This window comes from Staurois parvus, unplaced genomic scaffold, assembly GCF_062004578.1.
Source record: "Staurois parvus isolate SC_StPar_1 unplaced genomic scaffold, SC_StPar_1.0 ptg001221l, whole genome shotgun sequence".
Classification (NCBI taxonomy): Eukaryota; Metazoa; Chordata; class Amphibia; order Anura; family Ranidae; genus Staurois; species Staurois parvus.
In genome coordinates this window covers 333086-398222 of record NW_028319017.1, presented here as the reverse complement: position 1 = coordinate 398222, position 65137 = coordinate 333086, and the positions used below count along the sequence as shown (strand labels likewise).

The following is a 65137-nucleotide window of genomic DNA, read 5'->3' as shown; positions in this document are numbered from 1 at the left end:
TTGGGACTCTATCGCCTCCACCTGGTTCTAGAGGACCATGAAACCTTCCAGAAGCCAGTGGGCAGAAGAGGTGGAGACCTAATCTTCATGTTTATGGGAGTCTAACCAATCCCAGGTTTGGAGGCCCTGATAGAGTGGTGAGACCAACCCATAAATATGGGATATACTCTGTACGTAGTGTACCCCTGAACTCTGCACTGTATACGTAGTGTACCCCTGAACTCTGCACTCTGTACGTAGTGTACCCCTGAACTTTGCACTCTGTATGTTGTGTACCCCTGAACTCTGCACTCTGTACGTAGTGTACCCCTGTACCCCTAAACTTTGCACTGTGCACGTAGTGTACCCCTGAACTCTACACTCTGTACGTAGTGTACCCCTGAACTCTGCACTGTATACGTAGTGTACACCTGAACTTTGCACTGTGTACGTAGTACAACCCTGAACTCTGTGCACAGCGCACCACTGAACTCTGTACTTTGTGTGTAGTGCACCCCCAAACTCGGCACTCCGTATGGGGGCATCCCCGAACTCTGCACTCCGTATGGAGGCACCCCCGAACACTGCACTAGGTACAGAGGCACCCTTGAACTCTGCACAGTGTGTACGTAATGTACCCCTGAACTCTGCACTCTGTATGTAGTGTACCCCTGAACTCTGCACTCTGTACATAGTGTACCCCTGACCTTTGCACTGTTTATGTAGTGTACCCCTGAACTCTACACTCTGTACGTAGTGTACCCCTAAACTCTGCACTGTATACGTAGTGTACCCCTGAACTCTGCACTCTGTACATAGTACACCCCTGAACTCTGCACTCTGTGTGTAGAGAACCCCCTAACTAAGCACTTTGTACGGAGGCACCCCTGAACTCTGCACACTGTACGGAGGCACCCCTGAACTCTGCACACTGTACGGAGGCACCCCTGAACTCCACACTCTGTATGTAGCACACTCCTGAACTCAGCACTCTGTATGGAGGCACTCCTAAACTCTGCACTCTGTATGTAGCACACTCCTGAACTCCGCACTCTGTACGTAGCGCACCACTGAACTCTGTACGTAATGTAGCACACCACTGAACTCTATGCTCTGTGTGCAGAGCACACCTGAACTCAGCACTTTCTACGGAAGCACCCCTGAATTCTGCACACTGTACGGAGGCCCACCTGAACTCTGCACTCTGTATGTAGCACACTCTTGAACTCCGCACTCTGTATGTAGCACACTCTTGAACTCCGTACTCTGTATGTAGCACACTCCTGAACTCTGCACTCTGTATATAGCACACTCCTGAACTCCGTACTCTGTATGTAGCACACTCCTGAACTCCGCACTCTGTATGTAGCACACTCCTGAACTCAGCACTCTGTATGTAGCACACTCCTGAACTCAGCACTCTGTATGTAGCACACTCCTAAACTCAGCACTCTGTATGTAGCACACTCCTGAACTCCGCACTCTGTATGTAGCACACTCCTGAACTCAGCACTCTGTATGTAGCACACTCCTGAACTCCGCACTCTGTATGTAGCACACTCCTGAACTCCGCACTCTGTATGTAGCACACTCCTGAACTCAGCACTCTGTATGTAGCACACTCCTGAACTCCGCACTCTGTATGTAGCACACTTCTGAACTCAGCACTCTGTATGTAGCACACTCCTGAACTCAGCACTCTGTATGTAGCACACTCCTGAACTCAGCACTCTGTATGTAGCACACTCCTGAACTCAGCACTCTGTATGTAGCACACTCCTGAACTCAGCACTCTGTATGTAGCACACTCCTAAACTCAGCACTTTGTACGGAGGCACTCCTGAATTATGCACTCTGTAGAGAGGCACCCCTGAATTCTGCACTCTGTAAGAAGGCACCCCTGAATTCTGCACTCTGTACATTGTGCACTCCTGAACTCTGCAGTCTGTACGTACTGCCCTACTGAACTCTGAGTGTTGTAGACAGAAGTGGCTAGATTGGGGCAGAACAGGGATGAGATTTTGTCATAGAGGTTGTCAGTAGCAGAGAAGAGAAGAGAACGGTTGGGAAGACAAAGGTTTCTACTGGTAATTGTTAGGCAGTTGGAGGGAGAGGAGGTGGAAGAGAAGGAGAGGCTGAAGGCCATAGTGACACTGTACTACTTGTGGGGGTGATGAAGAATTTCTCTTTTTTTTTTTTTTTTTTTACACTGATGTGAATGATCACAGAGATCACATGGTACAGACAGGGCTATTCACAACAGCTTTGTACCATGTGACACGCTGTGACCAATCACAGCTCTCACAGTATTTCTCAATGGCTGCAGGAATGCAGAAATGATAGCTTTTATCAGGGGTGGACTGACAACTCATGGGGCCCCCGGGCAATAGGGGATCATGGGGCCCCGTGTCCTTGCCCAAACTCAAAAAAGCCTATGATAAAGGTACCAGGGGCATCTCATGGGGCCCCCCTACTGACCGGACAGTGCCCGAGTTTCCAAATGGTCAGTCCGCCCCTTGCTTTTACAGCCTTTATGGGTGTAAATGCAATGTGTAAAAAAAAAAATTGAAAATAAAATCATCATCACCCCCCACAAGTAGTACATTGTCACTATGGTGACACTGTACTGCTAGGGTGACAGTATAAAAAAAAAAAACATTAAAAAAACAATAATATTAAAAAATTAAATAAAAATGTAAAACAATTTTTTGAAAAATTATAATATTTGTTTATAAACTAATTTGGGTTCTTATTTTTTTTTACTAAAAAGATAGCTCAATACATTTTGGCCAAGATTTATGAAGAAAGATTATTTATTTGCAAAAGAAAAACACTTTTTTTTCAAAATGTTTGGACTTTTTCATTTATATAGCAAAAAAATAAAAATCCCAGCGGTGAATAAATACCACCAAAATAAAGTTTTACCTGTCTCAAAAAAATGCTAAAAAAATTTAAATGGTACAGTGTTGCATGACCGCGCAATTGTCATTCAAAGTGTGACAGCGCTGAAAGCTGAAAACTGGCCTGGACAGGAAGGGGGTGAAAGTGTCCGGACTTGAAGTGATTAAATCCTTTAATTTGTGAGATGGGGCTTGCATGGATCAACCCAGAGACGCTCAATTGGATTGAGATCTGGAGAATTTGGAGGCCAAGTCAACGCCTTGAACTCGTTGTTGTGTTCCTCAAACCATTCTTGAATTCATTAAATCTGGCCACCTTCTTCCATTTCTCCATGGTTCAATTCTGAGGCTCATGTGCCCATTGTAGGCACTTTTGGCTGTGGACACGGGTCAGCACAATTGTCATTCAAAGTGTGACAGCGCTGAAAGCTGAAAATTGGCCTGGGCAGGAAGGGGGTGAAAGTGTCCGAACTGGAAGGGGGTGAAAGTGTCTGAATTGGAAGGGGGTGAAAGTGTCTGGACTGGAAGGGGGTGAAAGTGTCTGGACTGGAAGGGGGTGAATGTGTCCGGACTGGAAGGGGGTGAATGTGTCCGGACTGGAAGGGAGTGAATGTGTCCGGACTGGAAGGAGGGAAAGTGTCCGGACTGGAAGGGGGTGAATGTGTCCGGACTGGAAGGGGGGAAAGTGTCCGGACTGGAAGGGGGTGAATGTGTCCGGACTGGAAGGAGGGAAAGTGTCCGGACTGGAAGGGGGTGAATGTGTCCGGACTGGAAGGGGGGAAAGTGTCCGGACTGGAAGGGGGTGAATGTGTCTGGACTGGAAGTGGTTAAAGTGCATTTTTTCCAAAAACATTAAAAAACTGCTGAGCATAAAAAAATGGCAACACCCACCATTTTATTCTCTGCTTTAAAAAAAAAAATATTATATACATACAGTCAGGTCCATAAATATTGGGACATTGACACAATTCTAACATTTTTGGCTCTATATACCACCACAATGGATTTGAAATGAAACGAACAAGATGTGCTTTAACTGCAGACTGTCGGCCCTAATTTGAGGGTATTTACATCCAAATCAGGTGAACGGTGTAGGAATTACAACAGTTTGCATATGTGCCTCCCACTTGTTAAGGGACCAAAAGTAATGGGACAATTGGCTTCTCAGCTGTTCCATGGCCAGGTGTGTGTTATTCCCTCATTATCCCAATTACAATGAGCAGATAAAAGGTCCAGAGTTCATTTCAAGTGTGCTATTTGCATTTGGAATCTGTTGCTGTCAACTCTCAAGATGAGATCCAAAGAGCTGTCACTATCAGTGAAGCCATCATTAGGCTGAAAAAACAAAATAAACCCATCAGAGAGATAGCAAAAACATTAGGCGTGGCCAAAACAACTGTTTGGAACATTCTTAAAAAGAAGGAACGCACCGGTGAGCTCAGCAACACCAAAAGACCCGGAAGATCACAGAAAACAACTGTGGTGGATGACCGAAGAATTCTTTCCCTGGTGAAGAAAACACCCTTCACAACAGTTGGCCAGATCAAGAACACTCTCCAGGAGGTAGGTGTATGTGTGTCAAAGTCACCAATCAAGAGAAGACTTCACCAGAGTGAATACAGAGGGTTCACCACAAGATGTAAACCATTGTTGAGCCTCAAAAACAGGAAGGCCAGATTAGAGTTTGCCAAACGACATGTAAAAAAGCCTTCACAGTTCTGGAACAACATCCTATGGACAGATGAGACCGACATCAACTTGTACCAGAGTGATGGGAAGAGAAGAGTATGGAGAAGGAACTGCTCATGATCCTAAGCATACCACCTCATCAGTGAAGCATGGTGGTGGTAGTGTCATGGCGTGGGCATGTATGGCTGCCAATGGAACTGCTTCTCTTGTATTTATTGATGATGTGACTGCTGACAGAAGCAGCCGGATGAATTGTGAAGTGTTTCGGGAATATTATCGGCTCATATTCAGCCAAATGCTTCACAACTCATTGGACGCTTCACAGTGCAGATGGACAATGACCCAAAGCAGACTGCAAAAGCAACCAAAGAGTTTAAGGGAAAGAAGTGGAATGTTCTGCAATGGCCAAGTCCATCACCTGACCTGAATCCGATTGAGCATTTCACTTGCTTAAAGCAAAACTGAAGGGAAAATGCCCCAAGAACAAGCAGGAAGTGAAGACAGTTGCAGTAGAGGCCTGGCAGAGCATCACCAGGGATGAAACCCAGCGTCTGGTGATGTCTATGCGTTCCAGACTTCAGGCTGTAATTGACTGCAAAGGATTTGCAACCAAGTATTAAAAAGTGAAAGTTTGATTCATGATTAATATTCTGTCCCATTACTTTTGGTCCCTTAACAAGTGGGAGGCACATATGCAAACTGTTGTCATTCCTACACCGGTCACCTGATTTGGATGTAAATACCCTCAAATTAAAGCTGACAGTCTGCAGTTAAAGCACATCTTGTTCGTTTCATTTCAAATCCATTGTGGTGGTGTATAGAGCCAAAAATGTTAGAATTGTGTCGATGTCCCAATATTTATGGACCTGACTATATATATACGGTATATCTATATATATATATATATATATATATATATATAATATGTTGGGGGGGAGTAATTTTGTAGCAAAATGTACTGATTTTTAGACCCGATCTTAAAGTAGATGTTTTACAATTCATAATTCCTTCCTTTTATAGGTATATAAGAAACACCAAAAATCAGCAAAAAAAAAAAGAAGCAAACAGAAAACATGTTAAATCATGAAATTGTTTTTATTAAAATGTCATTCTGAAGTATCTAATATATTAGCTTTTCATTAAATAATCATCATTCATTTGTAATGTAAAAATATATTTTGTACCATGTCTTCATATTAAAAATATTAGCATCTCAAATGCATCACAATATCGACATACGTGTTTTACATCTGAAGAACGACTCCTCCCAAAACTGACAATCCTGTGTAGAATGGCCCCTGGCGCACTGAATCCCATCCTGGCTTCTAATATACCTTGGTGAAGTTTCTTCTCTGTACATTGTCCAATGAGAATTTGTGAAAACTGCGGCCTTTAGTGCTTTGTCAATGCATCCAGAGCCCAGGGGCGGACTGACAACTCATGGGGCCCCTGGGCAATAGGGGATCATGGGGCCCCTGTGTCCTTGCCCAAACTAAAAAAAGCCTATGAAAAAGGTACCAGGGGCATCTCATGGGGCCCCCTACTGACCCCGGGCCCTCGGGCAGTGCCCGAGTTTCCAAATGGTCAGTCCGCCCCTGCCAGAACCCCATATGCACCATAAGGGGGGGGGGGAGTCTATTTATAAAAAAAAAATACATTTGGATTGCCATTCAGCCAGCAAATCTGTATGAACAATGTTCTGTGCGAATTGAGCAAAAGAAAAAAATATATATTATTTGCAGCATTAGAAATACTGCATTACGGCCACTAGATGTAGCTGCGGAGCAGAGGAAACACATCCAGCATGTCTTTGTAATAACAGATACAATGTAACATGTGGAGATATCAGAATGATGCAGGCCATTAACACAGGCGGGGAGGAGGAGATAGGACTGACAAAAAACGCATACAAAAAGCAATTTAAACACCGACTTATTAGCCTCACATCTAAATGTACCCAGTGGCTGTATTCATGAACTAATACTGGCCATACATGGGTCGAACTGCGAACGATTTTTCGTCCGAAAACCAAAAACGTCATTCGCTTGGTAATCCGATGGCGCCATCAATGATTTTGAAAATCGGACAACCGAGTCATAAAATTCACCCCATATAACAGGCGAAACTTCTGTTCCTTCTGGGTCACGGCTCATGCGCGTATTCTTTTCAGAAAAACGATCGTACGGTTGGACCATCATTGAGTCGAAAATCGGTCATTTTTTATGAATTTTCCCAACATGCCCGATTACCAAAAAGCAGAGGGAGCACGAAAACCGGCCCACTAACAGAGCGAAAATCGTCCGATTATTCTTAGGTCCGATTTTCCGATGAAAAATCGGTCGAATTTCGATCCATGTATGGCCGGCCTTAGTTCATGAATACAGCCACTGGGTACATTTAGACTACATTTAGATGTGAGGCTAATAAATCGGTGTTTAAATCGCTTTTTGTCTGCATTTTGTCAGTCCTATCTCCTCCTCACCGCCTGCGTTAACCCCGTAAATGCTGCACCAATGAGCTGCAACCGCATGTGAGGCGTTTACAGCCATTTGCTTCAATGAGGAATGTTCGGCGGTAGTACTGTCCACCTGCGGAGATCATTTTCAGCATGAGAACCCTCCTCCACTGCCTTTGCACCTTAACCCCTTCGCGCCTGGTTAAGGGTTTCAGAAGCTGGGAGGCGGGGCGGAGTTTAGAGTCATGTGACGCGCCGTCACGTCGGTCACATGATCAGGAAAGGTCCCGATCGAAAGAGGAGATCGGGACCTTTCCATGAGTACCGGGCAGGGCACGCGCTCTCAGCACACATGTTCTTTTTTAATAGAACGCAAATGTGCGGCCGCTCGGCATCTAGGCCCAGACACCGGGAGGCCGCACATTTGCGTTCAACCGGCGTGAAGAGGTTAAAGGAGGGGGGGTAGTTGGGGGGGCCTCAGTGGTGTATTTACTTCTCCCTCCCAACCACAAGTCTAATGCAGGCCATACGTGGTTCGAATTCCGAACGATTTGTTGTCCAAAAATTGGAAACATTGTTCGCTCGGTAATCCGATGGTTGCCATCATTGATTTCGAAAATCGGCCGACTGAGTCATAAAGTTCACCCCATATAACAGGCGAAACTTCTGTTACTTCCAGGTCACGGCTCACGCACATATTCTTTTCGGAAAAACGTTCGTACGATTTGACCATCGTTGACTCGAAAATCGGTCGTTTTTCACAAATTTTCCAACATGCCCAATCACCAAAAAGGGGAGGAACCACGAAAACCGGGCCACTAACAGAGCGAAAATCGGCCGATTATTCTTAGGTCCGATTTTCGGACAAAAAATCAGTCGATTTTCAACCCATGTATGGCCGGCCTAAAGAAGCCCTAATTTGCTAATTCCCTCCAGCAGTCTCTAGATTTGTTACATTGTATCTCTTGTTACAAAGACATATGCATTTCCTATGCTCCTCAGCTCCATCTAGTGGCCATACTGCACTATGGTGCTGCTGCCTGTAATAAAAGAACCTTCATTTGTTTATACATTCAGAAGAGAAGAAAGCTCAGAGGACATTATTTTTGGGCGAATTCACACAGAATGAATGTACATGCAGATTCGATGGACAAATACACTTTTTTTTTTTCTTTTTAAATAAATAGACTCCTATGTTTAGTTGCATTAAAATGACCGATGACCTTTATTTCCTTTGTTTAAAGCCAAATTCCGGGCAAAAATAAAGTTTTCCCTTTGGGGGGCTGTGCCTGCATGGCAAGGGTTAAGGGCTTGTTGTTTTGGCAAGGGCCGGGGGTCTCCAAACATTCTAATCAAATGGCCAGTTTACTGTCCTTCAGATTTTAGGGGGTCGGACTGTGGCCAGTGGGAGTAGAAATTGTCTAGGTGTCAGTGGGAGGAATTTTTCCCCATCTTTGGCATTGGGGGACGAATGGAGCCCCATTGTTGGTGTCGGTGGGAGGAATGGTGCCCCATTGTTGGTGTCGGTGGAAGGAATAGTGGCCCATCGTTGGTATCAGTGGGAGGAATAAATCCCCATTGTTGGTGTCAGTGGAAGGAATAGTGGCCCATCATTGGTGTCAGTGGAAGAAATAGTGCCCCATCATTGGTGTCAGTGGAAGGAATAGTGGCCCATCATTGGTGTCAGTGGGAGGAATAGTGCCCCATCATTGGGATCAGTGGGAGGAATAGTGCCCCATCATTGGTGTCAGTGGGAGGAATAGTGCCCCATCATTGGGATCAGTGGAAGGAATAGCACTCCATTGTTGGTGTCAGTGGGAGGAATAGTGCCCTATTGTCTGTGTCAGAGGAAACGAATAGTGCCCCATCATTGGTGTCAGTGGAAGAAATAGTGCCCCATCATTGGTGTCAGTGGAAGGAATAGTGGCCCATCATTGGTGTCAGTGGGAGGAATAGTGCCCCATCATTGGGATCAGTGGGAGGAATAGTGCCCCATCATTGGTGTCAGTGGGAGGAATAGTGCCCCATCATTGGGATCAGTGGAAGGAATAGCACTCCATTGTTGGTGTCAGTGGGAGGAATAGTGCCCTATTGTCTGTGTCAGAGGAAACGAATAGTGCCCCATTGTTGGTGTCAGTGGGTGAAAAAGAGCCCCATTATTTGTGTCAGAGGGAGGAATAGTGCTCCATTGTTGGTGTCAGTGGGAGGAATAGTGCCCCATTATTGGTATCAGTGGGAGGAATAGTGCTCCATTGTTGGTGTCAGTGGGAGGAAAAGTGCCTAATCATTGGTGTCAGTGGGAGGAATAGTGCCTCATCGTTGGTGTCAGTGGGAGGAATAGTGCCCCATCATTGGTGTCAGTGGGAGGAATAGTGCCTCATCATTGGTGTCAATAGGAGGAACAGTGCCGCATCACTGGTATCAGTGGGAGAAATAGTGCCCCATCATTGGTATCAGTGGGAGGAATAGTGCCCCATCATTGGTATCAGTGGGAGGAATAGTGCCCCATCATTGGTATCAGTGGGAGGAATAGTGCCCCATCATTGGTATCAGTGGGAGGAATAGTGCCCCATCATTGGTATCAGTGGGAGGAATAGTGCCCCATCATTGGTGTCAGTGGGAGGAATAGTGCCCCATCATTGGTATTAGTGGGAGGAATAGTGCCCCATCATTGGTGTCAGTGGGAGGAATAGTGCCCCATCATTGGTATCAGTGGGAGGAATAGTGCCCCATCATTGGTATTAGTGGGAGGAATAGTGCCCCATCATTGGTGTCAGTGGGAGGAATAGTGCCCCATCATTGGTGTCAGTAGGAGGAATAGTGCCCCATCATTGGTATCAGTGGGAGGAATAGGGCTCCATCGTTGGTGTCTGTAGGTGAAACAGTGCCCCAAGGGCCAAATAAAGGCAAGCAAATGGCCACATCCGACCCCCGGGCTGCACCACTGGTCTAGGGGATAGGAGATATACTTACCTTTTCCTCTGATCCTCTCTGGTCCAAAACCAATCCCTGTGACTTCCCCTCCCCCCCCCAAGCAGTGGACTCTTCCTGATGTCATCAAGCCAATAGACCTGCTCTGGATATGAGGATATCAAGACCAGTCCACTGCTGGATCATGGGTGAAGACCATCTGCTGGTGTTACGGAGGATCGGGTGAGTATAAGGCTTTTTCCTCTACCCCGGACAAAGTGAGAAGTTCATCCTTACATTTTGGGCACAGCCCTACTGGAAGAGAGAACTTATTTTTTTTCCGAAGTTTGGCTTTAATATGCACTTTTTGCAAGGCATGTCATTGAGATCAGACACCTTCTCAAAAGCCTGAAAATACACCGCCGGTCTGAACAAACATACCAGATCCTGCTGTGCTCAGATCTCTGCCTTGGACCATATGTAGTGTTCGGTATTTGTCAACTTCCCTGGAGGTAGCTTAGCATTACATCCTCGGTCTTCCCTCGGTCTCTCGCTCTTCGGTTTGCTGTCTCTGCCTAAACTAACATACGCTTCACAATCGTTTCAGCGGTTTCGCCATATATCTGATTTCTCATCAAAGCTTCGTTACATCCACTGAGCCCTGATGAAGACTAATGTTTTGCCCCCGAAACGTGTTGGTTGCTTTATGTGATCAAATGATGAAGAGCTGACGCAATTTGGACTCCTTCACCATTCAATCTGGTGTTCGAACGTTTTATACTGACTCCCTCTTGTAGCAGGTCCAAAGACATTTTATCTTCTCCAAAGCAATATATGAATTATTAATACTTTGATATGGGGGGCAGGGGAAAGGATAAGTCCAAGAACATTATCCAGGATACAGACGGGGATAGGATCAGGGTCCTAAAGGGGATAGAGGGTGAGTTTAGAGCCATTATTGGGGGTATAGGGGATAATATAAAGGGGATAGGAGGCGAGTCCAGGGGCATTATCAGGGGTCAGGGACAATATTAAAGGGTTAGGAGGGGAGTCCAGGGACATCATCAGGAGTAAGGGTTAATACAAAGGGGATAGGAAAGGAGTCCAGGGACATCATCAGGGGTAAGGGATAATATAAAGGGGATAGAAGGTGAGTCCAGGGCCATCTTCAGGAATAAGGGATAATATAAAAGGGATAGGTGGTGAGTCCTGGGGCATTATCAGGGGTCAGGGACAATATAAAAGGGTTAGGAGGGGAGCCCAGGGCATCATCAGGGGTAAGGGTTAATATAAATGGGATAGGAGGGGAGTTCGGGGACATTATCAGGGATAATATAAAGGGGATAGGAGGTGAGTCCAGATACATCATCAGGGGTAACGGATAATATAAAGGGGATAGGAGGTAAGTCCCAGGTCATTATCAGGGGTCAGGGACAATATAAAAGGGTTAGGAGGAGAGTCCAGGGACATCATCAGGGGTAAGGGTTAATATAAAGGGGATAGGAGGTTAGTCCGGGGACATTATCAGAGGTAAGGGATAATATAAAGGGGATAGGAGGTTAGTCCAGGGAAATTATCAGGGGTAAGGGATATAATAAAGGGGATAGGAGGCGAGTCCGGGGCAGGAGCGGACTGCCAACTCATGGGACCGCTGGGTAATAGGGGATTATGGGGCCCCTATGTCCTCGCCCACACTCAAACCACACCCAAAAAATCCTATGAAAGGTACCAGGGCCATCTCATGGGGCCCCCTACTGACCCTGGGCCCTCGGGCACTGCCCGAGAGCCTGAATGGTCAGTCCGCCTCTGGTCCGGGGACATCATCAGGAATAAGGGATAATATAAAGGGGATATGGGGTACAACCAAGGACATCATCGGGGGTAAAGGGTAATATAAAGAGGATAGGAGGGGAATTCAGGGACATTATCAGTGGTAAGGGATAATATAAAGGGATAGGAGGTAAGTCCAGGGACATCATCAGGGGTAAAGGATAATATAAAGGGGATAGGAGGTGAGTCCAGGGACATTATCAAGGGTAAGGGATAATATAAAGGGGATAGGAGGTGAATCCAGGGACATCATCAGGGGTAAGGGATAATATAAAGGGGATAGGAGGGGAGTCCAGGGACATCATCGGGGGTAAGGGATAATATAAAGGGGATAGGAGGTGAATCCAGGGACATCATCAGGGGTAAGGGATAATATAAAGGGGATAGGAGGGGAGTCCAGGGACATCATCGGGGGTAAGGGATAATATAAAGGGGATAGGAGGGGAGTCTGGGGACATCATCAGGAATAAGGGATAATACAAAGGGGATAGGGGGTACGACCAAGGACATCATCAGGGGTAAGGGATAATATAAAAGAGGATAAAAGGTGAATCCAGGGACATTATAGGGGGTAAAACATCATATAAAGGGGACAAGAGAGGAGTCCAGGGACATTATCAGGAATAGGAGATAATACAAATGGTAATCATAATAAGGATCATATAGTGTCTCCGTATTTTGATATCTCTATGTCCTCTAGGAACAGCTACGCAAGCTACAAAAGGGAAGTAACACCAGTGGAGAGAGAATTCTATAACTAGATCCAACAATCCATCCACTCAAAGCCCATATAAAATCTGAAAACAACTATTTTGGGTGGAGGTGGCCTTTAAGAAATGTCCCCATGCTCAGACCACAAAAAATGGGGGTTATTTACAAAAACTGAAGAGTGCAAAATCTTGTGCAGCTCTGCATAGAAACCAATCAGCTTCCAGGTTTTATTGCCAAAGTTTAATTGAACAAGCTGAAGCTAGAAGCTGATTGGCTCCCATACACAGCCGCACCAGATTCTGAGTGCTCCAGTTTTAGTAAACCCCCCCCCCCAATATCTCTGTTTTCTGGAGCGGCACAATTCTAAACACTAAAATTGGAAACTTTTCAATGTACTCTAAACTATTGCTGTATAATGAGCGATTTAAAGGGCCACTAAACATAAGCCGAATTATGTAAAAGAGGGATTCTTAACAATCACATATAACTATGTATGTCGCCGGCTGTCAGTTTTTCCTAAAATTATAACTATCATAGAAAAGTGCCTGGATGGGGAAAATCCACAACTATCTGCATTGGCAGAGCAACCACGGAGACCTTTCCGTACCTGTTCGTAGCAGTTATTATTAGTTCTTTCACATAAACATTTTGTTTTAATTTTAGTGGTCCTTTAAATTCAAACTTCAATGAAGTTATCATGTCCAGTCCAATCAAATAAGTAGATGTAAAAATATCATTAGGTGAAACAAGGGTCCATCGTGTAGTGCGAAGGAACCTGGCAATATATAAACATACAATAATTAAGACAAAACTGAATTAAATATCAGCATAGCCAGTGCTCAACTCAGCTTTAGAAGAGCGAACAGCACATAATGCAGGCAGATCAGTCTTGATTGCAGATTTATTGTTGGTAGAGATGTAGATTCAACACATTTCGGGGCAGCGTCCTCTTCATCAGGGCTGTATGTCCAGAATCTGTGTTCCTAAGGTGAGCTATAAACAGGGGCAGACTGACAACTCATGGGGCCCCCGGGCAATAGGGGATCATCGGGCCCCTGTGTCCTTGCGCAAACTTAAAAAAGCCTATGAAAAAGGTACCAGGGGCATCTCATGGGGCCCCCTACTGACCCCGTGCCCTCGGGCAGTGCCGAGTTTCCAAATGGTCAGTCCGCCCCTGGATATAAACCCATCGTATACATCTTCTACATTGGAAGAAGAAAGGCTCTTTGTCTAGGTTACACCTCAGGACCATACTTTAGGTTCCAGATATACGGCCCTGATGAAGAGTGCGCTGTAACTGCCCCGAAACGTGTTGGCTATACACCTTTACAAGCTATGAGCCTATATATATGACCAAGATTAATCAGCCCTGATGAAGAGTGCGCTGTAACTGCCCCGAAACGTGTTGGCTATACACCTTTACAAGCTATGAGCCTATATATATGACCAAGATTGATCAGCTTGCCTTTTTTTTCCACAGAGGGTCACCCCTCCAAATGGAATTTGCCATTCGCTAGTTTATTTCATTCAGCTTAATTAACTGGCAATGAGATTGTGTTTCAGAAGGCTACAAAAACATTTAACGAACAATTTAGGTCAGGGTTCATCCAGCTTTCCTGAAAAAAACAGCATTGTGTCAATTTGGCTCAGATCTACAAACATTGTGAAGACATAAAGATGAATGCTCTCCGGTCAATGTTGTGGTGGCTTAGATGAGGTTGGCCAAACTGGAGGTTGTGTTCTGCCGCTGAGTGAGCTGCCCGGAGATGGAGAAGATGCTCATGTTCCTGGGATGGAAGCGATTGGGAGCACAAGACTTACACAACACCACAAGTGCAAATGTCACAACCGCAACAAGGATGAAGACCCCTATGACAACTAGCGAGACCCCTACTGTGTACATGGTGACCAGAACTGGAGGGAATCCCGGGGTTTCTCCAGAATAAGAAAGAACGAGAAGAACCACACCACACACTAAGATGATGATGGCACTTACAAGGAACACCATAATGTCTGATAGACCACCGCTCCTCAGCAAATCGATGTGTCGTCTTCTGGTTACACACTGCATGTCCTGGATCGCTGAGCTCAAAAGTTGCTTCAACAAAACAAGTAGGGAAAGAATACACAAAGTTGTCCCCACAGCTAGTCTCCATTCACCTGACCGGCTGGTGGTGGTGGATAACAGGACGATGCCACCAATGCCACAAGCTAGGATAAGGAGGACAGCCAAGCAGTAGCACACGACTGACTTCACCGGCTGTCTAGACCACCAGAGTTCTGTATGCTCCTCTAAGGCCTCAGTCTGCATCCGTTCCTGGTCAGGTGGGGCCCTCGGAGGACGTAAAGCATCAACACCTGCCATTCTGGCAAAACAGCAGTGTTCAAAGTAGGAACAAACGTCAAAGAAAATACTTCATTGCGCCACTTGGACAGATCGAAAGGAGATTTGGAAATCACACAGTAAATTCTGCAGCAAACTTTTCAGGAGAGTCATCCATTTTTTTGGTGGTCACAATTACATCAACAGCAGAAAATCCTGAGCTGTATGCTGGCAAAAATCATTTAAAAATGGAAGTATAGATTTTTAGAAGGGGGCCCGCAGGACACGGCAGGCCGTCTATGGTCACAAAAACAGGAAGATGTGGGGCACAAGAAGACGTCAACAGTTCCACGTCAAGAGGGTCACAAATTCCTCCGAGCTTCTTCCTGTTGATCCACGACGGCTTCTTCCTCTCCGATGACTACTAACGGCCTATCACTTTAATCTTCAGAGCTGGCCAGTGTCACCTGAAAAAGAACAAAAGATTGAGGGAGGAGTATGTCAAGCATTCCGGATGTTATGGAAATACAGAGTACAAAAGGTCAGCAATGCAAACATCTGCTCTTAGAAAAAAAAAAATCACTCAAAAAGTGACCTATTATCCGGCAATATGATAGTCTTTGTATTAAATGTGAGTTCTGGAACTCCTTGCATTGTGTAACACTTGCTCAGAAAATCTCTGTGTACCACATCTCACCAAGTTAGTAATCCATGGAAGAAATATGTCAGTCAATGCCACCGAGAGTAATTCAACATCAGGGGTGGACTGACCATTTGGAAACTCGGGCACTGCCCGAGGGCCCGGGGTCAGTAGGGGGCCCCATGAGATGCCCCTTGTACCTTTTTCATAGGCATTTTTGAGTTTGGGCAAGGACACAGGGGTCCCATGATCCCCTATTGCCTGGGGGCCCCATGAGTTGTCAGTCCGCCCCTGTTCAACATGCATAAGATATCATAAATGTATCTTTATTTATAGCATAAAATATGTAAAATAGTATATTTCCAGTGTGCAAAAGGTAACAGTATTCCAGGTTATGCATTTCCAGTTTATATATTATGTACAGGGCAACACAGTGGCTGGGTGGTTAGCACTTCCACCTACCTAGGGTTGTTGGTTCAAATCCCAACCACAGCATGACCTGCCTGGAGTCTGTATGTTCTCCCTGTGCCAGATTGGGTTTCCTCCCACACTCCAAAGACATGCTGGTAGGTAAATTGTCCCTAGTATGTGTATATATGAATGTGAGTTAGGGACCTTAGAATGGACACTCCTATAGGGCGGGGACTTATGTGAATGTACGATATATATATGTGAAGTGCTATATATAATAAGTACCTGAAACAAACAAATGCAGCTTAAAGGAGTATATTGAACCTATCCATGCAGTGATGGTCTTACAATACAAGAACATCAAAGAATTAGCATTAGAGAAATTAGGAGTTCTTTATCCTCAGCGTGTTTCGACAGTTTCTCAACCAACTTCATCAGGAGGAGAAAAGTGATATAGCACTGAATGTGAGAGAGGGGCCCAAAATCAAAGGACACTAAGAAGACAGCAAAGGGTTTTGCCAACCCCCCTCATTTTAACAGGAGGATGAACCACTGCCTGGAGAACTAAAATGAATATTGGATGTCAGTGGGAAGAATGTTCCTTAGATTGGTGGTCAGTGGGAAGAATGTCCCTTACATTGGGGGTCAGTGGGAAGAATGCCCCTTACATTGGAGGTCAGTGGGGAAAATGTCCCTTACATTGGTGATCAGTGGGAAGAATGTCCCTTACATTGGAGGTCAGTGGGAAGAATGTCCCTTACATTGGTGGTCAGTGGGAAGAATGTTTCTAACATTGAGGGGTCAGTTGGAAGAATGTCCCTTACATTGGTGATCAGTGGGAAGAATGTCCCTTACATTGGGGGTCAGTGGGAAGAATGTCCCTTACATTGGGGGGTCAGTGGGAAGAATGTCCCTTACATTGGGGGTCAGTGGGAAGAATGCCCCTTACATTGGTGGTCAGTGGAAAGAATGCAACTTATATTGGTGGTCAGCAAGAGTAATGCCCCCTTACATTGGTGATCAGTGGGAAGAATGTCCCTTACATTGGTGGTCAGTGGGAAGAATGCTCCTTACATTGGTGGTCAGTGGGAAGAATGTCCCTTACATTGGGGGTCAGTGGGAAGAATGTCCCTTACATTGGTGATCAGTGGGAAGAATGTCCCTTACATTGGCGATCAGTGGGAAGAATGTCCCTTACATTGGGGGTCAGTGGGAAGAATGTCCCTTACATTGGTGATCAGTGGGAAGAATGTCCCTTACATTGGGGGTCAGTGGGAACAATGCTCCTCACATTGGTGATCAGTGGGAACAATGCTCCTTACATTGGTGGTCAGTGGGAAGAATGCCCCTTACATTGGGGGTCAGTGGGAAGAATGTCCCTTACATTGGTGATCAGTGGGAATAATGTCCCCTTACATTGGTGGTCAGTGGGAAGAATGTCCCTTACATTGGGGGTCAGTGGGAAGAATGTCCCTTACATTGGTGGTCAGTGGGAAGAATGCCCCTTACATTGGAGGTCAGTGGGAAAAAGGTTCCTTACATTGGTGATCAGTGGGAAGAATGCTCCTTACATTGGTGGTCAATTGGAAGAATGTCCCTTACATTGGTGGTCAGTGGGAAGAATGCTCCTTACATTGGTGGTCAGTGGAACAAATGTCCTGTACATTGGTGGTCATTGGGACGAACGCCCTGTACATTGGTGGTCAGTGGGAAGAATTCTCCCCTTACAGATAGCTAAAAAACATCATTGATATCGGTGGGAACTTATCTGAGAGGCAGAAACTGTTTTTTCCCCTTGGATCCCCTAGAAACCTCTGGAGGAACATTAGGGTTCAATGGAACGCTGGTTGAGAAACCTTGATATAAGGGGTACAATAACCCATCAGCTGAGCAAATTACATTTCAGTTTATTTAAACCAGACTTGATAAAGATGAATTCTGATTGGTTAGTTGGGGATACCTCTCTTTTGCATATTACATACTGAATAAACCAAAAACCACTAATATTCTTCTCCAGGGGCGGACTGACAACTCATGGGGCCCCCCGGGCAATAGGGGATCATGGGGCCCCTGTGTCCTTGCCCAAACTCAAAAAAGCCTATGAAAAAGGTACCAGGGGCATCTCATGGGGCCCCCTACTGACCCCGGGCCCTCGGGCAGTGCCCGAGTTTCCTAATGGTCAGTCCGCCCCTGTTCTTCTCTTTTAATGAAGCGGAATTGTTAGATTGTTACGGCATTGTTTCACCTTCACATTGCTACTTCATTGAAAAAAAACACGGTTTATCTTCACTCCCTCTGTACTATCGGTGAGAACTGACATTCTGGTCCAGCAGTAGGTGGATCTGGTTGCACGGTACATACTCCTACCTTCCCAATTATGCCCTCTACAAATTCATACAATGTCATTATTTTCCTAGTCACATCTGTGCAGTGTTCTGTGTAATTCTGCCATCCCCAGAGCAGTGCGCTGCAGTATAGATTGGCGCTATGAATATTTCAGAATAGAAAGTGTACTCAGGACTGGAACCTCTTAGAAGGCTCTGGCCATTCCTGGAACACCTGGAGACCTACCTCTGTCCAGCAGAGTCCTGTGCGAGGGACATGCATCCTGGGTGCTGTACAGTGCAGAGGGTTACCAGGGAAAGATAGGAAGAATCTGCAACAGGTGCAACAGATAGGGGGTCAGAAAGGAGGAGAAGTGCCAGGAAGAGTGGGGCAGAGGCAAGGCAGAGAGGGGTGTCAAGAATAGGGAAGATGAGTAGCGGAGGGGTCCCTTGAGTGGGGAAGCAGAGCAGCAGGGGGGTCCCAGCAGTATAGAGGCAGAATAGTGGAGAGGCCCCAGGAATAAGGAAGTAGTGTAGAGGAGGGGTCCCAGGAGTAGGGAAGCAGAGTAGTAGAGGGGTCCCAAGAGTAGGGAAGCAAAGTAGAGGAGGGGTCCCAGGAGTAGGGAAGCAGAGTAGTGGAGAGGTCTCAGGAGTAGGGAAGCAGAGTAGTGGAGGGGTCTGAGGAGTAGGTAAGCAGAGTAGTGGAGGGGTCCCAAAAGTAGGGAAGCAGAGTAGTGGTGGGCTCCCAAGAGTAGGAAAGCAGAGTAGTGGAGAGGTCTCAGGAGTAGTAAAGCAGAGTAGTGGAGAGGTCTCAGGAGTAGTAAAGCAGAGTAGTGGAGAGGTCTCAGGAGTAGTGAAGTAGAGTAGTGGAGAGGTCCCAGGAGTAGGGAAGCAGAGTAGTGGAGGGGTCCCAGGAGTAGGGAAGCAGAGTAGTGGAGAGGTCCCAGGAGTAGGGAAGCAGAGTAGTGGAAGGGTCCCAGGAGTAGGGAAGCAGAGTAGTGGAGGGGTCCCAGGAGTAGGGAAGCAGAGTAGTGGAGGGGTCCCAGGAGTAGGGAAGCAGAGTAGTGGAGGGCTCCCAAGAGTAGGAAAGCAGAGTAGTGGAGAGGTCTCAGGAGTAGTAAAGCAGAGTAGTGGAGAGGTCCCAGGAGTAGGGAAGCAGAGTAGTGGAGAGGTCCCAGGAGTAGTGAAGCAGAGTAATGGAGGGGTGCCAGGAGTAGGGAAGCAGAGTAGTGGAAGGGTCCCAGGAGTAGGGAAGCAGAGTAGTGGAGAGGTGCCAGGAGTAGTGAAGCAGAGTAATGGAGGGGTGCCAGGAGTAGGGAAGCAGAGTAGTGGAAGGGTCCCAGGAGTAGGGAAGCAGAGTAGTGGAGGGGTCCCAGGAGTAGGGAAGCAGAGTAGTGGAGAGGTCCCAGGAGTAGTGAAGCAGAGTAATGGAGGAGTCCCAGGAGTAGTGAAGCAGAGTAGTGGAGAGGTCCCAGGAGTAGGGAGGCTGTGAAGCAGAGGGGTCCCGGCAGTAGTGGGGACATGCAGAGACCTAGCAGAAGAAGCGGGTTTCCTTTCATTGCTGTGCTGAGTGTGACTCTTGTCACCAGCTGCTCTCCCTGTCACCAAGTTACTCTGACTGCACACTGACAATGGCGGGGAGGAGTCTCCGGTAACTCTTTGCATTCCATGTACGGTGACATACGATCCAATACAGTGACTAGTAACCCAAATACAGGGAGCTGGTAACACAAAACTGATGCCTCCGCCATGATGGAGCTGGGGAAACAGGGGGGGGGGGGGACGCAGATCCTGAAAATAAAAATATCCCGTCCTCTCTTCCTTCTTTCCTTTCTTTCTATTTTATCAATTCATTTTTATGATGATGATGATTATTGTTATTGTTTTAGTTCTGACTTTCTACTTTCTCTAGTTTTTGTTACTATTATTATGATGTGAAAATATCTTCCTTTTCTTTTCCCATTTCTTTCTATTTTATCTCTTTATTGTTATTATTTTTTTAATATTAATACTATATTTTCTTTGTAACTTTTTCTAGTTTATCTCTTTTTTTGTTGTTATTACATTGTATTATTATGATGTTTTATTTGTATTAAGTCAGGTAAAAGGATGAATACAGAAGGTAGAAGAGCTTACAATCTATTAGGATATAAGGGAGGATACAGAAGGTAGAAGAGCTTACAATCTATTAGGATATAAGGGAGGATACAGAAGGTAGAAGAGCTTACAATCTATTAGGGTATAAGGGAGGATACAGAAGGTAGAAGAGCTTACAATCTATTAGGATATAAGGGAGGATATAAGGGAGGATACAGGAGGTAGAAGAGCTTACAATCTATTAGGGTATAAGGGAGGATACAGGAGGTAGAAGAGCTTACAATCTATTAGGGTATAAGGGGGGATACAGAAGGTGGAAGAGCTTACAATCTATTAGGGTATAAGGGGAGGATACAGGAGGTAGAAGAGCTTACAATCTATTAGGGTATAAGGGGAGGATACAGAAGGTGGAAGAGCTTACAATCTATTAGGGTATAAGGGAGGATACAGAAGGTAGAAGAGCTTACACTCTATTAGGGTATAGGGGAGGATACAGGAGGTAGAAGAGCTTACAATCTATTAGGGTATCAGGAAGGATACAGAAGGTAGAAGAGCTTACAATCTATTCCACTGTCATGCCCTGACCTGGCCACTACTACGTACAACGACTCGCTGTCAGCTGCCTTAGACTCCTTAGCACCCCTATCCACACGTAGTATTAGACCCCGACCGCTTCAACCCTGGCAGAAGGACCACACTAAAAACCTCAAACGACGCAGTCTTGCGCTGGAGTGATTATGGCGCAAAATCAGATCCCCTCGAGCGTTCTCCCTCTACAAATCTGCTTTCCTCACCTACACCTCCTCCCTCCACACCGCCAAACAAGCCTACTTCGTAACCCTCATCAACACCCTCTCCTCCAGTCCTCGCCGGCTCTTCTCCACTTTCAACTCCCTACTCTCTCCCCCGCCACCCCCACCCAGTACCTTACTCACTGCCCACGAGATTGCCAATCACTTCCAAAATAAGATCGACGCAATCCGTAAGGACATCGCCAATGCTCAACCTACCTCCCCACCTAGCCTCCCTCCCACCATAACCCCACCAACTCTCCCCTCCTCTGACCTCGCATCCACCCTGCCCCCCACCATATCTAACATCCCGCACACTATTACCTCCCCAACACTCCGCTCCTTCAGCCTTGCCACCACTAAGGAGGTCACCAAGGTCTTCTCAGAAGCCCTCCTCACCACCTGCCCCCTTGACCCTGTCCCCACACAACTCCTCCGGGCACCCTCCTCCTCCATCCTACGCTCCCTCACCCACATCTTCAATCTCTCCCTCTCTACTGGCGCATTCCCTCCCCCCTAAAGCACACACACATCACCCCCATACTCAAAAAACCCTCCCTGGACCCCACCGACCTGAACAACCTTAGACCCATCTCCCTGCTGCCATTTACATCCAAGCTCCTTGAGCGCTTAGTCTACAATCGCCTAAGCGCCCACCTCACTGACAACAACCTCCTTGATCCACTACAGTCTGGCTTCCGTCCCCTACACTCCACCAAACTCAAACTCACTCAATGACCTGCTAACCGCCAAAGCTAATGGCCACTACTCAGTCCTCCTACTCCTTGACCTCCCCGCGGCCTTTGACACAGTTGACCACCCCCTCCTCCTTAAAAAACTACACTCCCTCGGCATCAGAGATTCTGCTCTCTCCTGGCTCTCCTCCTACCTATCCCAACGCTCCTTCAGCGTTACCTATAATGCTACCACCTCCCCCTCTCTCCCCCTCTCTGTTTGGGTCCCCCAAGGCTCTGTCCTTGGACCCCTTCTCTTGTCCATCTACACCTCCTCCCTCTGCAAACTGATACATTCCCACGGCTTCAACTATCACCTCTACGCCGATGACACAAATTTACCTCTCCACCCTCGCCTCACCCCTTCATTCTCCTCCCGTATCACCCACCTACTGAACGACATATCAGACTGGATGTCGCTCCATTTCCTCAAACTGAACCTTTCCAAAACCGAGCTCCTAGTTGTCCCCCCAGCTCACGCCCCCCCCCCCCACCCTCTCCTTTACGACCAACAACGCCACCATCAGCCCCACCCCACAAGCCAAAGTCCTAGGTGTCACTCTTGACTCAAACCTGTCCTTCCAACCCCATGTCCAATCGCTGGCAAACTCATGCAGGCTCCACCTCCGCAACATCGCCAAAATACGTGCGTTCCTAACCCCAGACACTACTAAACAACTCGTTCACTCCCTCATTATCTCAGGTTTGGACTACTGCAACTCCCTCCTCACCGGCCTCATCACAGACTATCCCCGCTTCAGTCTATCCTGAACTCAGCGGCCAGACTCATCCACCTCACCAACCGCTCCTCTTCTGCCACCCCCCTCTGTCATTCCCTCCACTGGCTCCACCCCCCTCTGTCATTCCCTCCACTGGCTCCCGATTGCCCAACGCATTAAATTCAAACTACTAACATTGACGTACAAAGCCATTCACAACGCTGCCCCAAACTACCTCACCGACCTGATACCCAAATACCACCCAACCCGTACTCTTCGCTAATCACAAGACCTCCTACTTTCTAGCTCCCTGGTCTCCACCTCCCACGCCCGACTGCAGGACTTCTCCAGGACTTCCCCCATCCTCTGGAACTCACTACCCCAATCCATCAGTCTGTCACCTACCCTCCTCACCTTTAGGCGCACCCTGAAAACCCATCTCTTCAGGGAAGCCTACCCCACTCTCACCTAACAGCCGATCTCCTCCACTCCTCCTACCACTCCATCCCCCACAGCCACTTCCTCCTGTACCACTATCCCCTCCCTCCTAGATTGTAAGCTTGAAAGAGCAGGGCCCTCGAACCCCTCGTGTATTGTATTGTTACTGTATTGTCTCGTGTTCTGTCCACCACTATAATGTACAGCGCTGAGCAAACCTTTCTGGCGCTATATAAATACTGTATAATAATAATAATATTAGGGTATCAGGAAGGATACAGAAGGTAGAAGAGCTTACAATCTATTAGGGGATACAGGAGGTAGAAGAGCTTACAATCTATTAGGGTATAAGGGAGGATACAGAAGGTGGAAGAGCTTACAATCTATTAGGGTATAAGGGAGGATACAGAAGGTAGAAGAGCTTACAATCTATTAGGGTATAAGGGAGGATACAGGAGGTAGAAGAGCTTACAATCTATTAGGGTATAAGGGGGGATACAGAAGGTAGAAGAGCTTACAATCTATTAGGGTATACAGGAGGATACAGGAGGTAGAAGAGCTTACAATCTATTAGGGTTTAAGGGAGGATACAGAAGGTAGAAGAGCTTACAATCTATTAGGGTATAAGGGAGGATACAGAAGGTAGAAGAGCTTACAATCTATTAGGGTATAAGGGAGGATACAGGAGGTAGAAGAGCTTACAATCTATTAGGGTTTAAGGGAGGATACAGAATGTAGAAGAGCTTACAATCTATTAGGGTATAAGGGAGGATACAGGAGGTAGAAGAGCTTACAATATATTAGGGTATAAGGGAGGATACAGAAGGTAGAAGAGCTTACAATCTATTAGGGTATAAGGGAGGATACAGAAGGTAGAAGAGCTTACAATCTATTAGGGGATACAGGAGGTAGAAGAGCTTACAATCTATTAGGGTATAAGGGAGGATACAGGAGGTAGAAGAGCTTACAATCTATTAGGGTATAAGGGAGGATACAGGAGGTAGAAGAGCTTACAATCTATTAGGGTATACAGGAAGATACAGGAGGTAGAAGAGCTTACAATCTATTAGGGTTTAAGGGAGGATACAGAAGGTAGAAGAGCTTACAATCTATTAGGGTATAAGGGAGGATACAGGAGGTAGAAGAGCTTACACTATATTAGGGTATAAGGGAGGATACAGGAGGTAGAAGAGCTTACAATCTATTAGGGTATAAGGGAGGATACAGGAGGTAGAAGAGCTTACAATCTATTAGGGTATAAGGGAGGATACAGGAGGTAGAAGAGCTTACAATCTATTAGGGTATAAGGGAGGATACAGAAGGTAGAAGAGCTTACAATCTATTAGGGTATAAGGGAGGATACAGAAGGTAGAAGAGCTTACAATCTATTAGGGTATAAGGAGGATACAGAAGGTAGAAGAGCTTACAATCTAGTAGGGTATAAGTCATGTGGTATTTTAGTGGTGAGACATGCATTCATGTTTCAGCTGTCAGTGGGGTTCGCTGCTGACAGATGAATGTAAAATGGATTGTCAACATTGCTCGGAAATTGGAATTAAAAAAAAAAAAAAACATTGGGTCTCCCCCCCCACCCCACATCAATATTAAGCCCTTCAGGCCTGGTATGGATTTTGAGGGGGAACCCCCACACCAAAATAAAAAAAAACTAAAATCCATACCAGACTCTTATCTTAGCATGCAGGTCAGGAAAGGGGGGACGAGTGAGTGCCCCCCCTTTGAACCATGCCAGGCCACATGCCTTCAACATGGGGGGTGCTCCCCCGCAAAGCACCTTTTCGTTATGTTGAAAAAAATGAACGCCCCACTCTCGACACTGGCTGTCGGACGCCTAAAAACTGCGCCGGGATTACAGTTCTTAAATAGTGTGATGTCGTCACATGGGGCAGGGTCACCCCACCCCCTTGTGATGTCATCATGCGCTGTTATCGGACAAAGCATTGCACCTGACCTAACGTCAGGTGCATTTCTTTGGCCGATCATAATGCACAGTCAGGGCGAAGTGAAGTGTGGGGTGTGGCGGGCGAACAGCCTGCAGAACACCCATGTTCAAGTCGAACATTAGTGGGATCCCTGTGGGAGCAGAGAATTACTGAGGTAGTCACCACTACTACAGTGATCTCTGTTGTATTCCGGGTCCCATGCCGATTGGCTGCCCTTCTGCACAGTGAATGATGGAGGGGGGGGTTTGCAGGTCACTTGCTCCGCATGGGTGCCATTTATAGAATGCCCTGTATTATTCTCAATGAACGCAAGGCATTCTCTTTTTGGATGAGGTGAAGATTGTGATGTCACCACCCCACCTCTCCACCTTGTCCAATCAGAGAACATTTTGTACTCATTGAGAAATATACAGTTACTGTAGGTCCATATATAGATTGGGACACAGGCTCAATTTTAGTTTTTTCAGGTATTTACCAAACATATTCAAACTATAGTTATATAATGGATACGGGCTGAAAGTGCGCACTCTCAGGTGCAATTTGAGGGTATGTAAATCCAAATTGGAGGAAGGGTTTAGGAATTACAGCTCGTAAAAGTAGCCATTTCCCCTTTATCAAGGGACCAAAAGTAATTGGAAAATTGAATCGAAAGCTGTTTCATAGCCAGGTGTGGGCTACTCCTTCGTTATTTCTTCATCAATTAAGCAGGTAAAAGGTCTGGAGTTGATTCTAAGTGCGGTATTTCTATTTGGAATCTATTGCTGTGAACCTACATCATCCTTCAAAGGAGCCGTCCATGCAAGTGAAACAGGACAGTGTAAGGCTTCAACAATTAAACAAATCCATCAGAGAGATCGCAGCAACACTAGGAGCAGCCAGATCATCAGTTTGGTCCATTCTGAGGAAAGTAGAATGCACTGGTGAGCTCAGCAACATAAAAAGGCATGGACGCCCATAGGAGACAGCAGTGGTGGATGATCACAGGATCCTCTCTATGGTAAAGAAAAACCCATTCACAACATCCAGACAAGTGAAGGACACTCTTCAGGAGGTGGGCGTATCATTGTCAAGGTCTACAATCAAGAGAAGACTTTACGAGAGCAAATACAGAGGGTTCATCACAAGGTGAAAACCATTCATAAGCCTGAAGAATAGAAAAGCCAGATTAGACTTTGCCAAAAAACATCCAAAAAACTCAGACCAGTTCTGGAAAAGCATTCTTTGGACGGATGAAACTAAGATGAATCTGTACCAGAATGAGGGGAGGAAGAAAGTGTGGAGAAGGCTTGGAACAGCTCATGATCCAAAGCACACACGTCATCTGTAAACCATGGTGGAGGCAGTGTGATGGCATGGGCGGAGACGGTGTGATGGTATGGGCGGAGACGGTGTGATGGCATGGGCATGCATGGCTTCCAGTGGCACTGGGTCATTGGTGTTTATTGATGATGTGACAGAAGACAGAAGCAGCCGGATGAATTCTGCCGTGTTTACAGATATACTGTCAGCCCAGATTCATCCAAATGCAGCGAAGGTGATTGGATGGCGCTTCACAGTACAGATGGACAATGATCCAAAACACACTGCAAAAGCAACCCAGAAGCTATTGAAGGAAAAGAAGTGCAATATTCTGCAATGGCCGAATCAATCACCAGATCTCAACCCCATTGAGCATGTATTTCACTTGCTGAAGGCAAAACTAAAGGCAGAAAGACCCACAAAGAACAACTGAAGAGAGCTGCAGTTAGAGCCTGGCAAAGCATCAGAAAGGAGGAAAACCAGTCTTTGGTCATGTCCATGTGTTCCAGACTTCAGGCAAAGCATCAGAAAGGAGGAAACCCAGTCTTTGGTCATGTCCATGGGTTCCAGACTTCAGACAAAGCATCAGAAAGGAGGAAACCCAGTCTTTGGTCCTGTCCGTGGGTTCCAGACTTTAAGCAAAGCATCAGAAAGGAGGAAACCCAGCCTTTGGTCATGTCCGTGGGTTCCAGACTTCAGGCAAAGCATCAGAAAGGAGGAAACCCAGTCTTGGGTCATGTCCGTGGGTTCCAGACTTCAGGCAAAGCATCAGAAAGGAGGAAACCCAGTCTTGGGTCATGTCCGTGGGTTCCAGACTTCAGGCAAAGCATCATAAAGGAGGAAACCCAGTCTTGGGTCATGTCCATGGGTTCCAGACTTCAGGCAAAGCATCAGAAAGGAGGAAACCCAGTCTTTGGTCATGTCCGTGGGTTCCAGACTTCAGGCAAAGCATCAGAAAGGAGGAAACCCAGTCTTTGGTCATGTCCATGGGTTCCAGACTTCAAGCAAAGCATCAGAAAGGAGGAAACCCAGTCTTTGCTTGAAGTCTGGAACCCATGGACATGACCAAAGACTGGGTATCCTCCTTTCTGATGCTTTGCTTGAAGTCTGGAACCCATGGACATAACCAAAGCATCAGAAAGGAGGAAACCCAGTCTTTGGTCATGTCCATGGGTTCCAGACTTCAAGCAAAGCATCAGAAAGGAGGAAACCCAGTCTTTGCTTGAAGTCTGGAACCCATGGACATGACCAAAGACTGGTTATCCTCCTTTCTGATGCTTTGCTTGAAGTCTGGAACCCATGGACATTACCAAAGCATCAGAAAGGAGAAAACCCAGTCTTTGGTCATGTTCATGGGTTCCAGACTTCAAGCAAAACATCAGAAAGGAGGGAACCCAGCCTTTGGTCATGTCCATGGGTTCCAGACTTCAGGCAAAGCATCAGAAAGGAGGAAACCCAGTCTTTGGTCATGTCCGTGGGTTCCAGACTTCAGGCAAAGCATCAGAAAGGAGGAAACCCAGTCTTTGGTCATGTCCGTGGGTTCCAGACTTCAGGCAGTCATTGCCAGTAAAGGATTCTCAACAAAATATTACAAATGAACATTTTATTTATGATTATATTCAATTGTCCAATTACATTTGAGTCCCTGAAAATGGAGGGACTGTGTATACAAATGGTTGCAGTTGTACTTGATATTTATGTTCAACCCTTTGAGTTAAAGCTGAAACTCTGCACTTCAAATCCATTTAGATTGTTTCATTTTAATTTATTCCGGTGGCATACAGAGCCAAAAGGATGATGATTGTGCCTGTGCCCAAATATACAGTATATGGACCGAACTGTACAAGGCAGTCTATGTATGGAAGACAGAAGCGATCACTGTAGTAGCTGTGACTACTACATCGGTTTCCAGCTTCCACAGACAAATGCATACTTACGTTGGTGCAAGCTGAAACAATGTGCTGTAACTATGCAGTAAACCCTTACCTGGAATTCATCTTTAACCTCTTGCCGTCCGCCTGCTGTTTATAAACGGCAGGGCGGTGGCAGTCCAGGGGCGGGTTGCCATTCATAAACGGCACCCGCCTTTTCTAGCTGTGTGCGCTCCCTGGGAGCGCACAGCACCGCGATCCGGTGCCCGCTGTGTCCTCTGGACACAGTGAAACACCGATCGTCGGACGGGACCTCTGTACGAGGTCCCGATCATGTGATCACTGATTGGCCAATCAGTGATTACATGCAAAGTAGTAAGCAAGATGTCACTTGTGACATCATTGCTTACTACGTGTGAAATCTGTGAATGATCACAGAGGTCACATGGTACAGGGCTATTCACAACAGCCTTGTACCATGTGACAAGCTGTGACCAATCACAGCTCACTCAGTACTTCTCAATGGCTGCAAGAGTGCAGACAGAGAGAAAGAGAAATGATTGCTTTTACATCCTATATGGGTGTAAAAGCAATCACTGTAAAAAAAAAAAAAAAATCTTCATCACCCCCCACAAGTAGTACAGTGTCACCTCTGATCGGCAATGGAACCGAGTTGGTCGGAGTCGCACCAATTTGAAAAGTAGTTCCTGTACTAGGTGAGGTTATGAGAACACGCTAGTCTTAAGTGCAAAACGTGTTAACTTTTCCCTGTTCCCGACACTGTGTGTGATATTTTTATGGACCGATTTCTGCATCGACATCTGTGAATGAAGTCGCACAGATGTCTTACAAGTCGCACTGACATGCCACTTTGAAAATTGTGCGACTTCAAGTGAAGTCGCACAATTTCAAAGTAGTATTGAGTGTGAACCCGGGCAGAGGGGAGGAAGAAAGGACAGAGGAACATGCTGGGTGTCTGGGGCCAGTGTAGCAGTGGAGCTGCAGCTCCTTCCAGTGTTCCTCTCAGACTCAGTCCCTTACTGCAAGCCGCCTGGCAGCTGCTAGTCAAGTTCCAGCCCTTCTCTTCCCATTCATCAACAGAGGTGGAGCTGCGTCTGTGGACGAAGGTAATGTCTGTGTGAGTGTGACCCGGCCGCCATCCATCACATGTGCAATGTGTCAGTGAGTGATGACATCATCACAATCCCACAGCCTGCTGATCTGTGTCAGTGTTGGTGTGTTGTGTCAGATCTGTCACTGTGTGGGATCGCTCAGTTCAGCTGCCTGCTGTCACAGCGTTTTACCTCCCCCCATTGCCTGGGGAATTCCAGCCTGGGATCTGTCAGAGTGTGGATCCATCATCCTCCACTCACTGTCACCCTGCCACTGCCAGCCACAGATACAGTCCATCCGTGACACCGATTTTGTCTTTAATATTGGTGCTGGTGGCACCTTATGGCACTTATTTTTGCAAAATAAAAGAAATTTAACAGTTTCATGTTTTGTTGATTTCATATATTCTACTGTTTTTTAAAAAAAAAATATTTTCTATTTTTTGGGAGGGACGCAAGTAGCTGGTCTTGCAAAATAGTCCAGCACCGGCCCTGGCTAAGAGATACAATGAACCCAAGAGTGCAGATTCAACCTGTTGTCTCCAACCAGAACTGGTCACCATGGATGATCTCAGGACTCCAGTTCTACATGGCGGGGGGGGGGGGTTGTAGACGTGTTTTGTCTGCACTCAGCCCAACTTCCTGCCATAGCTTTCAACTGCCACACTCAGGATGGAGACGGCGGAATTGCGCCAACCTAATTCGTTGAGGTCCTACAGCCTGCTAAGGCGTCAACTCACCACCAACAATGGAGATTCTTTTGTTCCTCAAGGTCTATTTCTTGGAGATTGTAGGAGTTAAAATTTCAGGCCGGCTCCTTTACCACCCCCCACCCCCCTGTTGCTGTTTTGGCACCACTCCGCACTAATTATAGAAACCCTTTGACTTCCGGATTTCCTGATTGAACACAGGCAGAAAGTAGAAGTACGTAATCATGCTGCATCAGTTCCTCGCTGTTTAAGTTGGCGACTTTCCAAAATTTCCTTCCGCCTACAACTGGGATTTCTGGGTGTGAGAGATGCCAGAAAGGCAGAGTAGTATTGAACCCGCAGGGTTGTTTAGCAGGTTTCCACCCAAAAGTGGAAGTTTTTCTGCCTCCTCCCCCCTTCCACTGCCACATTTGGCACCTTTTCGGGGGAACAGGTACCTGGTTTTGGCAGGTACCCACTCCCACTTCCGGCTCAGTTCGCCGCGGCACCCCCGCAGCCCTCTGAGACACCTCCAAGGTCCCAGAGGACTGCAGCCCACTCACAAAGTGCAACATGCTTTGTGCATGCGCAGTAGGAAACCGGCAGTGAAGCCGCAAGGCTTCACCGCTGGTTTCCCTTATGCAGGCCATAGATGGGTCAAAAATCGGCCGATAAAATAAAATCGGCCGATTTTCGGATCGTTAGTGGGCTAATTGTGTCCGTTTTTCGGTATTTTGGCAGATTTTTTTTTATCGGTAAAGTTGGAAAAAAATTGGCCAATTTTGCTGATCGGCCGATTTTCACGACAATGATGGGCAAATCGGCCGATCTTTTTACCAATAAATAAATCTGCGCATGAGCAGTGACCTGCAAGAGGAAGACAAAAAGAACAAGAAAAAAGAAGAAGAGGAATAAGAAGAAGAAGAACAAGAAGAGGAAGAGGAAGAAGAAGAGGATGAAGAAGAAGAAGAGGATGAAGAAGAAGAAGAAGAGGATGAAGAAGAAGAGGATGAGGATGAAGAAGAAGAGGAAGAAGAAGAAGAAGAGGATGAGGATGAAGAAGAAGAGGAAGAAGAAGAAGAGGATGAAGAAGAAGAGGAAGAAGAAGAAGAGGATGAAGAAGAAGAAGATGAAGAAGAAGAAGAAGAGGATGAAGAAGAGGAAGAAGAAGAGGATGAAGAAGAAGATGAAGAAGATGAAGAAGAAGAAGATGAAGAAGATGAAGAAGAAGAAGAAGATGAAGAAGAAGTAGAAGAGGATGAAGAAGAAGCAGAAGAAGAAGAAGAGGATGAAGAAGAAGAAGAAGAAGAAGAAGAAGAGGATGAAGAAGAAGAGGAAGAAGAGGATGAAGAAGATGAAGAAGATGAAGAAGAAGAAGAGGAAGAAGAAGAAGAGGATGAAGAAGAAGAGGAATTCCAGTCCGGCAAAAAATGTCCCTGCAGAGAGCTCCGCTATTTCTTTGACAGTTCCTTGACATTTATAGCGGTTGCAACCATGTATCTATTTGTTTCCGAATAAAAACATCTGTATCCTAAATGGATACAAATACATGGTTGCAACCGCTATAAATGTCAAGGAACTGTCAAAGAAATAGCAGAGCTCTCTGCAGGGACACTTTTTGCCGGCTGTAGACGGGATGAAAATCGGCCGATTTTTTTTACCGTTGCTGGTAACGTCGGCCACTTGAACGACCGATTTTTCATTTTTTTAAAGAAAAATCGGCCGATTTTTGACCCATCTATGGCCTGCATAAGTCAAGATGGCGGCGCCAGCACCCAGCAATTGAAGAATAGGCTCAGGGTGAGGACACCGCCGGATCCCTGGACAGGTAAGTGCGCTAAAATTAAAAGTCAGCATCTACAGTATTTGTAGCTGCTGACTTTTCTTCTTTTTTTTTTTTTTGGAAGGTGTGGGGGGGCAGGGGGGGGGAACTCCACTTTAACACACCGAGCACAATAAAATAAACATTCTCCAGTACATGATTGGGTAAAATTCTCACTTGCAGTTTACAACATGCTGCTGGCTCTTGCTCTCTCAGTACTGCTTCCCTGAACTTCTGATCATGACAGTTAAAAGTTACAGCAGTAACCCTTTCACTGCCAGAGCCATTTTTCCATTTTTATTTTTTTTCGCACGTTAAAAAAATCATTTTAGGTCTGAAGATTACCCAAACCCCCCCAAACGTGATATATTTTATGAAAGCAGACACCCTAGAGAATAAAATAGTGATAGTTGCAATTTTTTTATTGCAAACGATATTACCACAAAGGTCTAGGAAACGCAAAATTTCTGGAAAAAACACAATAAAATGAATTTTAAGGCAGACAAACGCAATAAATTACCCAAATGTTTGGTAAAATATACAAAAGAGGCTGCACCGAGTAAACGGATACCCAACATGTCGAACCCTAAATTTGCGTGTGTCTGCGAAATGGCGGCAAAATTCGATATCCTATATTTTCAAGAGGCGACACTTCAAAAGCCCCCTACAGGTCACCAGTTTAGTGATACGGATGAGGTCTTGTGCTAGAATGATTGCTCTCACTCTGGCGTGTGCGGCGATATGTAACTTGTGTATCGCAATTGACCCCTGGCGCATGCATTTACCCTCGTATGTGTGTATATGTGGGGGTTGTCTCAAAAATTTTTTTTGGGTGGGGGATGTTATGTGCTTGGGTGTAACTTTATTTTTTTGCAAAAAAAAATTTTTTTTGTTAGCTTTTTTTTTTCATCGCACAGGGGACACAAAGTCCCCTATGTGATGATTTATAGGTGACAGGTTCTCTTTATTGAGACATGCAGGATCTAAACACGGGTGTCAAACTGGCAGCGTCCAGCTGTTGCCAAACTACAAATCCCATGAGGCATTGCAAGATTGAGTTACAAGCATGACTCCCAAAGGCAGAGGCATGATGGGACTTGTAGTTTTGCAACAGCTGGAGGGCTGCCAGTGTGACACCCCTGACCTGAAAGATCCCCAGTGTCTCCTCTGGGCTACACTGAATGTATTGCAATGCAATTCTTGCCGGGAAAGTGACAGTTGTAACCTGGAAGTGACATCATACATGTCGCTTTCTGTCACAACAAGAAGGGAAAGAGAGTAGACACGTGTCTCTCTCCCCTGCACCTGCTGGCACTCGCCATGTCGGCCCCGGGCCCACAGATGGGCAAGCAGAGCCCGGCATACATGGCCGAAGCGTGTGCATGCGGGGGGGCTTGCCATTACCAGGGTCTGTGGAGGTAAACAGGCGACAGCGCAGCCGCCTGACTGCTCCCTGCTGACAGGCGGGAGTCTGCCTGTCAGTGTTAGACACAATCCCGGTAGCTGCAGCCACTAAATTGTGTATGAACCGCCCCCCCCCCCCGCTGTCAGGTCCTTATGACACATGGACTTGGAGGCGAAAGGGTTAACCCAAAACTAAAAATAATTAATTTGTTGCAGCTTACCAATCATTAATTGTGGCGGCTGCATTCGTTTTCTTTTTTTTAATCCTTTTTTTCCTGTGATCTGGCCAGTAACACACCTCCTGTATTAGAGCGCCCCCACTCTGGATGAAGGCGCAAAGGAGGCACCTTTGGATAGCAGCCTTGTCAGTTTGAGGGAGTATTAAATGTACTAGCAGGTTTAGATACGCTAACAAACTGAAGCCAAATTCCAGCTAAGGCGCCATACACATGAGCAGACCGGTTGGGTCCACCTGTCTGTTTTTTAGGCGGACCCAATAGGACCTTCCATGACTCTCTATGGAGAGTTGGATGAAAATAAAGGAAAGAAAGACTAAAAACAGTACAGTGGCTAAATGGTTAGCACTTCTGCCTGGCAGTACTGAGGTCATTGGTTCAAATCCCAACCACGGCACCACCTGCCTGGAATTTGCATGTTCTCCCTGTGCCTGCGTGAGTTTCCTCCAGGTACTTTGGTTTCCTCCCACGCTCCAAAGACATGCTGGTAGGTTAATTGGCTCCTGTCTAAATTGTCCCTAGTATGTGTATGTATGAATGCAAGTTAGGGACCTTAGATTGTATGCTCCTCGGGGGTTAAGGCATGATGTGAATGTACAGTGCTGTGTAAATTCACAGCTCTATACAAGTACCATAAAAAGAAAACCAATGCAGCCGCCACATCTAGGAACTGGTAAGCTGCATTATAACAAATGTTTGCTTTTGGGCTTAATACCACTTTAATAGAGGACAGTGCAGTCTGCAGCCAGTCTATTAGCTTGAAGACGGGAGGAGAAAGGGATTGCCTTGCCATCCTAGGCTACGGGCTGTGTGTTTCTATTGATGCACACAGCGTAGGAAGACACATCTCTAGTCTCTGCATACAAGGGTGACGCTGCAAGCAAAAGAAACCACCATGAAACAGGCAGCAGCGGACCTGTCTATACTGGAACATAGGAAAGTCTTAAAAGAGACTGAAGCTGCATACTCAGCAAGTGATTAAATCAGCTGCTGAAAGTGATTAAAAAAATTATAACTGTAAAGCAAAACTGTCAAAAAACTGGGCAAATCAAGCGGGACCTGTTCTGCAAAATACACGCGCAGGGGTGTCCTTCATTGAAAAGCGCACGTCAGAATAATCATCATCATCGGCAGGTCCAAAGACCAAAAAGGAAAAAAAAAATCAAGCTTGCCAAGTGTATAGAATTTCAAAGCAGGAAGTAAAATATAAGATGCAACAAAGGATCAGCAATGAGCAATACAACACAAATAATGTACAATGTATCAGAAAAAGCCAAACAAAAGACTCTTGTTGTATAATGTGTATCTTCTGGCAGGGGTGGACTGACCATTTGGAAACTCGGGCACTGCCTGAGGGCTGGGGGTCAGTAGGGGGCCCCATGAGATGCCCCTGGTACCTTCTTCATAGGCTTTTTTGAGTTTGGGCAAGGACACAGGGGCCCCATGATCCCCTATTGCCCGGGGGCCCCATGAGTTGTCAGTCCGCCCCTGCTTCTGTGAGCATTCATCTTCTGCCAGCGCTGTGTATAAATCACTCCAAGCAGTGAAATCACACAACCAGCATTCATAAAGAGCTCACCAGGGTAAGGGCCCCATTCACACTGGAGCTGAGCACCTTTGGGTATTCCCTAAAGTCATAAGTGCCATCTAGAGACCAAAATGTGGAATTTTTCATAAAATACCTCAATCAGAAAAATACCACATTATGGCCACCAGATGGCGCTTCCTATCATAGGAAATAATCAAATTGCATATCACATGGCAATTTTTCATTGCGGCTCTGTGAATGTTTGTCACATTTGTACAGCGAATAATATATAAAGGGACCCCTTGTAGCGGCAACTTTGGGGATAACAGGTAAACTCCGGACATGAACTTGAGGAAAACAAACCTTTAATTTACCAGTTGGGACTTAGCCCGACTCGTGTCTGTAAAGCTAAGTGGCTTGAAAAACATCTCACAGGAGTATACATATTAACAATTACGTCACAATACATATATTTCCTCTTTCACTTTCTGTACTGTCAAAAGGCTTTCTAAATTGTGCAGAATATAGCCTTGAGTGCCAGCTACAGATAAGGATACCAGCTGCAAGCTGGAACACATCACTTCACAGGAAATAAGGGATCATATGAACTATCCCAAGAAAAAAAAACCCTCTAGCAATACACACCAAACTGAGCAGGTGACTCCACACTGTATGTCTTATCAGGAGATAAGTGGGGGACACTGGAAGAAGGGGAGGATCAGAGAAGACAGGATCAAACAGGCTTTTTACACAATGCAGAGTTCCTTAGGTTCCACAGTGAGTATACATTCTATAGGTGTCATTTATGACACCATCCCAATAATATAGAAGTATAGCTGTATAGGATTCCACCTCCAAAGTGGGGGCTGGAGAACAGGGACATTCAATGTGCCACAACACAAGTATATGCATAAAACCTATGAAATATTATTTCCACATTAAAATGTGAAACATTCATGATGATGAAACTGCCAAATGTAAAAGGGCACTGCACTGACCACCAATGTAAGGGGGCACTACATTCACCACCAATGTAAGGGGGCACTGCACTGACCACCAATGTAAGGGGGCACTGCACTGACCACCAATGTAAGGGGCATTACACTGACCACTAATGTAAGGGGGCACTACATTCACCACCAATGTAAGGGGGCACTGCACTGACCACCCATGTAAGGGGGCATTATGCTGACCACTAATGTAAGGAGCACTACACTCAGCACCAATGTAAGGGGCATTACACTGACCACCAATGTAAGGTGGCAGTACGCTGACCACCAATGTAAGGGAGCACCACATTGACCACCTATGTAAGGGGGCACTGCACTGACCACTAACGTAAGGGGATACTACACTGACTTTCAATTTAAGTGGGTACCACACTGACCACCAATGAAAATGGGCACCACACTGACCACCAATGTAAGGGGAGTTTACACTGACCACCAATGTAAGTGGGCACCACATTGATCACCAATGTAAGGGGGCACTACATTCACCACCAATGTAAGGGGGCACTACATTTACCACCAATGTAAGGGGGCACTACATTCACCACCTATGTAAGGGGGCACTGCACTGACAACCAATGTAAGGGGCATTACACTGACCACCAATGTAAGGGGGCACTACATTCACCACCAATGTAAGGGGGCACTGCACTGATAACCAATGTAAGGGGGCACTGCACTGACCACCAATGTAAGGGGGCACTATGCTGACCACTAATGTAAGGAGCACTACACTCAGCACCAATGTAAGGGGCATTACACTGACCACCAATGTAAGGTGGCAGTACGCTGACCACCAATGTAAGGCGGCAGTACGCTGACCACCAATGTAAGGGAGCACCACATTGACCACCTATGTAAGGGGGCACCACACTGATCACCAATGTAAGGGGGCACTGCACTTAACACTAACGTAAGGGGATACTACACTGACTTTCAATTTAAGTGGGCACCACACTGACCACCAATGTAAGTGGGCACCACATTGATCACCAATGTAAGTGGGCACCACACTGACCACCAATGTAAGGGGAGTTTACACTGACCACCAATGTAAGTGGGCACCAAATTGATCACCAATGTAAGGGGGCACTACATTCACCACCAATGTAAGGGGGCACTACATTCACCACCTATGTAAGGGGGCACTGCACTGACAACCAATGTAAGGGGCATTACACTGACCACCAATGTAAGGGGGCACTACATTCACCACCAATGTAAGGGGGCACTGCACTGATCACCAATGTAAGGGGGCACTGCACTGACCACCAATGTAAGGGGGCACTATGCTGACCACTAATGTAAGGAGCACTACACTCAGCACCAATGTAAGGGGCATTACACTGACCACCAATGTAAGGTGGCAGTACGCTGACCACCAATGTAAGGCGGCAGTACGCTGACCACCAATGTAAGGGAGCACCACATTGACCACCTATGTAAGGGGGCACCACACTGATCACCAATGTAAGGGGGCACTGCACTTAACACTAACGTAAGGGGATACTACACTGACTTTCAATTTAAGTGGGCACCACACTGACCACCAATGTAAGTGGGCACCACATTGATCACCAATGTAAGTGGGCACCACACTGACCACCAATGTAAGGGGAGTTTACACTGACCACCAATGTAAGTGGGCACCAAATTGATCACCAATGTAAGGGGGCAATACACTGGCCACCAAAATAAGGGGAAACTACGCTGGCCACTAATGTAAGGGGGACACTATACTGGCCACAAATGTAAGGGGGACACTACACTGACCACCAAAGTAAGGGGGCACTACACTGGCCAGCAATGTAGAGGGGACACTATACTGACCACTAATGTAAGAGGGATACTACACTAACCACTAATGTAAGGGGGACACTACACTAACCACTAATGTAAGGGGGACACTATACTGGCCACTAATGTAAGAGGGATATTACACTGACCACTAATGTAAGGGGGACACTACACTGACGACCAAAGTAAGGGGGCACTACACTGGCCAGCAATGTAAAGGGGACACTGCACTGGCCACTAATGTAAGGGGGAGACTATACTGGCCACAAATGTAAGGGGGACACTACACTGACCACCAAAGTAAGGGGACACTATACTGGCCACTAATGTAAGAGGGATATTACACTGACCACTAATGTAAGGGGGGCACTACACTGGCCACTAATGTAAGGGGGACACTACACTGGCCACTAATGTAAGGGGGACACTACACTGGCAACTAATGTAAGGGGGATAATACACTGGCCACTAATGTAAGGGAGACACTACACTGGCCACTAATGTAAGGGGGACACTACACTGGCCACTAATGTAAGGGGGACACTACACTGGCCACTAATGTAAGGGGGACACTACACTGACAACCAAACTGAGGGGGCACTACTCTGGCCAGCAATGTAAAGGGACACTGCACTGGCCACTAATGTAAGGGAGCATTATACTGGCCACTAATGTAAGGGAGCACTATACTGGCCACTAATGTAAGGGGGACACTACACTGGCCACTAATGTAAGGGGGACACTATAATGGTCACTAATGTAAGGGGGACACTATACTGGTCACTAATGTAAGGGGGACACTACACTGGCCACTAATGTAAGGGGGACGTTACACTGGCCAGCAATGTAAGGGGGACACTACACTGGCCACTAATTTAAGGGGGACACTACACTGGCCACTAATGTAAGGGGGACACTACACTGGCTACTAATGTAAAGGGGACACTACACTGACAACCAAAGTAAGGGGGCACTACACTGGCCAGCAATGTAAAGGGGACACTGCACTGGCCACTAATGTAAGGGGGACACTATACTGGGCACTAATGTAAGGGGGACACTACACTGGCCACTAATGTAGGGGGGGGCACTACACTGGCCACTAATGTAAGGGGGGCACTACACTGGCCACTAATGTAAGGGAGCACTATACTGGCCATTAATGTAAGGAGGACACTATACTGGCCACTAATGTAAGGGGGACACTACACTGGCCACTAATGTAAGGGGGGCATTACACTGACCACTAATGTAAGGGGGGCACTACACTGGCCACTAATGTAAGGGGGGCACTACACTGGCCACTAATGTAAGGGAGCACTATACTGGCCATTAATGTAAGGAGGACACTATACTGGCCACTAATGTAAGGGGGGCACTATACTGGCCACTAATATAAGGGGGACACTACACTGGCCACTAATGTAAGGGAGCACTATACTGGCAATTAATGTAAGGAGGACACTATACTGGCCACTAATGTAAGGGGGACACTACACTGGCCACTAATGTAAGGGGGACACTACACTGGCCACTAATGTAAGGGGGACACTACACTGGCCACTAATGTAAGGGGGGCACTATACTGGCCACTAATGTAAGGGGGACACTACACTGGCCACTAATGTAAGGGGGGCATTACACTGACCACTAATGTAAGGGGGGCACTACACTGGCCACTAATGTAAGGGGGGCACTACACTGGCCACTAATGTAAGGGAGCACTATACTGGCCATTAATGTAAGGAGGACACTATACTGGCCACTAATGTAAGGGGGGGCACTATACTGGCCACTAATGTAAGGGGGACACTACACTGGCCACTAATGTAAGGGAGCACTATACTGGCAATTAATGTAAGGAGGACACTATACTGGCCACTAATGTAAGGGGGACACTACACTGGCCACTAATGTAAGGGGGACACTACACTGGCCACTAATGTAAGGGGGACACTGCACTGGCCACTAATGTAAGGGGGACACTACACTGGCCAGTAATGTAAGGGGGACACTACACTGGCCACTAATGTAAGGGAGCACTATACTGGCAATTAATGTAAGGAGGACACTTTACTGGCCACTAATGTAAGGGGGACACTACACTGGCCACTAATGTAAGGGGGACACTATACTGGCCACTAATGTAAGGGGGACGTTACACTGGCCAGCAATGTAAGGGGGACACTACACTGGCCACTAATGTAAGGGGGACACTACACTGGCCACTAATGTAAGGGGGACACTACACTGGCTACTAATGTAAAGGGGACACTACACTGACAACCAAAGTAAGGGGGCACTACACTGGTCAGCAATGTAAAGGGGACACTGCACTGGCCACTAATGTAAGGGGGACACTATACTGGCCACTAATGTAAGGGGGACACTATACTGGCCATTAATGTAAGGAGGACAATATACTGGCCACTAATGTAAGGGGGGCACTATACTGGCCACTAATGTAAGGGGGACACTACACTGGCCACTAATGTAAGGGGGGCATTACACTGACCACTAATGTAAGGGGGGCACTACACTGGCCACTAATGTAAGGGGGGCACTACACTGGCCATTAATGTAAGGGAGCACTATACTGGCCACTAATGTAAGGAGGACAATATACTGGCCACTAATGTAAGGGGGGCACTATACTGGCCACTAATGTAAGGAGGACACTATACTGGCCACTAATGTAAGGGGGGCACTATACTGGCCACTAATGTAAGGGGGACACTACACTGGCCACTAATGTAAGGGGGGCATTACACTGGCCACTAATGTAAGGGGGGCATTACACTGGCCAGTAATGTAAGGGGGACACTACACTGGCCAGTAATGTAAGGGGGACACTACACTGGCCACTAATGTAAGGGGGACACTACACTGGCCACTAATGTAAGGGAGCACTACACTGATCACTGTGAGGACCAGAGGTTCAGGGAAGCAGCACTGAGAGTGCAGATGCCAGAAGCATTGAAAGCTGTAAACGCCAAGCGCAGGGATAAGATCTTTAACAAACAGTTTACTGGGGAACATTTCTGTAGTTGAGCTGAATGTGTTAAGCTGTAAACACATTGCGGGTGTAATCCTATGTTACAGTTTTCTAGACGTTGTAGTTATTTGATGATATATTTATAGTCGGCCCCCATTTGTGATGGATGGGAAGAATGTGAAGCTGGCAGGGTGCAACTTCCCCCTACAGGGCCGGTGATAAGATCTGAAGTCCAAACAGCGAGCCCAGCGGACGTTGCACTTGGTAATAAAGCCAGCTACGCCTTTCTGTATCAACAAACAGCCCTGATTGTGTCCCTTGTTATCTGCAACAGCCCCAAAGGAACTTCTCCTGACGTCACTTTCCATTCCGAAGGCCGAAGTCTGACGAGTCGAACTTTCACTGCCAGTAAGTTCAAGTTTGCAGAGACGGCTTGTACATAGAAGAGAGACAAGAGGATTCCTTCCAGCCCCAGGAGACAGGAATCAGAATGGCGGCTGACCCCCCCCCCCCCCCAGGCTACGTTCACATCTATGCAGGTTGCGGTTGATGTGTTTTTCTGGCGCTTTTTGTGAATTTGAACTCATATTTTTACGTTTGTTTTTTTTTTTTTTTTGCGAATAGAAAAAAGTATGACAGTTTTGTTCATGGAGTGCGACTTCGATACAACTTTACACTCTCTGGCCTTTAGGTAGCATCCTATTCGCATCAGATAGTGCAGGAATATTTGTGCGACCAAAGTCACATGTTAGGGTTAAAGTGTTCCTGAACCCACAACAGTACAATCAGTCTGTAGATGCAGTGAAGCATGCCTGTTATACTCACTGTGGGACCTAAGGGGTTAATCCTCTGCATTGTGTAAAAAGGCTGTTTGATCCTGTCTTCTCTGCCCCTCCTCTTGTTGAAATGACCACCTGATACAGACTGAATCCGTAGTCACATGCACAGTTTGGTGTGTATTGCTAGAGAGGTTTTTTTTTTTCTTGGGAGAGTGCATGTGATTAGCAAAGGGCCAATCAGCACTGTCCAGACAGAGGCTCAGGGGTTCTGCATCCTCCAAGAGCAGAAATAAAACTCCTACTAGCTTTAACCAGTGCTCACCTGGGCACTGATAGAAGTCACAAGACTGCTATATATAGGTGACGGGAAAAGATATTTAGCAGTTTATATTTACTAAAATAATTGCATTTCCATGTTCTGTGTACTGTGGGAGAGCGGATATAGTGAATGCAGGGTCCGGGGAGAGTGGATATAGTGAATGCGGGGTCCGGGGAGAGCGGATATAGTGAATGCAGGGTACGGGGAGAGCAGATATAGTGAATGCGGGGTCTGGGGAGAGTGGATATAGTGAATGCAGGGTCCGGGGAGAGTGGATATAGTGAATGCAGGGTCCGGGGAGAGTGGATATAGTGAATGCGGGGTCCGGGGAGAGCGGATATAGTGAATGCAGGGTCCGGGGAGACCAGATATAGTGAATGCAGGGTCCAGGGAGAGCGGATATAGTGAATGCAGGGTCCAGGGAGACCGGATATAGTGAATGCGGGGTCCGGGGAGAGTGGATATAGTGAATGCGTGGTCCGGGGAGAGTGGATATAGTGAATGCAGGGTCCGGGGAGAGCGGATATACTGAATGCAGGGTCCGGGGAGACCAGATATAGTGAATGCAGGGTCCAGGGAGAGCAGATATAGTGAATGCAGGGTCCGGAGAGAGCGGATATAGTGAATGCGGGGTCCGGGGAGAGCGGATATAGTGAATGCAGGGTCCGGGGAGAGCGGATATAGTGAATGCAGGGTCCGGGGAGAGCGGATATAGTGCATGCGGGGTCCGGGGAGAGCGGATATAGTGAATGCGGGGTCCGGGGAGAGCGGATATAGTGAATGCAGGGTCCGGGGAGACCGGATATAGTGAATGCGGGGTCCGGGGAGAGCGGATATAGTGAATGCGGGGTCCGGGGAGACCGGATATAGTGAATGCAGGGTCCGGGGAGAGCGGATATAGTGAATGCAGGGTCCGGGGAGAGCGGATATAGTGAATGCAGGGTCCGGGGAGAGCGGATATAGTGCAGGCGGGGTCCGGGGAGAGCGGATATAGTGAATGCGGGGTCCGGGGAGAGCGGATATAGTGAATGCAGGGTCCGGGGAGAGCGGATATAGTGAATGCAGGGTCCGGGGAGACCGGATATAGTGAATACAGGGTCCGGGGAGAGCGGATATAGTGCATGCGGGGTCCGGGGAGAGCGGATATAGTGAATGCAGGGTCTAGGGAGAGCGGATATAGTGAATGCGGGGTCCGAGGAGAGCGGATATAGTGAATGCAGGGTCCGGGGAGAACTGATATAGTGAATGCGGGGTCCGGGGAGAGCGGATATAGTAAATGCAGGGTCCTGGGAGACCGGATATAGTGAATGCAGGGTCCAGGGAGAGCGGATATAGTGAATGCGGGGTCCTGGGAGACCAGATATAGTGAATGCAGGGTCCGGGGAGAGCGGATATAGTGAATGCAGGGTCCGGGGAGAGCGGATATAGTGAATGCAGGGTCCGGGGAGAGCGGATATAGTGAATGCAGGGTCCTGGGAGACCAGATATAGTGAACGCAGGGTCCGGGGAGAGCGGATATAGTGAATGCAGGGTCCAGGGAGAGCGGATATAGTGAATGCAGGGTCCGGGGTGACCGGATATAGTGAATGCAGGGTCCGGGGAGAGCGGATATAGTGAATGCGGGGTCCGGGGAGAGCGGATATAGTGAATGCAGGGTCCAGGGAGACCGGATATAGTGAATGCAGGGACCAGGAGAGAGCGGATATAGTGAATGCGGGGTCCGGGGAGAGCAGATATAGAGAATGCATTTGCTATATCCGCTCTCCCTGAACCCTGCATTCACTATATCTGCTCTCCTTGGACCCTGCATTCACTATGTCCGCTGAACTTATATTTTTTTGCATATTTGTCACAGTTACAGTAAATGATTCAGAACATCAAACACATTTTAATATGACACAAAGAAAACCCAGGTAAATACAAAATGCAGTTTTTAAATAATGATTTCATTTGTTCAGGGAAAAAAGCTGTCAAAACCTGCCCGGCCCTGTGTGAAAAAGTAATTGCCCCCCTTGCTAAAACATGAATGAACTGTGATTAACCACATTTTTCAGAAAGCTGAGTTAAATTTCACTTGCTACACCAAGGCCTGATTACTGCCAGACCTGTTGAATCAAGAAATCATTTAAAGTGGTTCTAAAGGCTCAAGGTTTTTTACCTTCATGTATTCTATGCATGAAGGTAAAAAAAACCTCTATGCGGCATCCCTGCCATCCCCCTAATACTCGCCTAAGCCCCCTTCGATCTAGCGGTGTGCACTGGAGTCTCGGCTATCCCGGGACTCCCTCTTCTCATTGGCTGAGACAGAAGTGGGATCCATTGGCTCCCACTGCTGTCAATCACAGCCAGTGAGCCAATGAGAAGAGAGAGGGGACAGGGCCAAGCTGCAGATCTGTGTGTGAATGGACACATGGAGCAGTGGGTGCCACCATATCAGGGAGGAGGGAGGGGCCAGGAGCGCCGACGGGGGGACCCAAGAAGAAAAAGATTTGGGATGCTCTGTGCAAAAGCATTTCATTGATCAGGTAAGTATAGACATGTTTGTAATTTTAAAAAAAATAAGCCTTTAGAATCGCTTTAAATAGAAGCTCTCTGACAAAGTGCAGCACACTAAAAGATCACAAAAAGCAACACATCATTCCGCGATCTAAAGAAATTCAAGAACAGATGAGAAAGAAAGTCATTGACATGTATCAGTCTGGAAAGGGTTACAAAGCCATTTCTAAGGCTTTGGGACTCCAGAGAACCACAGTCAGAGCCATTCTCCACAAATGGAGAAAACTTGGAAAAGTGGTGGACCTTCCTAGGTGTCCAGCCTACCAAAACTACTCCCAGAGCACAACGACAACTCATCCAAGAGGTCATAGAAGAATCCAGAACAACATCTAAAGAACTGCAGGCCTCACTTGCCTCAGTTAAGGTCAGTGTTCATGATTCAACAATAAAAAAAAGACCAGGCAAAAATGGCCTCCATGGGAGAGTTCCAAGGCCAAAGACACTGCTGACCACAAAGAACACAAAGACTCATCTTACATTTGCAAAGAAAAATCTGGGATTATCCCCAGGACCTTTGGGAAATATTCTGTGGACTGATGAGGCAAAACTTTAATTTTTTGAAAGGCGTGCGTCCCGTTACATCTGGTGTAAAACTAACACAGCATTTCATAAGAAGAACATCATACCAACAGTGAAACATGGTGGTGGTAGTGCGATGGTCTGGGGCTACTTTGATGTAATTGATGGAACCATAAATTCTGCACTCTACCAGAAAATCCTGAAGGAGAATGTCAGGCCATCAGTTCCTGATGCGCTCAAGCGCACCTGGGCTCCCACATGGAAGAAAAATATATTTTAAATATATGTTTTAACTATTCTTCCCAAATATGTTGACATATACTTGAAATACTACAATTGTGGCCGTATTCAATATATTTAAAAATATTTTATTTATTTTTTTTATATATATATATGTGTGTGTGTGTATATACTGTATGCTGAAATGCATTTTTTATATATTACAAAATATAAGAAATATTTTTAAAAATACATTTTTCAAATATACTGTATGTCTTTACAAAACACATTTTAAATTACTTTCTTATATGTTAAAAAAAATCTGAAAAATAAATTTTGAAAAAAAATATTTGTAAAATTATTTTTCATATATTTTGTAATATATTTTGGAAATATATTTTTTTTAAAAAAATATTTGTAAAAATATTTTTCATATATTTTGTAATATGTAAGATACAGTGTGTGTATATATATATATATATGTGTATATGTATATATATATATATATATATATACACACACACACTGTATGTTGAAATGTGTTTTTTATATATATGAAATAAATATATGAATTAAATATATGAAAAATATTTTTACAAATATTTTTTTTAAATATATTCTTCAGATTTTTTTTTTAACATGTAAGAAAGTAATTTAAAATGTATTTTTAAAGACACACAGTATATTTGAAAATGTATTTTTAAAAAATATTTTTCTTATATTTTGTAATATATATTGTAATGTATAAAACACGCATCTATATCATTATTATTATTATAATTATTTTTTTTTTCTAAATATACTGTATTGAATAAGGCCACAATTGTAGTATTTCAAATATATGTCAATATATTTGGGAAGAATATTTGAAAAATATATTTAAAATATATTTTTCTTCCATGTGGGTTATGCAGCGGGGAGTTTGGGGGCAATTACTGTTTCACATAGGACAGGGCAGGTTTGGACAACGTTTTTGCCTCAATAAATGACGCCAGCATTTTATATGTACTCGGGTTATCTTATGCAATGTTAAACGTTGTCTGATGATCAGAATCATAAGTGTGACAAATACAGAAAAGAAAAAGATTCAGGAAGGGGACAAGCAGCTCTGTAATACATTTTAGTTATTGGGCTTAGAAACACTTTAGGGCCCCTTTCAGACGGGGTGGAGCTGGCAGCGGATCCGTTTGCTCAGCGGTGGATCTCTCCTCTAATCCCCGCTGAGCAAGCGGATGACAGGTCTATGCTGCAGAGCGGACACGGCCTGCTTTTTCCTATAGGGCGATCCGATGGAAATGTACTGGCTGTCCATTTCCACCTGACTGTCATCCGTTTCGATCCGCCGGACAATTAGGGAATGGATCCCCATCCATCTGTTTTTGGTGTACAGGATCGGATGCCGGCAGGTGTCAGCGCTGGTCCATAGAGGATTGGACCGTCAGTGTCAAAGGGACCCTATGGGGGACAAAAGTTGCAGATCACAATTTTTACAGCAAGAAAGGTTTTTTGATGGAGGAAACTTTGTATCTCTGTGAAAACTCCTTTTACCTGTCAATTATCATTGCAATGCAACATACGGACCCACTCCTGACATCAGTATGATATCGAGAGTGGAGTACCAAGACGATGCCCCCAACACACATGAGCAAGAGTTACATCATCAGTGGTCATCCAATGGCCAAAGAGAGATGTTGTTGGACCAGGAGAAGATGGAAGAAGCCACTGATGGGCACACCGTGGAGAGTGAGGACCTCCAATGACTGGCGGGCACACCCGGGAGGGGGGTCTGCCACAGTGGCCAGGTCATACTTCCACCCAGGGGCGGACTGACCATTTGGAAACTCAGGCACTGCCCGAGGGCCTGGGGTCAGTAGGGGGCCCCATGAGATGCCCCTGGTACCTTTTTCATAGGGTTTTTTGAGTTTGGGCAAGGACACAGGGGCCCCATGATCCCCTATTGCCCGGGGGCCCCATGTCAGTCTGCCCCTGCTTCCACCTTATGTCCAGAGCTTCGGGGGCCAGCAGTGGATTTAGTTCCACTGAAAGGCTCCTTCACACACAAGTGTGAGTTACCACTCGTGCTTTCCTTTTGTGTTAACACACCCCAGTGCCACAGAAACCACAACTGCACTATCGTTAACCACGCCACGCATGCATTTGCACTGTAGCATGTGCTGCATATGTGCACTGAAACACAGAAACATAGAAAAGTCACAGCAGAAAAAGACGGAGTGGTCCATCCAATCTGCCCTTTTGTTGTGGGGTTTGTTTTAGGGGGGATGTGTTTGTTTTTTGTTTTTGGGGGTTTTTTGTGTCTTTTTGGGGTTTTTTTGTTGGGGTTTTTTGTGCCCTTTGGTTTTTTTTGTTGGGGTTTTTTGTGTCTTTTTGTTTTCTTTTGTTGGGGTTTTTCGTGTCGTTTTTTTGTTGGGGTTTTTTGTGCCCTTTGGTTTTTTTGTTGGGGTTTTTTGTGTCTTTTTGTTTTTTTGTTGGGGTTTTTTGTGTCTTTTTGTTTTTTTTGTTGGGATTTTTTGTGTCTTTTTGTTTATTTTGTTGGGATTTTTTGGGTTTTTTGGGTTTTTTTGTTGGGGATTTTTGTGTCTTTTGTTTTTTTGGGTTTTTTTTTTTGTATAGATCTGTGCTTGTTCCAAGGAAGAGGCCATTCTGTATGAAGGACACTGCAAAGCAACAGAATATGCTGTACATTAACATGCGTTGGGGTAACATTGTGGAGTCAGCCTAGAGATGGACCTACACGTATCAATATGATGATTCAATGTGACTAATCTGATCAAAATAAAAATTGTACACCAAGGAACCTCCATTCCATCAATATAGTAAGTAACCTTTGTACTGCAGAATTCATCCAATCACTTTGATAGATTGAACAAATATCCATGTGTGTTGAGAACCAATCATAAATAAGATCAGATCCAACCATGGATTGAACAAATATCCATGTGTATGTTGAGAACCAATCATAAATCAGATCCAACCATAGACTGAACAAATATCCATGTTTAGTGTTGAGAACCAATCATAAATCAGATCAGATCCAACCATAGATTGAACAAATATCCATGTGTGTGTTGAGAACCAATCATAAATCAGATCAGATCCAACCATAGATTGAACAAATACCCATGTGTATGTTGAGAACCGATCATAAATCAGATCAGATCCAACCATAGACTGAACGAATATCCATGTGTATGTTGAGAACCGATCATAAATAAGATCAGATCCAACCATAGATTGAACAAATACCCATGTTTAGTGTTGAGAACCAATCATAAATCAGATCCAACCATAGACTGAACAAATATCCATGTTTAGTGTTGAGAACCAATCATAAATCAGATCAGATCCAACCATAGATTGAACAAATACCCATGTGTGTGTTGAGAACCAATCATAAATCAGATCAGATCCAACCATAGACTGAACGAATATCCATGTGTATGTTGAGAACCGATCATAAATCAGATCCAACCATATATTGAAGAAATATCCATGTGTATGTTGCAAGGAACGCAGAGCAGTGGATGAGTGCGTGAAACTGTTTCTGTGATTCAGTCTGAGAGGCAAAAAAAAAAAAAAAAATCCAAGTGTATGTTGAGAACCAATCATAAATCAGATCAGATCCAACTATAGATTGAACAAATACCCATGTGTGTGTTGAGAACCAATCATAAATCAGATCAATTAATAATCAATTTGAATAGATGATTTACATTTATAAATTGTGGCCGGCATACATGGAACAATTTTATATATGACCATATCGTCTAATGCTAGAAATAAACACTGGGGGGGGGGGAGGGTTGATTAAAAAAAATGCATAGCCATTCATCCATCGAATCTGCATTTCATTCATTCTGTCAAATGTTATTAGGGTGTTTCCTTTTCTGAATGAATGCTTTATTAAGGTCATAGTATAATACCATATTATGGCCACTAATAGAGGTGAGGAGGGTGGGAAACACATTACTGTAACAAGAGATACAATGTAACACAATGTAATACAATGTCATTCTACAGCAGACTTTCTCAACCTTTTCAGCACAGAGAAACCCTTGAAATAACTTTCTGGCCTCAGAGAACCCCGACTACAAATGACTGTATCTACAAGTCATGATACATTAGTGTGATGGTCAGGGGGAAGAATGTCCCTTACATTGGGGGTCAGTGGGAAGAATGTCCCTTACATTGGTGATCAGTGGGAAGAATGTCCCTTACATTGGTGGTCAGTGGGAAGAATGCCCCTTACATTGGTGATCAGTGGGAAGAATGCCCCTTACATTGGTGGTCAGTGGGAAGAATGCCCCTTACATTGGTGGTCAGTGGGAAGAATGTCCCTTACATTGGTGATCAGTGGGAAGAATGTCCCTTACATTGGTGGTCAGTGGGAAGAATGCCCCTTACATTGGTGGTCAGTGGGAAGAATGTCCCTTACATTGGTGATCAGTGGGAAGAATGTCCCTTACATTGGTGATCAGTGGGAAGAATGTCCCTTACATTGGTGGTCAGTGGGAAGAATGTCCCTTACATTGGTGGTCAGTGGGAAGAATGCTCCTTACATTGGGGGTCAGTGGGAAGAATGCTCCTTACATTGGTGGTCAGTGGGAAGAATGTCCCTTATATTGGAGGTCAGTGGGAAGAATGCTCCTTACATTGGGGGTCAGTGGGAAGAATGTCCCTTACATTGGTGATCAGTGGGAAGAATGCTCCTTACATTGGTGGTCAGTGGGAAGAATGTCCCTTATATTGGTGGTCAGTGGGAAGAATGTCCCTTACATTGGTGATCAGTGGGAAGAATGTCCCTTACATTGGGGGTCAGTGGGAAGAATGCTCCTTACATTGGTGGTCAGTGGGAAGAATGCTCCTTACATTGGTGGTCAGTGGGAAGAATGTCCCTTACATTGGTGATCAGTGGGAAGAATGTCCCTTACATTGGTGATCAGTGGGAAGAATGCTCCTTACATTGGTGATCAGTGGGAAGAATGCTCCTTACATTGGTGGTCAGTGGGAAGAATGCTCCTTACATTGGTGATCAGTGGGAAGAATGCTCCTTACATTGGTGATCAGTGGGAAGAATGCCCCTTACATTGGTGATCAGTGGGAAGAATGCTCCTTACATTGGTGGTCAGTGGGAAGAATGCTCCTTACATTGGTGGTCAGTGGGAAGAATGTCCCTTACATTGGTGATCAGTGGGAAGAGTCCACCCTTACAGATAGCTAAAAAGACCAATGGTGTCAGTGGGAACTTATCTGAGAGGCAGAACCTGCTCATCGCTCAAGGAACACTTAGCAACCTCTGGAGGAACCCTATGGTTCCATTGAACCCTGGTTGAGAATCCCTGGTCTAGAGATTAATGGTTGCATTTTTTTGCTAATTCCCACTAGTGTTCTCTCCTCTAGAATTGTTACATTGTATTTCTTGTTATAAAAATGTGTTTCCTGTAGGGATGCACTGATATAATTTTTTTTTTGTTTTTTTTTATCAGTGAGTACTGTTACTTTTGGTCAACTACTCGCCAATACTGAGTACCGATACTTTGCGGTGTGATTTGCGTTAATGGATGCAAATCAGGATTTCAAATCCCTGCTGCTTTCTCTCCTCTCCTACCACTGATACTCAACATGGGGTCAGTGCAGGGAGGTTTCCCTCCCCGTGTGACTCGGGCTATGACAAGCCTGGGTTCACACAAGAGCAGTGGGGACACCGCATATGATTTGTTCAGGAAACGCATTCCTGTTCATATCGCATGCTAATCTTTGCGGTGCAATTTGTGTCCACTAAGGCAAAGTATCTGGAGTATTTTCATGAATCCTCGTATTGGTATTGGTGCATCCCTAGTTTCCTGTGCTCTGCAGCTTCATCCAATGGCCATCATGCAGCATTTTGCTACTGTCCTCAAGAACATTCAATCAGACGAGGAAATAGCTTAAAGTGGTTATAAAGGTTGTTTTTTTTTTTCTTTAAAATAATAAACACATCATACTTACCTGCTCTGTGTAATGGTTGTGCACAGAGCATCCCCGATCCTCCTCTCCTCAGGTCGCCCGCTGGCGCTTCTGGTCCCTCCAGAGCAAGCGGCACTCATGTGTGGTCGCTCCCAAGCCGCCTCTGTGTATCTATGAACACGGCTCATCCCCGCCCCCCACTCTCTCCTCATTGGCTGTCTCAGTCAGTGAGGAGGGAGAGACCTGGGAAAGCCTCAGCTCTCATGCACATTGCTGGATCAGGATCAGGCTGAGGTAAGTATTGGGTGGGGGGGGGGGGGTTGAGGGGGAAGCTTCTTTACCTTCATGCATAAAATGCACAAATGTAAAAAAAAAACTTTCAGCCTTTAGCCCCGGGTTCACACTGATGCGATGCAGAATTTGCAGCGTTTTCTGTGCAAACTCCGCACCGCATCAGAATCGCACCCCATTCATGTGAACCACTGCGGGTGTGTATGTTAACACCCCAAAATCGGTCCACAAACTGCAGTGCGATGTGCAGAATCAGATTGCAGAGGTGTGAAGACCCGTGCGATCTGATTCTAGTGCAGACCAAAAAAAGTTTCCTGCACCTTTTTGGTGGGGGTGCGGTGTGATTAGACCCATACAAAATGTATGACTCCGATCGCACAGCACACAAATGTGATTGGCAGGGAATGCGGTGCGGTTCCTGTGCGAATCACATGCGATATACCGCACATGTAAACCCGGGCTTACAACCACTGTGAATAAACTTCTTTTGTCCAATTCACCAGAATGAATGTACAGTACGTACAGTGAAGGTAATGCATATTTGCTCCCCCCTGATGTTGAATGTTCGCCCCTCACAAAGAAATGATCGGTCTAACAATGGAATGTTCGGTGTAACACTGAGAGACAGAATACAACAACAAATTCAGCAGAAATTCGTCTAACAAATGATGACGGATCTGCATGTTCATGAGGGAAAGAAGGATTTGATCCCCTATCATTCAGCAGGATTTCTGGCTACCAGGTGTCTTTCATACAGGTAACAAGCAGGGGCGGACTGACCATTTGAGCACTCGGGCACTGCCCGAGGGCCCAGGGACAGTAGGGGGTCCCATGAAATGCCCCTGGTACCTTTTTATTGGCTTATTTGGGTGTGCTTTGAGTGTGGGCAAGGACACAGGGGCCCCATGATCCCCTATTGCCCGGGGGCCCCATGAGTTGTCAGTCCGCCCCTGGTAACAAGCTGAGATTAGAAGCAGTCTCTTAAAGGGAGTGCTGCTAATCTCATTTTGTTCCCTGTATAAAAGACACCTGTCCACAGGAGCAATCAAACCATCAGATTCCAAACTCTCCACCATGGCAAAGACCAAAGAGCTGTCCAAGGATGTCAGGGACAAGATGGTAGACCTACACAAGGCTGGACTGGGCTACCAAACTATGGCCAAGCAGCTTGGTGAGAAGGTGACAACAGTTGGTGCAATCATTCACAAATGGAAGAAACACAAAACAAGTGTCAGTCTCCCTAGGTCTGGTGCACCATGCAAGATCTCACCTCGTGGAGTGTCAATGATCATGAGAACAGTGAGGAATCATCCCAGAACTACACGTGAGGATCTTGTCAATGATCTCCAGGCAGCTGGGACCACAGTCACCAGGAAAACTGTATAGATTAGCTGAAAAAAAGGCTATGCAAATGTTTTATAATCAGACCCCATAACGATCGTACTGATCTGTCAACTTTCCTACAATCGGGTTTTCCATCCAGACCAGCTGGAATTATTTTGATGAAATCAATTAGTTTTGCCCAAAATCGGTCAATGAAATCGTAGATGTCTTTTCAGACATTCATAGATTCGATTCTATTGACTGATTCCGTGACGAACTGTTCGATCAGATTGTTGTGTGTATAGCCACCATAATTATTATTATACAGGATTTATATAGCGCCAATAGCTTGTATTATTGATTATTCTACTTTGAGTCGATCGCAAAATGCAGAACAATACCGTTCACTATCTTAAATGATGATAGCATCACAAATGATGACGGATCACCACAAGGATGGCCACTGTCTGTTTTTGCTAGCCTAAAGCCCCGTACGAACGATCAGAAAATCATTTGAAAAATGTCGCTTTCAAAGTGATCGAACGATAAGCAGATCATTAGTACACAGTAATGGTCCGAAATTACTCGAAGGGACAAGCACGAAAATTTTTGTCGTTCGATAACAGTTTGTACAAATATACAATATAAATACATGACAATGCATGACGTCACTTCTGAATTTTTATTCTGTCCTACGATCATTTTTCTAACTTTAACCACTTCCCCTCCAGTCATTGTATATAAACGGCCAGACGGTGGCAGTGCAGGGTCGGGTGGTCATTTATAAACAGCCTCCCTGCCCCCTGCTTGTGCACGCTCCTTGGGAGCATGCAGCACCGCGATCCGGTGCCCGCTGTGTCCTCCGGACACAGTGGAACACCGATCGTCGGACGGAACCTCTGTGCGAGGTCCCGATCATGTGATCACTGATTGGCCAATCAGTGATCACATGCAGAGTAGTAGCAAGATGTCACTTCTGACATCATTGCTTACTATGTGTGAAATCTGTGAATGATCACTGAGGTCACATGGTACAGGGCTATTCACAACAGCCTTGCACCATGTGACAAGCTGTGACTAATCACAGCTCCCACAGTATTTCTCAATGGCTGCAGGAATGCAGCCAGAGAGGAGAAATTATTGCCTTTATGGGTGTAAAAGCAATCAGTATAAAAAAAAAAAAAAAAAAAAAATCTTCATCACCCCCACAAGTAGTACAGTGTCACCATGGTGACACTGTACTGCTAGGGTGACAGTATGTAAAAAAAACCACAAATAATATTAAAAAATAAAATTAAAATGTAAAAAAAAAATTTAAAGTATAATTTTTGGTTATAAACTAATTTGGGTTATTTTTTTTTTTTTTTTACTAAAAAGATAACTGAATAAATGTTGACCAAGATTTATGATGAAATATTATTTATTTGCAAAATTTTATAAGAAAAACACTTTTTTTCAAAATTTTTGGACTTTTTCATTTATATAGCAAAAAAAAAAATCCCAGCGGTGAATAAATACCACCAAAATAAAGCTTTATCTGTCTCAAAAAAAATGCTAAAATATTCTTATGGGTACAGTGTTGCATGACCGCGCAATTGTCATTCAAAGTGTGACAGCGCTGAAAGCTGAAAATTGGCCTGGGCAGGAAGGGGGTGAAAGTGTCCGGACTGGAAGGGGGGGAAAGTGTCCGGACTGGAAGGGGGGGAAAGTGTCCGGACAGCAAGGGGGGGAAAGTGTCCGGACTGGAAGGGGGGGGGAAAGTGTCCGGACTGGAAGGGGGTGAAAGTGTCCGGACTGGAAGGGGGTAAAAGTGTCCAGACTGGAAGGGGGTGATAGTGTCCGGACTGGAAGGGGGGAAAGTGTCCGGACTGGAAGGGGGGAAAGTGTCCGGACTGGAAGGGGGGAAAGTGTCCGGACTGGAAGGGGGGAAAGTGTCCGGACTGGAAGGGGGGAAAGTGTCCGGACTGGAAGGGGGGAAAGTGTCCGGACTGGAAGGGGGGAAAGTGTCCGGACTGGAAGGGGGGGAAAATGTCCGGACTGGAAGGGGGTGGAAAGTGTCCGGACTGGAAGGGGGGAAAAGTGTCCGGACTGGAAGGGGGGAAAAGTGTCCGGACTGGAAGGGGGGAAAAGTGTCCGGACTGGAAGGGGGGAAAAGTGTCCGGACTGGAAGGGGGGGAAATTGTCCAGACTGGAAGGGGGAAAAGTGTCCGGACTGGAAGGGGGGGAAAGTGTCCGGACTGGAAGGGGGGGAAAGTGTCCGGACTGGAAGGGGGAAAAGTGTCCGGACTGGAAGGGGGTGAAAGTGTCCGGACTGGAAGGGGGGGAAATTGTCCGGACTGGAAGGGGTTAATAACCTCTTCACTTTCAATATGAGACTAGAATGCAAAAAAAAAATGGACGACCATTCGTCTGATGTTCTCAATGTGTATGCGGGGCTTAAGCCTGTCGGATAGGAAAAGCTGTTCTTCCAAGACACCAGACAACAGTTAAGGGCTCATGTACACTGCAGCTGATAAACTGACATTTAGGAGCAGTTGTGCGTTTTTTTCAGCAGCCCCTGAACTCTCCGTAATGTTTTCCTTTGTGTCCATGTACCAGGGGCGGACTGACAACTCATGGGGCCCCCGGCCAATAGGGGATCACGGGGCCCCTGTGTCCTTGCCCAAACTCAAAAAAGCCTATGAAAAAGGTACCATGGGCATCTCATGGGGCCCCCTACTGACCCCGGGCCCTCGGGTAGTGCCCAAGTTTCCAAATGGTCAGTCCGCCCCTGCCATGTACACATCGTCCTTTACAGTCGTTTACAGGCAGTTAAGTTTACAGGAATTTTCTTGAAAGCACAAAAATTGCGTTCAGGAGTAGAGTTTACCTGCGTTTCAAACGCCAAACGCTTGTAGACGTGTGTAAATGCATTTATGCATGTTTAGAAACATTTTTGGACTGGCCCATGTCCAGATGCTGTCCGGAGCCTTTTTTCTTCATCAGAAATGCACGCTCAGCGTTTTCCATGTATTCATATGGACCCGGTACACCAGCGCAGTCAGTTCCAGGTTTCGCGTGAAGGAATAAATAGTAGACGAGCCGCATTATGCTCATGATGGGATGCATAGTGAGTACAACCAGAAAAGACCGGTCATCTCCACACATACTGCTCTCTCTGCTTCTGCTCTCTCTATTTCTCAAAAAATGTCTGAAATAGGTTTATTTACTATTTTTCAGTGCATTCTGGGCATTTGGGAAGATCTCCTGAGGTTATCTTTTACAAATGCTTCCAAACGCAAACACACATAAACGCGGCTAAACTGACGTTTTTAACCTACGTTTTCCAGTGGTTAGAAGAGTTTTCCAAATGCCCCATGTACATGAACCCTAAATGTCAAGGCATGATCTCAGTTTCTTTTTGGCCAGTTTTCCCTTACACACGGGCACTGTGCTACAAATTCCCAAGTTTGCAGAAAGAGGAGGCCAAGGCAGCCCCAATTTCAAGGAGGGTGAGGTATTCTAACCTGCCCAATTGTTCTGTTCCCCGAAAATACTCATTTGGGGTTGTAATCATTTACCACAAGGCAAACAAGGCATTTGCCTAGGGCAGTATTTTTCAGGGGGGGCAGCAATGCCACTTGGAAGAAGGGACAGAAGAAGGGACACACGCAGCATGGGGACCTGGTGGGTTCCAAGAGAGGCTGCGAGTTTCATGACGGTGTATGCACAACCCAACTCTCGTTCCTGGGGATGTCCGAAGCTGTGAAGGTGAATGTCTCTCTCTCACTATAGGGGATGGTGGCTGGTGTTAGGGGGCAGTGGTAGTGGAAGGCTCTCTCTGGTGGGGGGCAGGGGTGTTGTTGGTCAATGTCAGGCTCTCTCTGCAGGGGGGGCACCGATTTTTGTGTTGCCTAGGGCAGCACAAAACCTAAATACACTACTGGTTGTAGTCTACCCTGTATATGGTAGGTCACCTCTCGAAGGCTGGATTAGAAGAGCATGATGTCACGTCTATGTACACCTTAGGCCAGCAATGGGCAAACTATGGCCCGCGGGCCGTATACGGCCCGGCGGACCTTTTAATCCGGCCCGCGGAGCTAGGCTCCTCTCACAGTCCGCCCTGAAGACCGGTGTAGCATGAAAATCTGTCTCCTATGAGGATCTGTCCCCCTCGACGTATCTGCGCATGTGCCGGAGATCGCCGATCGGCTGCTAATGCCTGAAACTGGCACATGCGCAGATACGTCGAGGGGGACAGATCCTCATAGGAGACAGATTTTCATGCTACACCGGAGCGGCGCGGGAACACGGCGAGAGGAACGCGCGGAGCAAAGGTAAGTGAATTGACACAGGGGGGACTTGGGGACTTAATATGGGGGATGAATTAATATGGGGAATGAATTACTATAGGGGGGATGAATTACTATATGGGGGATGAATTACTATAGGGGGGATGAATAACTATATGGGGGATGAATTACTATAGGGGGGATGAATTACTATATGGGGGATGAATTACTATATGGGGGATGAATTACTATGGGGGATGAATTACTATATGGGGGATGAATTACTATATGGGGGATTAATTACTATATGGGGGATTAATTACTATGGGGGATGAATTACTATGTGGGATGAATTACTATATGGGGGATGAATTACTATGGGGGATGAATTACTATATGGGGGATGAATTACTTTAGGGGGGATGAATAACTATATGGGGGATGAATTACTATAGGGGGGATGAATTACTATAGGGGGGATGAATTACTGTAAGGGGGATGAATTACTATGGGGATGAATTACTATATGGGGGATGAATTACTATGGGGGATGAATTACTATGGGGAATGAATTACTATGGGGGATGAATTACTATATGGGGGATGAATTACTATGGGGGATGAATTACTATATGGGGGATGAATTACTATATGGGGGATGAATTACTATGGGGGATTAATTACTATATGGGGGATTAATTACTATATGGGGGATGAATTACTAGGGGGGATGAATTACTATATGGGGGATGAATTACTATATGAGGGATGAATTACTATAGGGGGGATGAATTACTATGGGGGATGAATTACTATAGGGGGGATGAATTACTATGGGGGATGAATTACTATGGGGGATGAATTACTATATGGGGGATTAATTACTATTCTTACTATGGGGGAATATTACTATACTTACTATGGATGACACATACACATCATTCATCTACTCTTGGTCCGGCCCCCGGGTCCAATATATGAACCCATTGCGGCCCTCAAGTCAAAAAGTTTGCCCACCCCTGCCTTAGGCCCACAGTGCACCAGGATCAATCGCATGTTCCAGAAGTGAAATGATTCTTATTAATCAAAAAAATGATCTACTAACATTGCTAAATGGCGAATCCACAGTGGTGATTTCTGATCGACTAAAGTAAAAATGCTGATGGGTTAATTGGCCCCTGCCTAAATTGTCCCTAGTATATGAATGTGAGTTAGGGACCTTAGATTGTACACCCCTTGAGGGTTAGGGACTGATGTGAATGTACAATATATATGTAAAGTGCTGCGTAAATTGATGGCGCTATATAAGTACCTGAAATAAATAATAATACATAAAATAGCCATTTGCTTAAAAGAGCCTCATTTAATACATTGATTTTAGAGGGACGCAGTCAGCTGAATGTCCACTTTCGGTTCATCACTGCTAGTATGACTGAAAATTGCCCACTTAGCTTAGCTTTGGTCAGGCCATCTAAGTGTTTTTCTTTTAGTTCTAGATGGAGTCTGGTGGGGTGTACTATTCTCTGGTTTCTTATAGCTCTAGGGGGTCAAACCAGCGGGACCTCCCACCTTAGTTCTTGGATCTGTTACGGGCCACCTCGGAATCAATACCACCTGAAGAAGAGGCCATCATGCCTCCACAGCTTGCACTACTTTTTTAGTTAGCCAATTAGCGAACTGGTGAACACGAACACTATAGAGGGGCATGCCCAGCGAGCTTCTAACTAATGTTGAACTGAATAATGGTACCACTCTAAACTCAATGGCTTCATCTATGGCTAACATGGCACTGCACTCTACTGCTGCCATAATATACAGAAGGCAGATTGGGACCCCCTTACAATGGCTGTGACTGGTTCAATACAATGTTTGGGGGTGGATCGAATGATCAAGTTTTTTGTATTATGTGACCCCCAGTAGTGAGATGATATAGAATTCTTGATTCCGCTCACAGACATAAAGGGATCACCAAGGGTTGGATTTGTCTCAAATTTCAGAGACTGTCGTAGGAGGACATTGCCAATTACGTCAAGGAAAGCCAATATGGAGAGGTCCAAGCTTGAGCCTGAGGGGGCAAATAGGACCTTCTAAAGCCTTTCTGTAGTCCCCAGAAAATCCTGTAGGCAACTCCTTACAAAATGCCCCCCCTTCCCCATGCTAGGACATGTGATTCTACAATTATGGCTTTTACCTCCTGTCCAGAAAGATCTGACATGTCCTGTATGGAAAGGATCCCAGAGAAGTGGAGACTCACCTTCTCAACTGGAGACAGAAGAGTCCTGTCCAGCCCTGGGGGATCAGCAGAAGACATTGCACTCAGGCCATGTGTGGGGGGGGTCCTCTCTCTCTTTAAATGCCGCTTTCCTCCTTCCCAGGTCTCTAGGATTCTCCGCACTTGTTTATTGTTCACAACAGGTAGAAATTCTATCTCTTCCTCTTCAGCTGGGCGTCTGCACTGATTGGCTGATGCCTGCAACGACACAAGAAGGGCAGGAACATTCCATGCAAGGTGATCTGTCTGTGCACCTGCTGATCTGTAACCTGCACAGTGCGGAGAACGGCACCCCTCCCTCCTCTGTACTTCTATGTATACACTATGGTCTCCTATAAAGTATACATTCACCGGCCACTTTATTAGGTACACCTGTTCAACGGCTCGGTAACATAAATTGCTAATCAGCCAATCACATGGCAGCAACTCAATGCATTTAGGCATCTAGATGTGGTAGAGACGACTTCCTGAAGTTCAAACCGAGAATCAGAATGGAGAAAAAAGGGGATTTAAGTGACTTTGAATGTGGCATGGTTGTTGGTGCCAGTAGGGCTGGTCTGAGTATTTCAGAACCTGCTGATCTACTGGCAGTGGTGTCCTGAGGCAGGTGCGGTGGCTGCGATCCGCACTGGGTGACACCGACCGCACGGGGTGACACCGGACCCACTCCACAAAAAGGTAAGTTGTAAAGCAAGTCGACGATCCCCGCAGGATGGATCCCTTAAGTCTGGTATGGATTTCAGGGGAGCCCCACACCATTTTTTTTTAGAAAGTGGCATGCCCCCTTCCCCCCCCCCAAATCCATACCAGACCCAGGGGCGGACTGACCATTTGGAAACTCGGGCACTGGCCGAGGGCCCGGGGTCAGTAGGGGGCCCCATGAGATGCCCCTGGTACCTTTTTCATAGCCTTTTTTGAGTTTGGGCAAGGACACAGGGGCCCCATGATCCCCTATTGCCTGGGGGCCCCATGAGTTGTCAGTCCGCCCCAGGGAGGAGCTCATAGTGGATGCATTGCATCACAGTCAGATATAGGGCATGTGGCTCCGTTCACATATATGCAATTTTCGTTTGATGCATTGCCTCTTTGCAGTTTATTTTGCATTTTTCTACATGCGTTTTTGATGTATTTTTTTTTCCTGTTTTTACCGCGTTTTGCATTTGTTTCAGCTTTCTTTTGGTTAAAGTAGAATTTCAAACGAAAATTGCATAGATGTGAACGGAGCCACATGCCCTATATCTGACTGTGATGCAATGCATCCACTATGAGCTCCTCCCTGGGGCGGACTGACAACCCATGGGGCCCCCGGGCAATAGGGGATCATGGGGCCCCTGTGTCCTTGCCCAAACTCAAAAAAACCTATGAAAAAGGTACCAGTGGCATCTCATGGGGCCCCCTACTGACCCTGGGCCCTCGGGCAGTGCCCGAATTTCCAAATGGTCAGTCCGCCCCTGGTCCGCCCTTGGCTCCTCCAGTATATCTGCTCTCTGCGATTAGATATCCAGCAGCAGCTCTTGTGCAATATATCTTCCTGTTGACACCATGAGGCCGATTTACTAAAGGAACTGAGAATGTTCCCACAGAAACTAAAAGAGAATATTCTCTACAATTACCCAACCAGGAGCGGATAAACACGGGTTTTCTGTTCACGAATAATTAACTGCCTCCTGCCCACCATATAAGGAAATGATGGATGGGTGGCAGTTCTCTCTTTCTGAGAGGACGTCATGACGTCCTCCTACTCTAACTGCGCATACGTGCCCCTGGGGGTGCGCGGTGACCGGTGGTGGGTTGTGTCCCTGGGACACAGCGGATCACCAATCACACTGAAGAGACGATGACACATGCTCTGTCATGTGATCAGCTGTGTCCAAGCACAACTGATCACATGTAAACAAGGAAATGGCAGTTATCGGCAGTCCTCTCCTCATGCTGACAGCACAGTAGGAGAGGAGAGCAGGTAAGCGGCATTCCACAGAGGGGACATCTACCCTGATCATCAGGGCACTGATGATCAGTGTAGCCCCATCAATGCCACATGTCAGTGCTCATCAATGCCACATATCAGTGCCCATCAGTGCACATCAATGCCACATATCAGTGCCCATCAGTGTCCATCAATGCCACATATCAGTGCCCATCAATGCCACATATCAATGCCCATCAATGCCACATATCAGTGCCCATCAGTGCTCATCAATGCCACATATCAGTGCCCATCAATGCCACATACCAGTGCCCATAAGTGCCACATATCAGTGCCCATCAATGTCACATATCAGTGCACATCAATGCCACATACCAGTGCTCATCAATGCCACATATCAGTGCTCAATGCCACATATCAGTGCCCATCAATGCCTCATACCAGTGCTCATCAATGCCACATATCAGTGCTCAATGCCACATATCAGTGCACATCAATGCCACATACCAGTGCTCATCAATGCCACATATCAGTGCTCAATGCCACATATCAGTGCCCATCAATGCCTCATACCAGTGCCCATCAATGCCACATATCAGTGCCCAACAGTGCCCATCAATGCCAAATACCAGTGCCCATCAATGCCTCATACTAGTGCCCATCAGTGCCACATATCAGTGCCCATCAATGCCACATATCAGTGCTCATCAATGCCACATATCAGTGCCCATCAATGCCACATATCAGTGCTCATCAATGCCACATATCAGTGCCCATCAGTGTCCATCAATGCCACATATCAGTGCCCATCAATGCCACATATCAGTGCCCATGAATGCCACATATCAGTGCCCATCAATGTCACATATCAGTGCCCATCAATGCCACATACCAGTGCTCATCAATGTCACATATCAGTGCCCATCAATGCCACATACCAGTGCTCATCAATGCCACATATCAGTGCTCAATGCCACATATCAGTGCCCATCAATGCCACATACTAGTGCCCATCAATGCCACATATCAGTGCCCAACAGTGCCCATCAATGCCACATACCAGTGCCCATCAGTGCCACATATCAGTGGCCATCAATGCCACATATCAGTGCTCATCAATGCCACATATCAGTGCCCATCAGTGCACATCAATGCCACATACCAGTGCCCATCAGAGCTGTCTTTCAGTACTGCATATCCGTGTCAGCCAGTGCCGCCTATCAGTGCCCGTCAGTGCTACCTAACAGTTCCAATCAGTGCCACCTATCAGTGCCTGTCAGTGCCATATATAAGGGCTGCCTTTCCATGCCCACCAGTGATGCCTGTCAATGCCCATCAGTGCCACCTACCAGTGCCTCCTCATCAGTGCCGCCTATCAGTGCCCATCACTGCAGCCTCATTAGCGCACATCAGTGAAGGAGAAAAATTACTTATTTACAAAATTTTATAACAGAAACTAAGAAAAAAATTTTTTTTTCAAAATTTTGAGGTTTTTTTAGATGGTTTAGCAAAAAATAAAAAAACAGAGGTGATTAAATACTACCAAAAGAAAGCTCTATCGGTCTCAAAAAAAATGATAAAAATTTTGTTTGGGTACAGTGTTGAATGATCGCGCAATTGTCATTCAAAGTGCAACAGCGCTGAAACCTGAAAATTGGGCTGGGCAGGAAGAGGGTGAAAGTGCCCGGGAGGCGAGGGGTGAAAGTGAATTATTAGGTCAGCAATGCTTAGGCTCGGTTCACACCTATGCAGTTTGCGTTCGATCTGTTTCTGCAGTGCTTTTTGCGGTGCGTTTTGCATTTTTGCACATGCCTTTTTGGCACGTTTTTTACGTGGTTTTGATGCGTTTTGCATTTTCTGGCACAAGTGTTCAGACTGAAGGGAAGGATGGAGGTCAGGTTTGTCTGGGTTATTTATAGAGCTCATACCGGCTGATCCTGTTGAGCCCAAATATTCACAGACCAGGAATCACAGCTACTCAGCCATCTCCATAATCATCATGTAAGAAAGGACGATTAGTGTGTCCACACCCATCCTCCGCTGACATGGAAGCAGGCGCCTGGGAAGAGTGCAATCACTTCATTGGCTGTATTTTTATGGATCAACAAAATCACAGCTTTTCACTTTGTGGCACCTGACCAAAGGTTGCTAATAAACGATTGTTTCCTTTGTTCCATAATGGGGCAATGAGTGAGATGCTCTCGGGGAGATGCTTCAATTGTGGCTGCTCAGCATCACATGTGGGCATTACCTATGGTGGTCTGGATGCATATACAGTTTGCAGGGCCCCGGAGTCTGACTACCAACATTCATCTGGGTCCACTCACTGGCCATCTCACCAAATCCGCCCACTGGTTGCCTCACCGAATCTGCCCACTGGCCATCCCACCGAATCCATCCACTGGTCATCTCACCAAATCCATCCACTGGTCATCTCACCGAATCTGTCTACTGGCCATCTCACCGAATCCGCTCAATGGCCATCTCACCGAATACGCTCAATGGCCATCTCACCGAATCCACCCACTGGCCAGCCCACCAAATCTGCCCAATGGCCGTCCCACCAAATCCGCCCACTGGTCGTCTTACCGAATCCGTCTACTGGTTGCCTTACCGAATCCGCCTACTGGTTGCCTCACCGAATCCGCCTACTGGTTGCCTCACTGAATCTGCCCACTGGTTGCCTCACTGAATCTGCCCACTGGCCAATTTACCGAATCCGCCCACTGGCCCTCTCACCGAATCCATCCACTGGCCGTCCCACCAAATCCGCCCACAGGTCGTCTCATCGAATCCACCCAATGAACATCTCACCTAATCTGCCTACTGGCCTTCTCACCAAGTCCGCCCCCTGGCCATCTCACTAAACCTACCCACTGGCCGTCTCCCCGAATCCGCCCACTGGCCATCTCACCAAATCCACTCACTGGCCATCTCACCGAATCCACCCACCAGACACTTTTAAACAGGATCCTACATTAACAGCATTACCTTTTCAAAGAGCCAGCCCAAGCCAGCAAAGAGACAGCCCCATATATTCAGTAAAAAGACATCCTAATCCATCAAAGAGACATCCCCATATATTCAGTAAAAATACATCCCAATCCATCAAAGAGACAGCCCTGTATATTCAGTAAAAAGACATCACAATCCATCAAAGAGACATCCACATATATTCAAACAGACATCCTATATTCGGAAAAAAAGGACAGCCCAATCCAGCAGAGAGACATTCAATTATACTCAGCAAAGAGACATCCCAATCCAGCAAAGAGATATCTGCATATATTTAGGAAAGAGACATCCCCATATATTCAGCAAATAGACAGCCCGATCCAGCAAAGTGACAGCCCCTTTATTAAGCAAAAAGACATTCTCATATATTCAGGAAAGAGACAGCCCAATCCAGCAAAGAGACATCCCCATATATTCAGCAAACAGATATCCCAAATCCAGCAAATAGACATGCCCATAAATTCAGGAAAGAGACATCCCCATATATTCAGCAGAGACATCCCCATATTTTCAGCAAAGAGATAGCCCAATCTAGCAGATATCCCCATATACAGTTGCAAGAAAAGGTATGTGAACCCCTTGGGATTACGTGGAGTTTTGCATGAATTGGGCATAAAATGTGCTCTGAACATCATCTAAGTCACAACAATAGAAGAACACAATCTGCTGAACATAATACTACACAAACATTAGATGTTGCCATGGTTTAATTGCACATAACATGTAAACATTCACAGTGCAGGGAGGAAAAAGTATGTGAGGCCCTAGCTTAATGACTTCTCCTAGAGCTAATTGGAGCCAGGAGTGAGCCAACCTTGACTCCAATCAGTGTGATGATATTGGATATGTTGCTGACAGCTGTCCTGCCCTTAAAAAACACACACCTGTTTTGGGTTTACTGGTTTCAAGAAGCACTGCCTGATGTGAACCATGCCTCTCAGAAAAGAGCTCTCAGAAGACCTACGATCAAGAATTGTTGACTTGCATGAAGCTGGAAAGGGTTACAA

General features: G+C 46.0%; 1 protein-coding gene across 4 annotated transcripts; it reads right to left on the bottom strand.

Moving 5' to 3' along the window:
• Positions 1 to 5644: 5644 nt before the first annotated feature.
• Positions 5645 to 59347, bottom strand: TMEM125 (transmembrane protein 125). 4 transcript variants are annotated; one of them, XM_089660277.1, is made up of 3 exons: positions 19704 to 19777; positions 18420 to 18504; positions 5645 to 15264 (listed from the first exon to the last, which is right to left on the bottom strand). In XM_089660277.1, the coding sequence occupies exon 3, from the start codon at positions 14837 to 14839 to the stop codon at positions 14183 to 14185; it is 657 nt and encodes a 218-aa protein (XP_089516403.1). In that variant the 5' UTR covers positions 14840 to 15264; positions 18420 to 18504; positions 19704 to 19777; the 3' UTR covers positions 5645 to 14182. The 4 variants fall into 4 exon arrangements, 3 of the variants coding, with proteins under 3 accessions (XP_089516403.1, XP_089516404.1, XP_089516402.1); XM_089660278.1 differs by lacking the exons at positions 18420 to 18504; positions 19704 to 19777 and adding an exon at positions 59171 to 59347; XM_089660276.1 differs by having other exon boundaries at positions 18420 to 19761.
• Positions 59348 to 65137: the final 5790 nt, after the last annotated feature.

Excerpts from the sequence above, each read along its gene's own strand:
- TMEM125 (XM_089660278.1), bottom strand. The coding sequence starts at position 14,839 with ATGGCAGGTGTTGATGCTTTACGTCCTCCGAGGGCCCCACCTGACCAG.